This window comes from Capra hircus, chromosome 22, assembly GCF_001704415.2.
Source record: "Capra hircus breed San Clemente chromosome 22, ASM170441v1, whole genome shotgun sequence".
NCBI lineage: Eukaryota > Metazoa > Chordata > Mammalia > Artiodactyla > Bovidae > Capra > Capra hircus.
In genome coordinates this window covers 29,829,359-29,901,447 of record NC_030829.1, presented here as the reverse complement: position 1 = coordinate 29,901,447, position 72,089 = coordinate 29,829,359, and the positions used below count along the sequence as shown (strand labels likewise).

General features: G+C 44.2%; 1 protein-coding gene across 4 annotated transcripts; it reads right to left on the bottom strand.

Moving 5' to 3' along the window:
* On the bottom strand, positions 18,878-66,164 carry EIF4E3 (eukaryotic translation initiation factor 4E family member 3). 4 transcript variants are annotated; one of them, XR_001917007.1, is made up of 8 exons: positions 61,865-62,038; positions 46,266-46,338; positions 36,017-36,111; positions 34,371-34,431; positions 30,767-30,833; positions 26,923-27,078; positions 22,341-22,498; positions 18,878-19,350 (listed from the first exon to the last, which is right to left on the bottom strand). XR_001917007.1 is itself a non-coding variant. In XM_018038250.1 (8 exons), the coding sequence occupies exons 1-7, from the start codon at positions 62,032-62,034 to the stop codon at positions 26,409-26,411; spliced, it is 669 nt and encodes a 222-aa protein (XP_017893739.1). In that variant the 5' UTR covers positions 62,035-62,038; the 3' UTR covers positions 22,439-22,498; positions 26,397-26,408. The 4 variants fall into 4 exon arrangements, 3 of the variants coding, with proteins under 3 accessions (XP_005695785.1, XP_017893738.1, XP_017893739.1); XM_018038250.1 differs by lacking the exon at positions 18,878-19,350 and adding an exon at positions 26,397-26,455 and having other exon boundaries at positions 22,439-22,498; XM_005695728.3 differs by lacking the exons at positions 18,878-19,350; positions 61,865-62,038 and adding an exon at positions 65,267-66,164 and having other exon boundaries at positions 20,495-22,498.

Genomic DNA, 72,089 nt, shown 5'->3' with positions numbered 1-72,089 from the left:
CACCAGCCAGGCTCTGCTGGGTAACACAGAGGTCAAAGGTGGCAGCCGTGTCCAACGCCCCCAGCCCCAAATACGAGAACAGCACTGGATTCCATGGAGATCCAGGCAGGAACCAAGTGTAGACAAAGGGCAAGGAACACTACCCACCAACCACATGCCAGAGACTACAGGAAACACTTTCACATGCCTTATTTCATCTCCTGTTGGGGAGGGCTGTTCAGTGGGTAAGGCCACGGGCTCCAGAGCGAGACATCCCTGGGCCACCACTCACTGGCTGTGCAACCTTAGACAACTTGCCTCCTTTCATACTCAGGATTCTCACTGGCCAAGTGGGGTCAGACCAGTTAGAAACTAAAATTCTTTCATACCAGATAGTCAGGCGCAGTGCCTTCAAACCCCAGAGACCAAACACTCTCACTGTCCTGGCTGAACCAGCCCCTCCCAGGTATCCTCCTCATCCATCGTGGGCCAACCTGCAATCCAGAAAGTAAAGGGAAATGTGTGCACAGCACAGCCCCTAGGGCCTGTCCAGTGATAAAGGCTGGTTGGTTTTCAGTGATGGGTGTCCATGACCATCAGTCCTTAGGCAGTTTTCTAGGGCTGTCCTAGGGACAGAGGTAGAGTTTACAGAGCCCCATATTTGATAATTGTGATGAATAATAATGATAGCTATGCCTACTATACACATGCAGAGAGCCAAAGTTTAAGAGTGTGGGGAAAACCATGGAACCAGGGTAGGAATACAGGTGACTTGAACTTTCAGCTTCATGTCTATCAATTATGATATATCAATGTAAGAATCCTCAGAAGCCATTTAAACATGATCTAAAGGAGCGTCCTTCCTTGAGAGAGCCACTGTTTCAGCTAGATTTCAAGTGTTTATGCCCATTTAGAATGACATGAGCATGGACATTTTAACATGCCTGTTTAAGAAAAGGAAAGCCGAAATCCAGTTGTAATGACAATGTTTTAATTATGTTTTCAGATTTATAATTTTATACTGCCAATAAAGTGACTTCTTTAAAACTTCTTCAAATTAAGATCATGGCATCCGGACCCATCACTTCATGGCAAACAGATGGGGAAACAATGGAAACAGTGACAGACTTTCTTTTTTGGGCTCCAAAATCACTGCAGATGGTGACTGCAGCCATGAAATTAAAAGACGCTTGCTCCTTGGAAGAAAAGCTATGACCAACCTAAACAGCATATTAAAAAGCGAAGACATTACTTTGCCAACAAAGGTCCATCTAGTCAAGGCTATGGTTTTTCCTGTGATCATGTATGGATGTGAGAGTTGGACCATAAAGAAAGCTGAAAGCCAAAGAATAGATGCTTTTGAACTGTGGTGCTGGAGAAGACTCTTGAGAGTCCCTTGGGCCGCAAGGAGATCACACCAGTCTAACCTATAGGAAATCAGTTCTGAATATTCATTGGAAGGACTGATGCTGAAACTCTTAATATTTTTGCCATCTGATGTGAAGAACAGACTCACTGGAAAATACCCTCATGCAGGGAAAGACTGAAGGCAGGAGGAGAAAGGACAATAGAGGATGAGATGGTTGGATGGCATCAGTGACCCAATGGACACGAGTTTGAACAAGCTCTGGGAGTTGGTAATGGACAGGGAAGTCTGGTGTGCTGCGGTCCATGGGGTTGCAAAGAGTTGGACACGACTGAGCGACTGAACTGACTGAGATAGAATACTGTCAGGATATATTAAAGACAATAATGGCTCACCAATTGGAAATGTGATTCTCACAGACTCATTACAGCATAGATCTACACCCTGCTCTCTAAGATATAGACTTTTGATTCTACACCCTGTTTATGTACCGGCTATTATCACTTGAGCATGAAATATTCATAAGGGGGCAGGAAGGTGCTTCTATGGGAACAGAACAGAAGGGAGTTAAGTTTTGTAATGAGAAAAGAGAAGAGACAGGAACATGACTGGGGGAGGCCAGAGTGGAGAATATTCCAGAAGTGTTGCAAGACTTTGCTGTTCAACGTGTGGTTCATGGACCAAACACATCATCTGGGAGCCCGTCAAAAATCAGAATCTGAGGCCCACCCCCGGTTCATGGATCAGAATCACCATTATGATCAGATGCCCAGATGATAAGAGCAGCTCTACTCTAAGGGTCCAGCCTCTGCTCACTTTAGGTGGAGAGGAGTTGGTGGGGGTGCTATGGAGTAGAAAATGAAGTTGTAAGAGATGGGAAAGTACCCAAGTGTTTGCCTAAGAGGTTATCCTGTCTCCTCAGTTAGAAGGGAACAGCCCTCTGCTGCGGGATGCTGAGCAGGCTGCGGCTGCCCAGCGTGGTGGCCATCTGTGCATCAGGAGGAAAGGAACACTGTGCAGGAGTGCGGACTAGTGCAGAGCCTAAGCATGGCCAGGTGTTTAAGTGAGAGAGCCAGTCTCAAAGATCAAAGGCAAGCCGATCATAAACGAGAACATCTTACCCACCAAACCCAGGCCCTCAGAATGGAGAAGACGGCATCTGAACAGACCAGATGTTACCAGCCAAGGGCTCCTCAGAGCCCAGAATAAACTCACCTCAATAGCTCTGCGGCATCAAAACCTCACTATCTGCCAGGCCCACCACGAAATACAAACACAGTTTCTACCAGCAGATAGGGAGAAGTGCGTGGGGGCCCCGAGCTGTCCCTGTGGTAAATGGGTAGGAATTAATTAGAGGACAGACACTGAAGCCTCCAAAAGTAAGTTCTCTTTTGTGGATGACCAGGGAATGTAGTTTTTTGGAAAAAGCTGGGTGAGCACTCTGCATTAACCAGGTTGTGGTCAGGCAAAGCACCATCTCTGTGGGCCTGAGATGGGCAGGCAAGTTATTTTTGTACAGAAGCCTGGGTGGTTTAGATCTGGTACCATGTGTGTCCATTCCACCATCCACCCAGCAGCCTCACAGGGACATGGGCATTTTACTCACTTGTGAATTTTCCACAAGTACAAGCCGGTATTCTCTTAATTGCCCCTATGGAGATTTCCCTAAATACACTGAAAACAGAGTAATTATTATTGTTATTTTACTTTCTTCTTCTGGATGGCACCTTTCATATATGCCGCTCCAAGAACTATTCTGAAATGATCCTATTAATCTTTGCAAAATTCCTGAGAAGTAGGTGGTAGTTTCTCTACATTTCTGGAGGAGAAGGGAGAAATGGAGGGAGATCGAAGGTTCAGGGGTAACAGAGATGGGGCAGAAATGGAAACCGGGATCCTGAACTCTCTGAAGTTCAGTTGTTCAAGGCACCACTGCCTAGACCAGGGCCTTCAGCACAAACTTTTTATTCAGATCCTGGTGCCGGCCCTCGCTTGTGGATGTGTCTTTGTACAAATGACTTAGCCTCCCCGGGTATCAGCGTCCCTTCTAACGCCTCAATGACACACCGCCTGGGGCAGGCTCTAAGCGGACACCCTCTTGTGCTGGGTAGCCCAGCCTCTGGAGTCTATCCTCCAAGGTGCTCTTCAGCTGTTTTGTGCAATGAAAGCATTAGTGGCATTTTGGGGGCATGGAATGAAGCAGAGACTCTGAGATCCGGTTCTACAGCTGGATCTTAACTCCAATTCTTCCTAAGTCTTAGGACTAAAGCACTGAACCTCTACTTCATTATCTATAAAATGCGGATGGCGATGATGAGTCAGTGAGATAGTGCAAACAAAGGGCCTCGCATTAGTAGGTGTTCAGTACAGGTTATACAAAGAGAGGGGTTAAGAGAAGGAGCCTGCTGTTGGATCACCTACATCTGATTTCTGGCTCATCACCTCTAGCCAACTGACCTCATGCAGGCTGGTCACCTCACCTCACTGGATGAGGAAGGTTCCTGTGAGGCTTACTGACATTCACAGATGTAATTTACAACAGATTCCAGCACAGAACTCGATGAACATTATTAATCATATTATGATAATTATATAATTTCTTTAATTTTATCTAGGGGAGGCATGAAGACCGATCTCCACTGCAAAGGAAAGAGATTACCCTACAATTTGAGGGTGATGTGGAGGGGAAAACAGCTCAATATCAGACCGTTTTCCCCCAGTAATTGGAAGAGACTCTCAGTTAGACAGCACTCCCTCTGGCATCAAAAGGGCTGCAGGATGCCACTCACACTGGCTAAGCAATGCTGGGCAAGTCTTTCCATCTTTCTCTCATTAGCAAAATAATAGTAATACACTAACGATATTGATTTGTTACAAAGGTGACTTGAACTAATGTATACAGATGCCCTTTGTCAACTCTTACATGCTACCTACATTTGAATGGTTATGAATCCAGAAACACATACTTTAAAAACACACACGGATTTGAAATTTCATTCGAACAAGAGGAAACTAAACACTTTTTAATGTGTGCTTTTATTTCTCATTCCTTTGAATATTAATAAAAAAAAATTTTAAGCTCCTGTCTCAGGTAGAAGAGTGAAGACACTTTAATTTCCGGCGGTGCCAGCACCCTGGATTTGGGCTTCACCCCCAGCTGCTCTCAAACCAAACCAAACAAACAGTATGTCCACCCACCCGGGAGACTCAAAGTAACTCTGGATTTCTCTTTGCCGAGCTTCCTGTGGGTACTTCAAAGCCTGGAGACTCTGCAGATGTCTTGGTGGTGATGTCTCTTTAGCAAACACATGGGAAATACTCCAATAAGAGAGAGACCAGCTCCGCAAGAGGAAATTTGGCAGCAGAAAGAGAGGGAAGTGGGCTTGCAAGTGGAGCTGATGAGCACAGTTGCCCAGATTCATTCCTCAGACATAAGGCGCACATTTGCAGCTGGGGTCTAATCCTTCAGTTCACCTCCAGCACTTCAAGCAAGGAAGTATTTCTAGCCTGTGAGTAGTCAGACCCAACCTGACTGGAAAGAATTATATTCCATACTTTACCATTGGCAAGACTCTCCCTGCAAACTGCTACCTGCATGGAAAGATAAGAACAGGAGGCTTGAGAACAGTACACTTGAGAATGGGGAGGGGGCAGCCGGTAGAGGATGGGTCTTATTGGCCATCCAGTTATTTCCAAATTTGTGTTTCTTTCCCATTTTTGATTCTCCTCCCAATTTCCCTTAACATAAAGTCAGGGACATTTTTACTCTGAGCAGCTCTTAAGCCTTAACACAGAAAGTAAATCTTGACTTTCAGGAAAGTTCTTTTGTGGATTAAAATCTGCTTTTTGAATCAAGCAGCAGCTCATCATTTCAAAACAAGAATTTACTACAGAACAACCTTTCCTAAACACCTGGACATGCACTGTTAACAGTCTGTGTAGGTGGCAAAGCCACTGCTCCCAGGCCAGCCGGGCCCCGGGGGCTTGCTTCCAATGGTGGGTTTGGTCCATTCCATTCCTGGCACACTCTCCCTGGGCCTCTGTAGGAGGCCTTGCAAGGCAAGTGGCCTGGACTTAACCAGGGGTGAGGACTGCAGCTATAGGCCAGAGCCAAGCCCCCTCCTCCACCGGGGAACCAAATCCATGGAACCAACCAGGCCTTCACCTAGGAGATGCTCCGTGGACTGGCCTAGTGTTCAGCCCTGGTTGTTTTACACTCCAAAGATCCTTTGAATACTGGTGGCAAGCCAGCGGCTATTTTCAAGTGACAATCAGAGTCTCTTCCTTACCAAGTCTAATGGTCGGGACAGACAAGCAGGCAATCTCCACAGACTAGCTGTGGGCTCTATGGGGAAAGGTGTGTGGCTCTAAAGAGAAAACAGGGGGAGAGAAGGGAGGAGAGTGCTGCCAGGGCCCCTGGGTGGTCACTCATCTCCAGGGAGGGGCAATGGGAATGGGGAAAGGAAACAGGAGGGTATCCACAAAGAGCTGGAGACTTCGCTCCCTGTAGGTTAATCAAGGAGTCAAGACTTTATTCTTATTGCAACTGGGACCAGTCCCAGCCCCTTGGCTTCTAGGCTTATGCTAATTGGTAAAATTTACTGAGCCTGATACAGTCAAGAACACTTCACAAAATCAGAGCAATGCCCTTATCATCTTCACTCTGCAGCTGAAAAAAAGGAAGGCTTTGCATTTAGGTAACTTGCCTTATGTCATCCAGCTACTGGGACCTGAGGCTGCGGTGGATATTTGTTACCTAGTATCAATACCCGCTTGTCTGGGGAGCCACCACCATGACTTCACTCCTGCATTAGGGATGGGTGTGTTACTTAAGCCTGTTGCTGTCCACAATAACTGACTCAGGAATAAGAATGAGAACCAGTTAGAGTCAATGGTACACAACCTTTGGACTTAGTGGGATGCCAGAGAGAGAAAGTAAGGAAAATGTCTGTATTTCTGGACTTAAAACTGGAGGATGCAGGTTTAATCCTGAAGAACGAAGACAAAAGAAACATAAGAACAAAGATGATAGGTCTTCTGGATCAAACTCTGCCTGAAGCCATTTCTCCACAATTTTCCAGTTACATTATTCATATTTTTTTAAAGACAGTCTGAGCTCATCTTCCTGTCATGTGAAATGAAGGAGTCCTCATGCAGTGGGGATTATGGTGGTCCTCTTGCCTTGCACTCCTAATTTTTTTTTTGTACTCCTAATATTTTAAGCCACTGAAGTTAATTTGGCGTTTTGCTTAATTCGTGAAGCTTTTTCTCAGTGAAAATTTCAGACTTGGAATAAACAGAATTCAGAAAATAAAGGCAGAGTCGAGAAGAGGAATGTGTTACTTAACTGCAAAATTAAAATTGCCTAGGGAAAAGGAAACTGGATGTGGAATATGGGGAGTCAGGTACAGATCCTGCTCTGAGGCTCAGCAGCTCTGTGACCCTGTGCAGGGGACCCTTCCCCTCTAAGCTTCAGGACCCCAGCTATGAAATAAGTGTCACTAGATAGGACCCTGATTCAGGTCGGTGACTGTTTCACAGGCTGCTCTTGAATCATCAAAGGTTGACCAGCACACATTTAGAAAGCCCATTCATCTACAAAAGTCAACGGAGATGTGTCTTCCAAGGAAGTCCCCACCTATTGTATCTGGCACACAGCTGAAAAAGTTTCAAAGAAAAAAGTGACATTGCACTTGCGCCCACAGAGGTGGGATTATGTAACTGCCAGCCTCTAGGGGACCTAACCTGTACCAGATCTTGCAATCTCTAGTGGCAGCCCTGGGAGAGGTCTCCAGACTCATTTGAGTCCTACTGCGCTCAGGAAACCATACGTCACCACCTGGCCGACTAAGAGAGAGGACTCTTCTCTGGGCTCACTATCCACCACTGTGGACTCTCTCTACATCAAACCCTTACTAGAGTCCCCAAAGCACAGCTGGTCTTAATCGTTTCTTGAGGCCTCCATCTAGTTAACTGGGAGGAGGCCGGCAAGGATCTCAGGAAAAGCACACTGGTTATTTCATCAGGGTTGAGCTGACCGGCTACACATAGGTAGTGACTTGGAAATAATCTGATGAGCTGAGTGCTTTATTTACCTATTCTGCTACAAATTAACCTCAGAATTGCTACAGCTTTAAAAAATAGATACTTTTGAACTCCATGCAATGAAGAAAGTATCTCTAAGAACTGGAGATAGGAAGTCATCACTGTAATAGACTTTGAACACAAGCTGGTTGTTCCCCCTCCCCCCCCCCCCCCCCCCCCCGTCACACCTTGCCACATAGGGATCTTCCTTCCCTGACCAGAGATGGAACCCAGCATCCCCTGCATTAGAAATGTGGAGTTTTAACCACCGGACTGCCAGAGAAGCTGCTGCGAGCTGCTTTTAAAACCTGCGTTTGGTCCCAGGTGAATACATTCTGTCCCCCAACAGCTCAATCTAGGAACGCCTTAGTTATATTTCGTCTGCAACATGAGATTTAAAGTTTCGTAAAACCTGAAATACACAAAATGAAATGGACACGAGAAATGGCAACAGAGCTTCATTAGAACAAGCATATGTTATAACTATCCCTGGAGGAGGGCATGGCGCCCCACTCCAGTATTCTTGCCTGGAGAATCCCATGGACAGAGGTGCCTGGGGGGTTACGGTCCACAGAGTTGCAAACAGTCAGACCTGACTGAGGCAACTTAGCCCATGTTCGAACTTGGCGTCAAAGATGCCTTTCCTCGAGCAGAGAGTGCCTCCTCTGCTCCCTGGGCCCCGAGGTCCCCGCAAAGCCCTCACACCACTTTCCGTTTGACCGACTCATCTAAAAGACATTCTAGGGCTGCCCTGTCTAAGGGCTCCACGTGGGCAAGCAACAGCCACTGAGGAAACCCAAATCCCGAGAAGACCGCGGTCACTCCCATTTTCCCACTCTCAGAAGCCGGCACATTCTCCAGCTCCAGCCCACCGTCCAGCAGAAGCTGTGAACAGCAACAACGCTGGCCCGGACTAGAATTCAGCGACAGGAACCCAAGAGGCATAAGCCGTTCGGGAAGACGACACACAACGAGCAAAAGAATGAGACGTAAAACCATGAACCTCCGCTGAAGTTTCCTCGGGGGCAACCATTTCTGCCTCTTGGTGGGAAGACGATGCAAATTTGTCGACTCGGGTGAGGGACGAGTTAGTTTCTTATTGGCGGGTGGGGGAGGGGGAAGCGTTCCAAACTCTTGAAAGTCCAAGGGGACTCAACTCCCCACCCGGCCCCCCCCCCCCCCCCCCCCCCCCGGTTCTCTCCACATTCAAACCCCCGCCTCCCGAGCAGAACCACGCTGACGGAGCGTAAGGGTCAACGTAGTCAAACACGCGGACCAGACACGTGCTACTCATTAATCACCCGTCCCTGGTACCGCCAGTGGGCAGGCGGTGCCGCTCCGCCAGGCTAATCGCGTTGCTTGGGTGCCTTTCTCCAATATAGTGTCCCTTACTTCCTGTACAGCTCTTTGCCTTCTCCCCTCGCCCCAACTTTGGCCCAATTTTCTTGCGTATCTTCAGATATTCATAAACACTGTTATTTCCTTCTAATCATTTAGGAATAAAAAAAGGTGATGGGGGATGCGGCCAGCTACCATTATCATTGTTCACATTTGTTAAAAATGAGCATGCATTAGCTTTATTCTAAAGGGGAAAAAAAAAGAATTTTCATAAAAAATAACAAGTTTCTGGACTCTACTTCAGAGTGTGATAAAAAAAAAAACCTGGCCAAATACCTTAAAAAAACAAAAACACCAAACCCAAACATAAAAACCCAGACTAACTTGACCAAAACGCTTTTATATCATGAGACATTAACATCAAAACCTACATAATAGCGCTTAACAGTCTGTCAGGAGTCCTCATGCATAATTTTTTCATTGACTCTTCCCCCCCAAGTGATGGGGGCATTCATCTTTCCTGTTACCCAGATGAGCAAACAGAGGCTCAGAAGTCAGGCAGCTCATTCGGAGTCACAAAACCGGCAGGCTGGGGTGTAGGGAGGTGCGAAATGGTCTCATTCCAAACAGGGTGCTCTCTCCAGCCACAAAAGCTATCCCCTAAGAATGGTGCATGGGTTTCTCAAGATGGGATGTCTGATGGGCTTTTGACAAAGTGGCTCCTCCATAGTGCCAGCCTGGCAAGTGACACACACACACACACACACACACACACACACACACACACACCCTCTCCCTACCCCCCTCCCCCCAGATTTGTAGAGGAGGGCTCCACTCAAGCTGGAGGGATCGGAACAGGCTTGACGGGCAAGGGGACCTGGGCTCCTGCTCAGAGCACCAGGAAGAGGTGAGCAGGGTGTGATTGGGGTGCAGGGCTAGAGACACGAGGGTTTGGCTGCCGCAGCTGGGAGCCCACATGTCAGAGGGCAGAGTTGAGGGTGGCGCTGGAGCTGCCTCACAGGGGCAGGCAGAACCTCTGTACAGTTTGCTCATTGCTGGAATCTAAACGACAGCTTTGAGTGATTAAGGGTCCTGGAATGCTACAGACATTTTGAAAACGACCTGTCAGGATCAGAAAGATACCTGGAGGAGGGATCTTCAAACCCAGTGTCATAAATGAGAGATGGTCCCACATGACCCCACTTTCCTCTGCCCACATGTATCAGCCATCAGTCGACGTTGGGGCTGTGGGCCAGCAGACCCTACAAACTTATAGAAGGGGAACCAATAATGTGTAGATGTGTGTGTTTTGCCTCCATTACTACAGGGGGGAGGGAAAAAACCTTCCCAGACTTCTTTTCAAAATTTGACCTCAAGGTATGCACCCTTTATTTTGTGAAGGCATTTGGGGGAAAGCGTAAAGCTGGCCCAGGACAATCAGGGGACCATATTTTGTGCAACAGCAATTCTTCTAAATTTAGAAGGCAGAGCAATCACAAGAAGGATGCGAGCAGTGTCCTTGGATGCCCCACAGAACAGGCGGATGACAAAGCTGCTAAGAGGGGTTTGCGTTGAAATCCTGCGCTCCCCGATTTAGCAGAATGCTTCTCTTGCTCTCTCCCTTGAGTGGGTTGTCAGAGCAGACCCACAGCAATTGCATTTTGAAGCCCATTCCTTCACCTTGTCTTAGGCCTGCCTTCACAGGTACATAAATCCCCCGGACTTGGGGAATTTCCTTTCTAACCAGGTAGAAGTCAATTTCCTTATCCAAACTCAGGGCTATATCTAACATTTGCCAGATATCACAGACGGATTTCTTTCTTTCTTTTTTAACCTCATCTTCACAGCAGAAACATAAAAGGGGAGATCTATAAACATTTCAGATTCATAATATACTACTTCCTCTCGGTCTTTTTAAGCAGAAACTTTGCTCTTGAGTAAAGGTGAGCATCTACTAAGAAGTCATTTTCTCTGTCAGGGGGGCTCGCCGTTCACTGGGTCGCAGCTGAAATGTGTTTTAATAAGGCCTTTCTCCTTTACAAGCTCGGCTGGCTTTCAGCTCGTCCCACAGCCGCAAGCGGGAGGAAGATGCCTCTCAGATATCCTTTTGTTACTCTAATCAGAGCCAGAAGGGCTGTATTGACTTTCGGGCCTTGGGGAGTTGTAGTTCTTTTGTATCCATCTCATCCAAGAAATCAAGTTTGATTAATTTGTCATCAAGGAAAATGTGTGATCAGCTCAGAGCCAGGCCTTTGAAGAGGAAGGATGAACTTGGGCTTGCAAAAGTCCGGGTCAGCGGGCAAAACAGCAGTGGTGCCGAATCGAACAAGTTCTTCTCAGAGCTGCCTGTTCTCATTTAAAACACTTAAAACAAAACACAAACCCTTTTTCACATAAACATTCAGGGGTGGATTGCTCCCTGGCCAGGGTCTCCTTTTGTTTACTTTAATTTTGAAAATAGAGTTATCAGGGCTACAAAGCAAGACCCGGAGACCACTGAGCCGTGCCACAAAGCACAGGGGTGGAAGGATTTGACCTCCTGCCAATCTTAAAAGACCACGGAGAGTGGGAGAGCCGCAGGGCTGAACTCGGTGTCAGCACGTGCTTCTGGAATGAATAATCGGAGGGGTCTCCAGCTGGGTCATGGGACAGATGCTCATTTATGATGCTCTGGTCTTGTTAACCTGCACTTAGTGGAGTTCCCAAACTGCTGAAAATGCATAGGGTAGCGGCCCCGAGATATTATTTAATCCGAGACTTAGTGTCATATTTCTTGTTCAGATGCTATATATGCTTTATAAGGAATTACAGGCTTTTAAAAATGACAGAGTAAGCAATCTTTAGACATTCCACAGTGTAAGAATCCCCATATTTAACATGTTGGTGCACAGGCCGTATTATGACAGTTACCCCTCAGGTAGAGACATAAAGACACAGTGAATTACTGAGCAGAAGTCGAGGGCTCGCTTGGCTTTGAAAGATGTTTGAAAAGCAACAACAAATTATAAACAGCCTCTGTGGTTACTGAATTCATTGTCAAAACTATTATTAGAGAATTTTAAAACAATGCTGAGATTAGAGAAAACACTCAGCTTTAGAAATCTAAGGATATTTTAATTTAAAAAAAACAAAACAAAACCTCTGCTTAGGGTAACAAACATTCCTTCATTCAAACATGCATCGAGTTTGCAGTATGTGTAGGCATTTGGAAGTCAAAGATATTTAAGAACCACTTCCCATCTTTCTTACCATCTAGTGCTCAGAAGTTTCAATGATATTTACCCATCCCCTGAACTGTAAGCTCCACAAAGAATGGATGATGTCTTGTTTATTTTCTTATCCCTAGTGCTTGGCATATCTTAGTTGTTCAATACATACTAGCTGAATGAATGAGTCAATATCCCATATAATCCTTATCTCAGCTATATTAATGCCTATCCATGTGTCTTTAAGGTATCCAGGATTAAAAGAATATACTTGTTATTTAGGGACTTTTTGGGAGCCTGCTACAGGCTTCACCCCATGTCACATCTGCAGGCCTGCAATCCACACTGGACAACACCAGACTAACACAACACAATCTTCCTCAGCTTCAACCCAAGTTTCCTCAGCCTGGAAACATTTTAATCAACCAAACTTCCTTTTTATATTCCTGAGGAAGGAAGACAATCACATCTTTAGAAAATCATGAATTGGAAGGTTCATTCAGGTTTTAAATGGGTTCATGGCAAGTGGACTTAGAAGCCAGGCACACAGAGTTCAAGTGAAGAAGGCAGATCTGTTTTTCCCAATAGAGTGTCATGAGGTGCAACGATCAGTAAACAAGCAGTTGGGAGACTAGTGAGTTTGGCCAGTGTTGCCACCAACAACTTGCAGGACCTCAAACAGCTGAAGCTGGGCCAACCCCTCAAGAGGAAACTGTGAAAGTTTCACTGGATCAGCTCCATTCTCTTTACTGGATGAACTTCATGGACACAGCCAACCGAAGGAAGTATTTACTACTGCTTTGCAGAGCAAAGTACTGAGCTGGGTGCCTAACTATGCTGTTTGCTTTGAAGAAGCTCCACCTTCTTCCCTCCTAGAGATGAGGTACCTGGGGCTTAGAGAAGACAAGTGACTTGCTCAAGACTCACGTTCACGGGATCTCAATCCAGTAACAAATTCCAAACGAAGCTCCATGCTTGCCGCCCAGTCTGCTTCCCTTCTAGAGGCTCACACCCAAGCCTGCGTCAGGCATCCCAGAGGGGTTCAACCCAGAGAGAATCCTAGAGTCTCCCAGCAAAACCACCAAACCTTTTTACCAGGATGCTTAACCTTCTGGTCTAGGAATCAAGTTCCATCGTCTCTGCTCTTCTTTGCAGTCTCTGGTAGAAGCATTTGCAAACACAAATAGTTAAAGGTCACGTCAGAAGCAGAAGAGGGATTCTGCATGATCCATCTGTGCTGGGATAATCCAGAATTGGCCATGAATATGTGGAAGGGCCTACACTACACCAGTAATTCTTTTTCACCTGCCATCCACACCAGTCAAATGTGTTATTCTTGTACATTCTTTGGAGAAGAGTGTGAGGCATGTGCATCCACAGATTGGGCACTCAAGTGAGGCAGGAAAGCAAGCCTCGAATATAAACTTTTTAAATTCCCAGTTAAAATCCTGAGAAAATAAGCAAGTGGGTGGTGCATCCTAGTTATAAACTGGTTGCAAGTCAAATCTGCTCATGCGGAAATGACGAAGACAAGCAGATTAGAAAACATGTCCTTTTTTCCACAGAAGGTAGGGAATGAAGGAAAGATCATTGATTTTAACAGCCACAAGATTTAGGGATCTGCCTGCAACTTTGCCACCGACTGTTTCTGTGACCTTACGCAAATGCTTTATACTCTCTGGGTCAGAAAAACAGTGAACTAATAAGGCCAGTGACTTTTCCATCTTTTTCTTAAGGCTGTAGAGCCTTTCCTTTAGAGACAAACTCATACAGAATCTCAGACATCAGACACATTATCTCGCCTCTCTGAACCTCAGTTTCCACATACAGAAAGTTGCGACAACAATGAGAAGATCCACCTCCTAGAGTTTCAGAGTGAAGGACATTCATTAACCCATGTGATTAGAGGGCATGGAACTCCATACACATTAGCTATTATTTTCAGTGATATTAGAGCTATGACCAGAGCAGCATACCTCAGCAGAAGCCTGACAAACTCTGCCCAATGGCTGACTTGTAGGGAGCAACTGTTTACAGAGTGTCACTCTACACTTACCTTTAAAGAGCTTATAAATAATTTTTCTGAACTCAATCTTCGCAAGTATAACGGAGCTTCTGTATACAAAAATATAAAGTAAGGTTTATCACTTGGGTGATAAAACCAGAAAGAAAACAAAGGAAGTGTTACTGTAAGTCGGGGTAATGGTTATTTTCACGAAGAAGGTCACCAGGAGGAGACTCGTCATTGGGGCTCCTGAGGTAGTCGGCCCAGTTCTATCCCTGAAGATGGGTGCTGTTAGAAGGATATTCCCTTGGTAACAATTCACTAAGCTATACGTTTGTGTTGGGTGGTTTTCTATATTCTTGTTTTACTTTGCAATAAAAAGGTCTTTAAAGTGATGTTTCATAAAACACAATCAGTGAGTACATAAATACACTTACTGGTTTCCAAAATGTTAAGGTTTTGCCACACAATGCACGTCAGTAGGGATGTGTTATTGTTTTACTAGACTTTTAAAAATAAATTTTACAATAGGAGCTTTGTTTGCAGTATCTAAAAGTATTTCTGTAGGACCAGCCACCTGGGGAACATTCTTTGAAAGAGAAGGGACTTCTGTTAAAATTTTATTTATGGCTCTGTGATTTTTTTTTTAAAGATACACTCTGAAAATCAAAGTCTTGTCCTTCAGAGCTTGACTATCTTCACAAAACACCAACCATGTTTGCCTTAAAAGGGGGCACACTGCTTTAGGGCTGAACCTTCACTTCCATTATTCTCCAGTAAGTCACAAAACACCCAACTTTTCTAGGGCCTGAAACCTTTCTCTAGGTCTGTGTTTTTTAGAATTCTATGTGTGCAAAAAAAAAAAAAAATGATTTAAGTTTCCTGAATGAGAGGAAATCGGGGAGTAAAAGCTTGTCCACATCTTTGAGGCTGGGAGGAGCACACACATTTAACCATACCATCTGTACAAATGGTACCAGAGTTCAGTATGCTCACGACTGGAAGGGTTTATGATTTATGCTTGCTAGTTAAATATGCTTATGATTTAAACTTATTTTCTCTGGCAAGAAATATGCTAGTCAGCACCACCACCAAGCCAGATGATGGGAAATAGATACATATTTCAATGATACACATTTTAACTTGCTGAGCCTTGTACATGCTACTGTTTTCTTTTCATAACAAAAGACCTACCTTCCTGTAGGATTCCAAAGATTTTTAAAAACTACATTCATTAGTGAAAGCAGTTAAAAATTCCTTAATAGCAGTTACTACACTAAAAGAGTCTAGTGGTGTTGGTCTTAAAAACACTGTATTTTAGGTGGGAAGGCAGAGCCTGTGCTTATAAAACTACCAAGAACACATCCCACAAGTGCATCGATAACTGCTAGGTGATAAAATGCACACTGAATACATGACTGCAGCTTTCAGACTCAAATGGAAGAGGAGATATTAGGAAATCTCAAAGCCTTCAGAGTGTTGTGCCCTGCCCCTCAAAACCTGCATGAAATTCACTGGGTTAAAATCAACTGGGCATCATATACATAATCCTGACTCCTCCATATTCTCTAACAGCCTAATTGAGAAAGAAATATGAAAAAGAATAGATACATGTATATTACTTTGCTGCATACCCAAAACTAACACGACAGTGTTAACCAACTGAACGCCAACGTGAAATAAAAAGTTAAAAAGGAAGAGTTTGCTGCTTTCTTCTGTTTGTTTATAAAGGGACAGGGCAGCTCTAAAGCAGGAGTAAATCTACTTGGCTAAATAAGGAACAGCTGAATCTTATGGGCAAACTGGGGAACAAAAAAGAAACAAGCATGATTGGCTTCTTCTAAAATGAAACCATTCTTGGCAGAGGGTTAAAAAAAAAAAAAGAGTGCAAATAAATGAAATGTGTTTTCTAAGACACCAAGATGAGCCCTACCACCAAATATATTCAAGAAGGGAGTAGAAGAAACAGAGATACTGCTTCCTGTCAGAGGAGCATGGCAACGCACTAGGGTCAGATACCATGCTCACGCACATCCAAACAGGTGGACAGAAAGCTGCAGTAGGTGCTGGAATGAACAGGGTTTGACAGTCAACACAAAAATACCTGGGACCTTCTTAAGATGAAGCAATGTGGTTAAATAACACCGCATGAAATTCTAAACCCGAGGGACTACATTTCTATACTACAGAACCCAATTACGGCATAAGAATTCACAGCAACAGATTAACAAAAATCTCAACGTGAAGTTCTACAAATTAACGGACACTTAAACAAACCTCATGAAGTTCTAACCTGAAAGACAGGAGTGCTAATTCACAGCAGTATAGTCCCAAATTAGAAACCAGTAAGAACTTTCTCATGAAAAGGCCAAACATGTGCACTAAACACATAAATCACTACATGTTTTCAAATAAGAAAGTTACAGTCTAGTCTTACCTGATGGCTGCCAAAGGCTGGAATAAAAATTACTGACTTAGAGATGCAACTTTCACATGTATCCGAAACATCAAACACAACACACAATATGAAATCAAAAATAACTAGAACAGAAAACTCTTCGGTCTGACCTTAAAAATACTGAGCAAATCACTAGATGAAGCCAGATCAAAAGGAAGGGCATTACACCAGCTTGTAGCCATATGTGAAGGGGCCCCAAAAGCACAGGGCACAGATGGTATACCATGGGGAGGAGGGGGCACAGGCAGATCCAAGAAATCAAGCAAATAAACCTGGTTCAACTTATACAGGTAACACAGTTCAAAAAGAATGAATAATTTTGAATGCAGACTGATAAGATTTTAGATTTGGGACAAATGGTGCTAGAGGTCCCAAGCTAAAGTGTGCCCAAGTCTAAGCTCTGAGGTCCTTTTATGTAACAATTTCAATGAAGCTGAAATCTCAAATGAGGAAGACATGCAAAGGAACGGTGACGTGTTAATAACTAATTACTGAGAAGACAGTTAAAATCTTTTGGTAAAACCATACAATGGCTGCCTGCCATATTATCTGACTAAGGGCTAAGAAATTCAGGGGTGGGGGGGAATTTTAATGTATATGCACCAAAACTAATATAGCTTTACTTGAAAATTAAAAAAACCCTATAACTTAAATAAAATGCTCAATGTCCTTTAATATTCCCCACTTTTCACCAATATAAATTGCTAAAAATAAAATTTTCACCTGCTAAAGTCAATTTTTTGTATGTAAAAAAAAAGCTCTACACAACACTCAGAAATGATCATATTTACCTCATTCTTGTTTCTCTCATGTAAAGTTGCCAGGTTAGTAAATCTCAAACACTTCCAAAATAAAAGTTTCAGAAAAATTCTCTGACTTCAACATGAGCAGTTGAAACTGTCATGAACAAATCACGCAGTTTGTTAAATGAGTCGATCACCTTTTTCAGGAACCAACCAAAACAAAAACATTTAAGACAGATTTCTTCAACCTCATGATTTCTGAAGGACACCACAGAATATCCAAAAGGCTATTTTATTGGATATTCTAGTAAGGCACATTCAAAACACACACACATATACAATGGTACTCTCAATTGTAGTAGCAATGATGGACAAAATAATACTGACTTCTTGATGACTTTCACTTATCATTAACATGGTTTAAGGAACACTTACTTGATTTTTTATTTGATACTCTTATGTATCTAAGAATCCTTCCAGTTTAGTAACAGCTTTGCTAAGCCATGTCTAGGAATGACAATTAATTTTAGTGGAAATTCATTCACGGGCTTCTTTGATAGTCATTCGAACAGTTTTGCGTTATTTTACATGCAATTTTATAGCTCTATAACGTTCATTTAATCTTGTTCAATGATGCTGAACCCCAGATGCCATAAGACATTATAGAAAAGTAGTTACTGCACATATGGGGTAACTACTTTTTCTGAACATTAATTTCTTTTCTCTTAACAGGCTGAAATGGTATTTAGAAAAGAGAAAAGCCTGCCACTCTGTACTAAAGGTTTTATATTATGGACTTCCGGAGATGGGCTACTTATTACTACTTGTGGTGCTAGCCATAAAGTTCTTATTTACGAGCATCATCTTTTCAAGTCTAAGTAATAATGGCTTTCTCCAGGCTTCAGAAAGTTGTTGGTATTATACAATTGAATCAGGTCACCTGAGAGAGCTTGGAGGGTAGGGGTGGGATGCTCTCTTTGTTTGTCATATCTAGGAATTGGATATAATCAGGGATGCACGAAGTGGGGGTCTAAGGATGACCCATATTAGAACTACTGGGGCACTTGCTAAAAAGGCAGGTATCTGAATCAGAAACTCTTAGGCTTGGGGTCAAGAAAGGAAGCACCCCAGTAATTCTTCTACAAGCTAAGGGACAAGACGCCCTGGTAGGTGATCTCAAAGGTCCCTTCCACCCTAAAATTCTAAGAGTCTGTGAGTTTTCTTTGAAGAGTCAAGTTGCATCAGCAAGATCTACAAGACAGTGACTTTGAGCCTCAAAGGGCTAACCTAAACAAGAAGTACTGTTAGATTTTGATGCATACGTAAAAGCAGAAAACAAAAAGATCATCATCAGATGTGTGAAATGTGTGTCATCGATTTGGGCTTTCCTCCTCATGGGAAATGCAGAGGAACGGCCCACCCTAACCGCTACACAGGAGATGAGTTCCAAGGGGTTTTTCACTGCACTCCCATACCTAACCTTTTCCTCCTCACCTTCAGACTCCTCTCTGAGGTTGAGGCAGTTCTCCAGGCATTTACAATCCTGAGTCACCGAACTCTCTTGTGATCGGTCTGAATATCCTCCATTAGGAAATAAACCATCTACAGGCAGTCCTCTACTTTCATTTGTAGTGAGTGGAATGTGATAGAAACGTCAACACAGGAAAGGTGAACACCAGACTTACGCTTTTAAAGGGGAGGTTCAAATTTAGAAAGCGAACACAAACAAAAGAATCCAACTCTAATTTCACTTCTCCCCTTGGACACAATATTTGCCTAATATGATGAAACATTTCTGGCATTTCTTACATGTTGGTTTACTTCATTCCTTCTCTTCCTAACTGCTCAAAGGCTCAATAAGAGCCTAGAATTTGAGATTTTTTTAAACCACATCCAGAGTGTTCTATCGTTGATACAGTTTTATTAGGTATAGGGGAACTAAACCTCTACTGGTAGCATCTCATCAAAGTTTTATAAAACCACAAGAGCAATAGGCAGTAGAATCTTAATGTAATTACACAAGCAGAGCTGGATACATTATGCTGCTGAGCCAGGACCGTCGGCTGGAAGGCAGCGCCACCGTGTGATCGATCTAAACGTTGTCAGTTTCATGTAACTACAAAAGTTGGGATCCTCTTGGAGTCGGGCATCTTATAGCAAAGCCCCACCTCCTGGAATAATAAAGTTATTTTAGAACGCCACACTATGACACTGCTTCAGGAGAGAATGAGAGCTGCAAGGGCATCTGATTATGTACGTGTCTATCAATGGCCAGATTGGATCAGATATTTAGTGCACGATTGGGGCAACTTGCTTTGGGGTTAGAGGGTGTTCCCTGTTTAACGAAACTTGGACTGGGATTTAGCCCTCAGACTTCAGTGCTCAGCTGCATCACACTGGCTAGTCCCCTGTCCTTTCATAAAAGGCAATCTCTGTTGGTAGATTATACATTATGTCAAGTGGACCCAACAATACTCAAAAGTTTCTTTCAACTATGAAGTCTTGAGACCGTATGTAGGATGTGGATATCAGCTAAATTCAAGACAGTGGAGAAGATCAGAGTCAAGTCAAACTCAGAGTTTACCGGAACTGTGTTTTCCTTTCCATATTTTTCTCCATCAACTATATCCTGAATTTAATAGTTACACGATATTAAATGGACATGTCCTCTGTAAACTATACCCTCACCCCTCACTTTAGAAATGCAGAAAAGGTGGAGGAGGGAGAAGGAAATATCAAAATGGAGTAAGTCAGCATTCAGAAAGCACTTAAAAAAGAAAACCAAAATACAGACAAGTTACTTTCAACAGGTATGATCCGTCCCCAGTTGAACAGGAGGGACTGCGGATGACTCTACACAGAGTCCAGGCTACACCTGCAAAGACTTGGCGGAAAGACACCAGGCTTCTGCTGGGACTGCCCATTTTCCCTGGCCGCGGCCAAGGAGGGGACACTACCCTAACACAAAAGTCACATGCCCCACAAGACAGTCCCTTGTCCCTCAAAAGAGTATTAGCTTCTTTAATCCAAAAAGGTAATGAGAGGTTTTTAAACTGATTAAATCAGCTTAGTTCATACACTGTCCCTTACGAACTAAATATTCAATTAAAACAATTTCCAAAGCAAAATCTGACAAAATCCTCTCTCAGAGTAATTTAGATGATAGGTTCTTAACTTAGGCAAATTAAATCCTTCTCACGGTTGGTATTTCCCAGAGTCAGAAAGAGTTGCACAAGTTCTCTGGGACAGAAAAAGCTACTTTGTGTGTTAAGCCATGTTTCGCGATCATAAACAATAGAAACTAGAAAACATTAATGGGAGCCTAACATTCCTGTTCCTTTACTTTATTTTTTTTCTTCAAAGGCTACATACATGCAAAACTTGAACATGTCATCACAATGCCTTAAATAAAGTTCAAAAATAAAAATACTGCATCATCCATTTACTTAAGGAAATATATATGACAATTATAAAGAAGATAAGTCAATTATATCCTTTCTTCTAATCTATCAGAAAAAATACTTAGAGTATAAAAGAGAATTTAAACTCATGCCCAGAAAATTTTTTTCAATTCTTGATCAATAATTTAAAAACAAGTTGGATGTTGGTACAATGTTTAAAAAGAACAAGTTCCAGGCTTTTGAAAATGGGTCTGATATCCTTATACCTCATTTTGAAATCACTGGAGAAACTCAAGTTTAGAAACAAAGCATTAAAAAAAAGCCATGATCATTTTTTTTTATTATGGTTGATGTGGTTAGTAATGCAAGTGAAGGGTAGGTATAATGATTGTAAAGAGATGTTGTTTGAAGTCCTTTAAAGTGTTTAAATGGAGAATTTTATTTACAAACTCAGGTTGGGGGTTGGAAGAAGCCCCGCCTCTCTCTGCTGGTCAATAATAAAAGAGGAATTAAAATTCCTGGGTGAAAGGAAATTTGAAGTTCACTGCCCTTCTGTGAGATGTATAAGCATGCCCTAGCTCCCCTGACTCCAGAAAAAGAGCTGGCAGGAGGCAGCCTTTCTAAATGGCCCTGCCTTTTTCAGGCAGATGTAGTAGGAGGCCTGGCAGAGTGCAGGGAGGGAAATGGGAACATTCTGAGTGTTCCAGAGGGTGGTCATTTCCTTCTATTAAAATGTATTTATTTGGTAACATAATACGATGTATCTCAACAATTCCAAAAATTAATGTGAACAAAACGCATTCAGAGTTCAACTTTGTGAATGTTCACATTCATCTTGGAAATGAGATTTAACTTCTGCTCCTAAATGAAAAAGGCAGGGGAAAGTTGCCCAGGCTAGAGGATGATTGATTATTGGAAACGACACACAACATGAACAGGGAAATGGGATCATTTAACAAAATGTGTCTGAATTGATTTGGAGAGCCCTAAATGGGTACACACACCCAAAATTCAGAAGAAGGTTAGTTCAAACAATTAAAATATCACCTTCTCTTTAAATCAGAAATTACAAGGTTTCCTACTGAGACGAATCCTTTGCTACCACTCTAGGCCTTCTTTTGAAAAGGCCAAATTGAAATTCTGGTTGGAAAATACTTCCACAGAAGGTCCAAAGATTTACAGTTTGATATATATCCTGATACTCAACTGTGATTATAGTTTTCATGTTTGGCAACCCAACTATTATTTTCCTTTCATTTCTAACAAAAAAATTATTAAAAAGGAAAAATAAAAGATGTGGGTGCTGTCAGTGCAAAATCAGATTAAGTAAGGTTTTTCTTTTCCCTGGGATAGAAAAAAAAACAATGCCCAGTGCAGAGTATGTAGGAATGTGTCACAACAAATAATCAAAAGACAGGTTTCACCAAGCTAGTGTTCCCTGGAGGACAGTGTGGTTTTCAAAAGCAGTATTGTCACGATTATGCATATTCTCATTAACTAGGTACAGCACAGCTACTTAAAGGGAAACCGATTTCTTGTGCCTCAATGAAAGGGGAGTATAGAAAACAATAATTAGACTGAATGAGGAATTTAAAAGAGAAAAAAAAAAAACTGGAGAGAAAAGAACAGAGAATTCATAAAGCCAAAAATAAAAAGAAAGAAAAGCAAGTAATGTGACAGTAAAAACCCACACAATCTCCCCCCCTCCCCACCTGCCACTTTGAGTCCTAATTGCTCAATCTGCAGGGGCAGAAACCCACTCTAAATGAACCAGCATCGGGCTCCGGCAGGTCTCCTCTTCACTCTCCCTCCTGTTAAGACCGTTTCCAAAACCAATCAGCAAAGGACAAAGAATTCTTTACAGAGTGCAATTAGTGTTTTCCACGTCCACCTTCAAAAGCATGATGCTCTTCATGGGCTAAAGGACAGAAAAAAAACAAAAAAGAAAAAAAGGAAAGAAAACTTTAAGCAAAGGATGGGGCAACCCTCCTCTAAGGCATCTCATTCAGTTTCCCCAAATGTTGGCAAGAACTCAAACACCTTTGTGTGCCAGTAACTGTTAGCTAAGGCGTGCATTTCCTGAGAAACGTAATAATGAGAATTAAAACAGGGAATAAACAAGCAATGGGCATGTTGCCTGTTTCTTCTTGCTGGGCTGGGGAGGATGAGTAATCCCGACAAGCTGATGAGGAGGATATGCCGGGCTGTGAGCAAATGCTGCGGGGAAAACGGGGCCCCCGCAGGATGCTGGGCTGGGGGTGTGGGCTGCCTCACAGAACCCAGACAGGGCCATTCACAAACCTATCTTGAAAAACCAAACCAAACAAAAAGTAAAACAAAACAGAGACCAACACAAGGGGGTAGCAATTCTCGTAGGTCCTCCCCTACCTCTAAACACTCTCTGTGGGGGAATGAAGTTTGATTACACGGATGGGTCTTTTATTTTTTCCAGTCATGGTTTTTGTTTTTTCCTTTTTTTTTTTCCCAGCCAGCCCTACGGGTCTGGCTTGCAAAATGACTAATTACAAATAGGAACTCTAGAATAAAAAATAATGTGACCAAAAATATTTTCCAAAGACTTACATTTTTATAAACTGGAAGTGGGAACTAGGAGGCCTATGAAATATAGAATATGTCCTCCAAGGCAAAAGGTCAAGTTTGAAATTCTATTTTCCAGACCTGGTTCAACCATTATCTTGAAGTGAGGGTGGATCCTCTTCTCTCAAGAGGAAAAGTTACTATGACAGGTCGAACACAGCCAAGGGCCACTCAGGATTCCCCATGCTTTGCCCCCGCAACTCTTCCCTGCTAGGAAGGGAGTCCTGGGAAGGCAGACACGGGCTGGCTCATTTTACTTCTCCTAAGTCTATATTTTTCAGATAAACTAGATTCTTCAGACTAGTGTGGGGTCAGGGTTTGGCAGGGAATAGGATCATTTTCCCTTCAGAATTATCCTGGTTGTTGACCTAAACCTGGTCTTCACTTGGATGAAACACTGGGAGAGGCACCCTTTATAGCTCTGAGGGCTACCTCAGGTCGGCCCAATTCCTATGAGCATCCAGGAATTTAAACCAATGTAATTGAACACTTCTCTTATGCAGAACTTTAGAAATAGTTCACTTTTTATAGTTTTTTAAAAATTCTTTTTAAGAAAGACTTTAAGGATAGACATTAAAGAAAACATGGCCTGCTCTGCAATAAAATATATCGTTGTTGCTGGATCAAGGTGGGAAGCCACAGGTCTCTTAGTGACACTGGGCACCAAATGATTCAGTCAGGAGAAAGGGACTGTCTGCAGATTTTTATTACTCCTAAGTGTGAGGGACAGCTTGGGGCAGTCACCGTTGAGACAGTTCAATTCCGATGGGTTATGGAGACAGAACAGAACATTCAGAATCGGGTGGGCGGTGCCATTCTGAGAAACAGAAAATTCTGCAGGCTTTGGGTGAGCTCTGGCTGAAAGGGAATATAGAAAAGCTCAAAGCCAGGAATCAGCAAACTTCCTTCTGGAAGAGGGCAGAGAATACACATCTTAGGCTCTGTGGGTCTCAGGGTTTCTGTCTCAACTATTAACTCTGCCCTTGTAACATGAAAACAGCCACAGATGATATGTACGCAAATGGGCATTGCTAGGCGCCAATACGCTTTATATATACATATGTATATGAAATGTGGATTTCATAGAATGTTCATATGTTACAAAATGTAGTTCTTCTTTTGATTTTTTTTCCAACCAGTGAAAAATGTGAAAGCCATTCTCAGCTGCAGCCCATACAAAAACAGGTGGGAAGGTGGCAGATTTGGTTTGACAGTGCAGTTTGCCAACCTTGGCTCTGAACAATTCTCACATCAGAAGACATTTGTCATTCAGCTGCTCTGAAGAACCTAACAGAATTTGGGGGGTGGCGGGGGAGGAGGTCTCTCTTCATTTCAGTTTCTTGGTCAAACGACCGATCTGTAGCCAATGCACAGAGAGCTTTTATCAACAGCCTGACTCTCAGCCACCCGGCTGGAGGCCTGGCCCAAATTCATTAGGTTTCTTTGTTCACAGAAAATCTACACTTCAAGTGGCTCCTGAATACTAACACCAGGATCCTACTTTAACAAGACAGAGGAAAGTCATGGAGTTGGCTGTCTGTAATCTGGCTCACCGGATCATTGTTCTTCACCCAGCTATGAAGAACGTTTCTGCCCAAACTTCCTTTTTCCAAATCAATTCTGCAGTGGATGGTGTATAACTCTACTGAGTAAAGGACTGCCTGCTTCATATAAATAAAGAGAACTGCTTGTTTTCTCCAATCCCAATTTGAATAATTTTTGAATTTTTGAATGATAATTTATACTATCAAAATATGCATTTCTACTAGGACCCACAGCCTAAGTCGCAATTTTAACAATGGTGTCTACACTTAGAGAGTCAGTTCGGGGAGCTGCACGTTCCCCTCTCTGGCCTTTTTCTCCCCCTGCTCCCCAGTCATTGCAACATCGAAGCGATGACTACCCTGGCACTGTCTTACCTGGCTATTGCCACTGCCCTAATAACTTGCCTAACCACTGATGGCCTAATTACCTCTGTGGCCTAAACACTTCTATCACATTGAGTCTGCTGCTACCTGACAGCAGGTTAGCTAGAAATTTAATCATAGAATTTTGAAGCAGAAGGGACCTTGGAGATCATTTAAGACCAACCTCCTCAATATTAAGAAGGGAAAGTGAAAGGATGAGAGAATGTGACTTGCTTGAGGTCACGGTGTTGAAATGGGATGAAAATCCAGAGTGCCTGACTTCACAATTCCAAATCACTTTCCTCCTCTTTGAAGTGATAAGGGGAGCTGGGTCTAAGGCTTGCATTTGCTCCATTCATAAACGGCAGTGAAACACTTCCTTTCGGAGAGTTTCTGCTGGAGTTAGTCTCAGGGAGTAGAGAAAAAAAAAAAAAAAAGACCCTTGGTGACCTTTCAATTAATGTCTGGGTTGAGAATACAATCAGTGTCCCCTGAGGAATCCAACATCCCCCAAGGAATCCTGGTGTGCTGTAGTCCATGGGGTCGCAAAGAGTCAGACATGACTGAGCGACTAAACTGAACTGAAGAAATCCAAATTGCATCTACAAACATGTGATTTCCATGCTGCACAATCAGTTAAGCGACTTGTGTAGTGCCATCTTCTATCTCTTCTATATAAACTTCCGTTTAAAACTCAGAAGCTAAACACCTTCTGGATATCTGCAGCAGCAGATCTGTCCCATCGCTTACAACCTAAATCACTGGGCTTGCCATTATATGATTCCTAAGAGGGAGGCCTTAGATTCACCCCATAGTAAGACACTGACAAAACAAAGTCTGATTTTTTTCTTCTTCTTTTTGATAAGGGGTTGGGAAAAGTAAAATGGCCATGGAGTGTATTTCATTCATTCTAAGATGCACTTCCCCCCCACCTCCCCATTGCACATTTGAAGACCCCTGGAATTAAGACCATGTCACAGTTAAATTAGGAGACTTTAATTTTTCTTTCTTAGTAATACTAAAAGAGTACTTATCATCAAAGGCATCTTAGATTCAATGAAACACCATGGTTGAAAAAAGTTGGGTTACTGACTCTTGAAATAGTTTGGGAAAACAGGAAATTCATCATATGTGTGCAGGGCTGTCAATCCTTTCTTCTAACTCACTGTTAAAACTGTAACCTGCAGTTTGATCTACTAAACATTGGTTTAATAGCACTAAGCTGTTTTCATTATGAAAAAGATGACTTTTTCAAAAGAGCACACAAAAGCAATGAACATGAATCATGATGGAAACAATGGGTCCACACACCTATTCATACTGTTAACATTTCACCACTGTGCGTGCATTCTCTCCTGGGTCACAGTCATCTGTAATGAGGATGTTATTAGCATTTCAGTAGAACGTTCAATCATGCCTGTGCTCAGAATGAGTTCCTCCACAAATACAGATGTTACACATTATAAATCCCTGTTTATGAAGGGATGATTGAAAATCTACCTGCCAGCTCATATAATAACTTTTTTGTTATTGTTGCTTCAAATAGAAGGCAATTTCTTCTAAGAATGACAAGTCTGAGATTAGGTTTAAATTTTTGAAATAACAAAAACAATAATGTATCTCTTTTTTTATGATACATGTGTTTAGATGACAAAATCTCATTTTAATTTCTAAAGCTAAACTGTTTTTTTAGACCCATAAACGTATTTTATTGAATTATTTAGTGGATCATAGAATTTCAAGTGACTCTCCGTGCACCTCCTTGGCAACACAGTTTCTGTCCTTAAAAGTATGAAAGAATAAGCTAGAAAGTAGTAACTGGAAATGAAGCACTTACGTTTATAAAATACTGCTTTAAAAGATATGTGGGGCAGGAGTTCATAGATCTTTTCTAAAACGGTGGCTTCACCGACTAATGCGGCATTTACATTCCAGACTTGGACGACATCTTCTCGGTCCCGGACGCTGACACTAACTCCTATTACTTCATCATCTAAAGGGAAGGCAGGGGAAAAATAGAAATAAGTGATCATTTCAAGTCTTCCAGAGTTGGCTTTTTAACCCTTATCATTTTATTGGTAGGTTATGAAGATGGTCAAAAGAAAGTGGCATGAGAGAACTTGTGATAAATACTAAGGGAAAATCACTGGACAAAAGCAAGTTAGTGAGCTAAAGCTATAGCGGTCCCATCACATTCATCCAGGGACTTAGATAAACAGAGTGTCCTGGCCAAACAAATTTTCCAGATAAGTAATTTGCCCTTTTTAACATGTTACCGAAGCCTTGGACTATTTGGAACTCTGTTTTGATGAGACTTTTTCTAAAACAAGTTGCATAACGTTCGGCTCTCTGAAAGCCAAGTGAACTCACATGAACTGTTCCTCGATGCTTGGCTGTCGTTGTTAAGAACAGCAAGTATTTCTCCTGACTTCCTGCCAACCATTCAGAGATCTTGGGGTGGCTAGCACTCTGGGCCCCAACACTAACTGGACCCAGACTGTGTGTTCTGAGTTGCTCATTCTGCTTTCTGTGGTTTGCTTGTCTGCTCCTGTCCTGTTAATCCTCCTAGCTCTCTCCTGCTTCTCCCTAGCCATACCCCTTCTGGTCTGGGCATTTTAACTGTGGGCTAGAGAATCAATGACCATCTGTTAGCACTGTGTATAAAGTAAGAGCAAATATCGCCTAAGTGTGGCTCCGTTATTACAGCACTTCAGTGAATGGGCAGGAAAGTATTTCTCTACTTTGATTAATGTAGGTCTTTTTTTTTTTTTAAGACTGAATTCCAGATTTGGGGCTGTTTTGTAGGTATTTGAGAATTGGTGGCTGGAAAAGTAAGGTTATGTACTGTCCTAAGGAGGCACTCTCTATATAGTAATTAGCAGCAAAATGACAGGAGTAAAGCCTGTTGACTCCAGATTTACGTGCTGGCTGCACATTACTGAAATAGGGTCACCCCTTTGACCCTGCACACTCAGCATCAACGAGTTAGATGTGAATGATGAGCATTATCAAAGTTAGGAAACTGTGCTGCAGTTAATACGTTTTGCCTAATTGTCTTTATGGTAAATCTGTACATCTCAATATTTACATTGTCAGTTTTTCTGTGTGTCTTCTGAGGATTAAAAGATTTCAGCACTTAGATACACTATAAATGAGGGCCTGTCCAATTACTAGAGGGGTTCATCTTCAGCAAAATAATTGTTTTCTTTTCTTCGTCCTTCACTTCTTGCCTTCATTCCCTCTTTCCCTTTCCTTTTAAAATAAATTTCACTCTGGGCTAAATATGTGTGATATGATACTAAATAATTCCCTGTATAGAAATGTGTGAAAGCAGGCAAAATCAGCGGGAGGTGTCAGAAGTCAGGCTGGTGGCCACTTTTCGGGGAGGCAGGGTGTGGAGAGATTCTGAAGGGCCATGGACGTTCTGTTCCTTGACGTGGATGCCAGTTATGGGAATTTGTTTACTTTGGGAATGTTTATCAAACTACACACAGTATAGTCTGTGTCCGTCTCTGTATACATGTCACAATTCAACAACAATTCCACCCCCCAAAGTAAACAGCACCTGATCGTGGCCATTCATGGAAACTTATTAGCCCATCAAGAAATGTGTCTTATGTACAGGTTTCTTATTTTTCCTTTTATCTTCAAAGTATATTTGCTAGAGCTCAATGTTAAATTTTATGTGAACTTAAAATCAGCAAGCAAAGAGGAACGCTTCCATATTGATCACTGTCAAGAATCGTCATGAAGCTCAGCCAGGAGAAGATTAGCATTTTCTTGTCTTTCGATTTTGCCCATTTCTACACCACTGGTACACCAAAGGGTGCTGGAATGGATTGGTGCTGGAAAGGCTGAACCGTCAGTGTTTCACTGTGGCCTGGTTTTTGGTACCTTGGTGTAGCCTCCTGGCACAGCACTTTCAGAAGGGCATGACAAGAAGGCTGCAGCCTGTATGCAAAAGAAGATCCATCGGCCAGTATGGAATATTCACAAGTAGCATCAAGCAGCAAGGCCCTGACGATTCTAGGATACTGGCAGCACAAGGCATCAGAGCGAGGAGGAGTCACTGTATGCAGGTGAGGGAAGTGAGGCCCAGAGACAGAGCTACCCTGCTGCAGTGGTGGAGCTGGGTTAATGAGGAGCCAGCAGTTAATAGCTGACAGTGCTCTCATTCCGATGTCAGCCACAGAACAATACACCTCCTTTGCTCAATCCTGGCTATTTATTGTTACTTAGACTATTTTCCCTGGTTCTAGAAATGGGAATAATTCATACAGAAAACTCCCAGGGATGTATGTGTTTATAATAACAATGAAGACACAGTTTTTTGGCTACATATTGTACAGTTGCCAACTACCCTCTATTAAAACAGAAGGGACCTGTACCTTTAAGACAGTTTCCTCTTAACCGAGGTTCTGTCTTCAGTGAATAAAAAGACGTATAACAATTAAGGACAACGAAAGTAAAATGAAGAAAGAGTCAGTGAGGTAAACCTGGAACCTGCGTGGAACTGGCTAAGCCTAGGAGGGTTCCCAAAGGCAGCACCATTTAAGAAGTCTGAGGGCAAATCAATCAATATCAATTAGCTTAAAAAGAAATTGTAACTGAAAGCTGAACAGGTAAAATGCTATTCTAAATGTTACCTCTCAGAAGCATTCAAAAAGAACTACCCAAGAAGAAAACAAATTTGTAAACTAGCAATTCAATTTTTCTCTTTGAGTGGTTTCATGACAAAAAACAAAGCAAAATAAAAACGGGGAAAGGAACTGAGAGGTACAAACTATTAGGTAAAAAAATAGGCTGCAGCGCTGTTGTGCAGCTTGAGGAAGAGAGTCAGTATTTTGTAATGACTACAGAGGGAGTATATGACCTTGGGAAACTGTGACTATGACTAGGTTGGGCACATGTTAACTTACACATTTTGTACATCAACTATACTTCGATTGAAAAATGCAAAATAGAAATGTATTCACAGGGTTCTCAGAGCTCATTCAGTATTTGAAAATGGTCTGTAAAGTCCTGAAGACTTTACATTTTAGCCTTAGCTGTGGGATCATAGGCACTAATGGTGATTCAGCCCCTCCTCCCCTTTGCGGCTCATTCTGAGTAGAGGGATGAAGAGAAAGACAGACAGCAAGGGCGAGGGATCGAGAGAGACAGAAAGGATCGTGCCAACTTAACTACAAACTTCAGCAGACAACAAACATACCTGCCTCTTCTGGAAGGGTTGGAATGGACAAAGGAAACCTACCACCAACTGTGTTAGGAATCAATGTCAAATTTCATTTTCTCCTGGGACAAACACAGTGCTGTCTGCCAATTATACTTCAACTTAAGAAATAATCTTTTTTTTCCTTTTCTCCTACCTATTTATCTTAGACAGATGGTCATGGATACTATGAAGACAAGCTATATGTGCAAAAAATACATACATATATAAACATACACACATACGTATATGCACATAATATACAAATATGTAAATATACATATGTAGCTACACATATAACATTGAAACGCCATGATCACATGGAAAAAAGCTAAGTAAACGTCGCAGTGACAAAATAAACGACCCTGAGATATGCAAAAGCCAAACATATGGAAACAAACGTCAGCAGGGGGAAAGCACAAGCCAAGCGCACGCAAGTGGGGATGACCAGAGCTGAGAGCATCGTTACCTGCGGCGGCACAGTCTGTGAACTGTTCCCCGATAGTCGCTAACAGCAACTCTTTCCAAACTGTGGACTTGTGTGGGAAGAGAATAAAAAACACGCCAGAACCGAAGAAGAGAAACACATACACGTTTTTAAACAATTATCTTCAGGAGCTACACAGGTCACTTTTTCTTTCAGCTCTCACGCCCTATCCACACCTGTACTACAGGCCCACAGATGTGGCTGAACCATGGGTGTGAACACTCACGTGGTGGCACAGATCATACTGTTTTACACATCACTTTGCACAGAAAGATACAAGGGATCCCAAGTCACAAACTGTGTCCACGAAACTGTATGTTTAACGTGGCAAAGCTAATCTTGAGTGCCACCTGGGATGAATTTGAGAAGAATGTGGGAGAAATGCATTCAAATGACCTAGGATTTTCTAATCTCTTTCTCCCTGATTCAAAATGTATCAGCTGGTTGTAAGTGAATGCTATTAGTAAAATCCTCCTCAAAAACACTTTGCTTTTCTTCTTGAAGTTTATAAAGCATTTCCAAGGTTACACAAGTGAAGAATACTTGAGGAAATTTCTGGTTTATTGCGGGCTGGAGACCTGGAGATTTCTGTTCACCTGAAGGCATTCTGTTTCTGCTAAATAACTTAACTGTGTGTAGTGTGTGTGTGTGTGTGTGTGTGTGTGTGTGTGTGCACGCGCAGACGTGCATTCCCCTCAAAGAATCAGTGCAGGTGGTAGAGTCTGCCTGCAATGTGGAAGACCCAGGTTTGATTTCTGGGTCAGGAAGATCCCCTGGAGAAGGGAATGGCAACTCACTCTAGTGAGTTCTTGCCTGGAGAATTCCATGGATAGAGAGAGGAGCCTTGACGGGCTACAGTCTGCAGGGCTGCAAAGAGTCGGACACAACTGAGCAACTAATACTTTCACTTTTCAGTTTCACTTTCTGGTCCACTCCTTCCCAATGAGAAAAACTGAGCCTCTCCTACTCCTACTAACACTATCCATCAACAGCCAGTGTCCACACACAGGTAACTGGAGGCCTCCAAGTTCTTCTGGTTTCTCCTCGAAAAGCTCTTCATCCTGGATCTCTTCCTTGTCATGGTGCATGTGCTCTGAACCCTGTCAGAACTGGGTTTGAAACATGACAGCCGGCTGAGTATCTACGCCCCAGGCCGGCTATCAGCCTCTCTGAGCATCAGTTTCCCTTTGGTGAACAGGGAGTAATAAAAGGACCGACCTCCCAGGGTTGCTGTGACCATGAAATTAGTCAACATATGCATTTGACGGGCTCAGTACTGTGACTCCAACAACAGGGCTGGAGATTTAAGATCTGTTCCATAAATAGCTCCGCGTGTGCTCTGGACCAGCTGCCCAATATATATTAACTATAATAAGTGTGTGTTATCATCATGTTCTAATGAGCTGAAAGCAGCTTCGCTGAATTTTTAACCAAGACCACAGCAGTGAACAGTAATGACTTTTCCCTCTCAAAGAGGGTTTTCTTTTCTCTTTCCTAGACCCTGGTCTACCTCCCACCCACCTAGAAGCCCTCCCTTTCCGTTTCCTCTCTGTCCCGTCTGCAGTCTCTTATGCTATCAGGGGCGAAGGTGAGTGTGTCGAGAGGAAGTTATGGGAAGGAAACGTTCCCTGTCCCACAGTGACTGCAGACAAGGCCAGCCCACCAGACTCCCGCTGGTCAGCAAAGAAGAGAGGGCTGAGTGGCTTGGGATGAGGACATTTCTACAGTCGTGAAGGCGTTATTATTTCTGACTGAATGTGCTTGAGTGAGCTGACCAGGAGGGAGAACAAACATCTTTCAGCTACTTTTCACCCATCATGATCGTTTCCACTGGAGTTCAACATCTACTGTGAGTAAAAAAAAGAACATGACAAGGAAAACCTGTTTTCATGGAAATTCAAAATGACAGCATGCAGGATTTAGTCCCCTGATCAAGGATCGAACCCAAGCCCCCCTGCATTGGGAGCAAAGAGTCTTGGCCACTGGACCACCAGGGAAGTCCCTCCCCTGACGTTTTTTAAATCCTATATATCCAATAATAGGCAAATCCTGTGGCTAGGCACCTTAATGATAGTTTGCATTTTTAAGAAACAAACTGGGTCATATCTTTCCATTCAGTTCAGTCACTCAGTTGTGTCCAACTCTTTGTGACCCCACAAAGAGGGGTGGACTGCAGCACGCCAGGGTTCCCTGTCCATCACCAACTCCTGGAGCTGGCTCAGACTCATAGTCAGTGATGCCACCCAACTATCTCATCCTCTGTCGTCCCCTTCAGTCCTCCTGCCTTCAATCTTTCCCAGCATCAGGGTCTTTTCCAATGAGTCAGTTCTTCCCATCCGGTGGCCAAAGTACTGAGGTTTCAGCTTCAGCAATGCCTGGTCAAGCCTATAGGTCCCTAGAGATGTTTCAATTCTTTGCACTTATCCATATGAAAGAAACCATGAAAAGGTGAGACTGTCAGTCCTCACATCCATTTTCAAAGAAACTTTTGGTTTCCCAAGGCTTCAGAGCAGATTTGAATGTTCTTTTCAGTGAGTATAATGAAGTAGAGGCCACTCTTAGGAAACTCAGGCTTCTCAGGCATGACCACCACCGATCAGTGCCCCAGCAGGACATGCCACCACCCAGGTTTGCATCAGCCCCAGAAAGAGACTCAGCACAGCCCTGCATCAAACCCCAAAGTACACTGAGATGCAACCCCTCCCATGTGTCCAGACCCTCCAAGCCAGGATCACTCTCAAGAGTGTTGGTCATTACAGTGGGGAAGGGATGAGCCTTTGCTGGGAAGGGTCATGCTTTTCACTATGTAAACCTACTTCCACATGTTGGCTATGGCTGGGGAGGACAACACAACCATAATTGCTTTTTGGTAAAGTTTACAGGTATGGAGTTGTTCAGACTCTATGACACAGTCATACTATTACTCCATTTCTACAGAGACTCACAGTGCATTTTCAAGGTGACAGTGTTTAAGACAGAAAACTACCAAGATTGGAGTTTGGGATGGACATGTACACACTGCTATATTTCATGGATAAGGAACTCTGCTCAATGCTACACAGCAGCCTGGAAGGGAGGGGAGTCTGGGGAAGAATGGATACGTGTATATGTATGGCTGAGTCCCTTCACTGTTCACCTGAAACTATCACACATTGTTAATCAGCTATGCTGCTGCTGCTGCTGCTAAACTGCTTCAAGTCGGGCCTGACTCTTTGCAACCCTGTGGACTGTAGCCTGCCAGGCTTCTCTGTCCATGGCATTCTCCAGGCAAGAATACTGGAGTGGGTTGCCGTGCCCTCCTCCAGGGGATCTTCCTGACCCAGGGATCGAACCCGAGTCTCTTATGTCTCCTGCGCTGGCAGGCGGGTTCTTTATCACTTAGCACCACCTGGGAAGCCTGTTAATCAGCTATACCCCAATGGAAAATAAAGTCTAAAAAGAAAAAGAAAACCACCAAGTTCAGAATTGAATTTCTCACTCCCAGTCCTGTTCTGAGTCTACTAGGTGGACTGTCTGAAACACACAATAGGTTCATCACATGCAATCAACAACTTCAGCTCATGGAAAAGGATCAGAACAAACCTACCGTGCTGTCCTTGGGGACTTTCATCTTCCACACGCCACCCTTAGCATTACTCTCCTCTTCCCTGGATCAAAAACCAACGATCAAAGTTATACTCCTGGATGACGTGGTCCTGCACACATCTAGTTTACCAACGCATGACATTAAAAACAAAAGACAAGGCAGCATCCTGCAATGAACTTCCCCATCCCTGTCTGTTGTACTGGAAACAGAAGCGGATGAAAGAAAAAGGAAGGCGATGGAGATGGAGAGGGGAGTGGGATTCAGTGGCCAGAAGGGCAGGGAAGATGATCATCCTCAAGGAAGGGTGCAGAGAGGCTCCCCAGAGTATCTGGGAGGGACTGCAAGTGCCTAACAGGGGTGGGGGCTTTTACATCTCCACGTCACGTTCTTGACATCGCCTCCGCTGACTGGCCTTTCAGCCCTGTGTCACAAGTCTAATGGGAGGCTCAACTCCTGCATAAGGTACCTGCTGCTTCCCACTGTAGTAACTGCTCCCCCTTCTGGCAAGAGCACCCCAATCTCCCTTTAAATAGCTTCCTGTCCTCTACTCTTATGTCAGACACTTTCTGATATGGCTGATTTCACACCCTAGCTTTAAAGATAGGCTCATGACCCAGGTCTGCCCGTGAGAATGTTGTCTCCTCCTAGTCTCTGGGGTTGGCCAGGGATGGAAAGATGACCCACATGGGGCCAGAGAGAGCCTGCCCTGGCATTTTATTGGGGCTGGTGAATGCTGACGCTGACGAACTTGCAGGGTGAAAGACAAGCCTAGGAAAGCCATTTTGTCACCTAAACGGGAGAACCTGCCTGAAAATAAAACCAAAGCAGAGGAAAGCAAGGTGAATCTGCCACCGAGGGTCAGAGTCCCAGTAACAACCAAGCACCCAGATCTGCCCGAAATTAGCCCCATCAGAAGACTATCTAGCTACAGAGGCCCAAAGATTCCAGTTTTGGCTCAGTTTAGGTTTCTGTCATTTACTCTCAAAAAGTTAAGGTACATTTCCCTTCTATTAATGAGTAAATAACTTGGAAGACTCAAGGAACATGATACAAAGATTCACTATTAACTGGGATTCCAGCTGAGGCAAAGTGGCTTACTCTTCCCCACCCTCAGCACCACCCCAACCATTAAAGAAGAAAGACAGCTTCCCCTGGACTGTGGGCCGTGATCAGTGTCATACACTTTCTAGGTGGTCCATGTGAGGTATGTCTGCGGGGACGTGATCTTTGTTCACGCATGGTTCCTGGGCACCACATCTGTCCCCTCACCTTTCCTATGCCTATAAGCTTTTCCATTGCACTGTCTGGGTCATTGCTGAACAAGTGAAAGAAGAAACCCAAATGATGCTACACCCCCAAACAAAGACCTGCATGGGCCCTTCAGTGAGCTACTGAGGACCTGCTTATGGAGAGGCCGCGGCAGGGTCTGCCATGGGCAGATGGGCAGATGCTGAGATACCTACTCACCATCCTGGGGCACAAGGAGAAAGGGATGGCGGGCAGGGCCTATTTCAAAATTAAGTCATGGCAGCATCACTAGGAGAAAATTACTGTGGCATTCCAATTTGGCATGAAGTTAAACATTTTATTAAGTTTACAATCATTTCCCTCCCACCATAACTGTGAATTATACAGAAGACACTTACCAGAGTGGTCGCCTCTCTCCTCTCATTAAATGATAACTGCATCTCAAAGGCAGGCTAGTCACAGGAGGAATATTATTGTACACACTCCAGAATATCTTTAAAAGAAAAACACTTTGTTTAATATAGCCAGTATTGACTTACTATACTGCTAGATTATAAAACTAATGTATTAAAGAAAAAAAAAATCAGGTTCTCATTAAGTCCTATCCATTCAAACTAGATTTTTCTCAGTATTCTTTATAATTTTCTGCTAGGAAATGTAACATAACATTAAAGAATGTTCTTTTCTGAAGTCGGGCCAAGTTGTATGCTTCAGGAAACTATGGCTATTAAGCAACCATTCTTATGCAATGTGTCTCCACATAAAACTGGGTAAGGATCTTGCTAATGATTTTTCTGACACGTAGATGGCATATAATAAAGTCAGTAGTGCTGAATGTATGTACTGAACCGTATTTCCTTGTAACACAGACTCTGTCTTCTAAGCCTAGAAAGAGTCTGTTACACTTTGGATTGGGGGAGGGGGTATACAGAAGGCAAACAGGAAACTCCCCACTTCCTTTCCTCACCCAGCAGGAAAAAACGAACAGCTCAGCTGCCAAAGCAACAAGTTCCCCAAGATAGAAGGTGTTATGAATTCCATGTCTGTGTGCTCCCCAAATTCACAGAGTGAAACCCAAGACCCCACTGGGATGGTATTAGGAGGTGGGGTCTTTGGGATAAAATCAGGCCATAAGGATGGAACACCCCATGCACCATGATGGTATTGGTGTCCTGATAAGGAAAGGAAGAGAGTTCTCTCTACCACGCACAGACAGTGCAAAGAGTTGACTCATTGGAAAAGACTCTGATGCTGGGAGGGATTGGGGGCAGGAGGAGAAGGGGACGACAGAGGATGAGATGGCTGGATGGCGTCACTGACTTGATGGACGTGAGTCTGAGTGAACTCCGGGAGTTGGTGATGGACAAGGAGGCCTGGTGTGCTGCGATTCATGGGGTCGCAAAGAGTCAGACACGACTGAGTGACTGAACTGAACTGAACTGAACTGAACAGTATTCTGTTAGAGCAGCTGGAACTAATACACATGGTAGCTGGTAGTCAGAAACAGGTTACGTAAAAACAGTAGAGTAATAGTAACAATGAGAATAACAGCAGGAACATTAACAGGGCCAGAATCTGGTCTCTGAACGTCTACATGTTTATGAAATTTATCCTAATGACAATCTCAATAGAAGGTGTAATTATTAGCCTTGTTCTAGGGATAAAGAAACTGAGGCACACAGACTAATCCCCCAGCATGACTGTTTGGAATGATTGCCAGGCTTAGGACAAACACAAGGTATATACAGGAGAGAACTCATCCCAGTTTGTTCAGAACAGGCCTGAGAATCACTGCACTATGAACATATTTATGCACAGAATCACTATACAAATGAGAAACAATATTCTGTGTGCTGAGGTTAAGTCAAGGAAAACTGGGACTCCTAGTGGATCTGAGGAGAACAGAACAAGCAAGAGAACAATTAGAAAAATGAATCCAAGGGTAGCATAGGTGGAATGACATTTTATCTATGCTGAACGATAATCCTCTCATCAAACACAGATAAAACAATCTTATCGGGTTGTTTCAGCCCATGTTGTGTGAAAATTAAAGCTGGATTCATTGCAAGGCCAGCTATAATGAATGGTAAAATAAAAGTGAAGGCAAAAGAAACACACCCTACTTGACAACAGATTTAATAAGAATACCTAGCGTTCCTTTGGAGAAGGCAATGGCACCCCACTCCAGTACTCTTGCCTGGAAAATCCCATGAATGGAGGAGCCTGGTGGGCTGCAGTTCATGGGGTCACTGAGGGTCGGACACGACTGAGCGACTTCACTTTCACTTTTCACTTTCATGCAATGGAGAAGGAAATGGCAACCCACTCCAGTGTTGTTGCCTGGAGAATCCCAGGGATGGGGGAGCCTGGTGGGCTGCCGTCTATGGGGTTGCACAGAGTCGGACACGACTGACGCGACTTAGCAGCAGCAGGAGCATCAGTGTTCCTTATACTAAACAGTGCTAAAGTAGGGAGTAGCTGAAAATAACTCTGTAAGTCATCAAACAGATGCCTATCTTTGTGGAAACACCTACCATATAAATGGTTGCAATCGGTGCAAATAGTAAGATTATCCCAATATTTCATTTCTGGTCTGTGGTATGGGTGTGAATAGGCAGAGCTGGAATTTGAGGCCAGGCACATGGACTCTAAAACCTGTGATCTTAACCACTCAGCAATTTCCTCCTCTGCAGACACTACGACCCATTTTAGGCACATCTTTCTCCAATCCTAGAAGCCATGGAACAGGTCACGAGGTCACAGAATGAGGGGCACCATTGAAGACCATTTCCCACCAGCAGGTTCCCTTAATTACTGGCTATGTTGCTGCCTTAGCTCTAGCCTGGGACTTCCACAACGATATGGCAAGGACCTGTGCAGAATTTATGAGCACATTTCTGCTAGAATATAAATGCCTGCTTTCACCAAGATGACTTCAGACCTGGGAAACTTCAAGTTTCCTAAAAGGGATCCCAGGCTAGAACACCTGCCAAAGTTCTCAAATCTTAACTTTTCACCCAGTGTTTGAGGCACCATGGAAAACACAACAAAACACTTCTCCCATTCCAAACTTAAGAACAACACACTAAGGATTGTGCTACGGTGTGTGACTTTAGAAGTTTCCTTGAAAACACAAATGGACAACTGATTTTGTTAGTCTTGGCAAATCTGAGAGGAGGAGATTACAGTCCAAGAAGATACAGTAAAAGACTTTACTCTGACCTAATGTACTTATTCAAGCCCATATTTGCATGCTTGGGCAGGAACAGAACATGAGAGTGAAATGTGTGGTAACTTCATTAAAAACAGCCCCATTAAACTCCACAGCACAAAGTCAGTCTGTTTCCTTACTGCAAACCTCACCCAGTGTGTAGACTACTCGTCAGGCACGTGTGATGGAGACAGCGCTGGAGGGAGGAAGCCAGCATCACACAGTTCCTTGTGCCGCTTCCTTTCCTGCGCAAGTAAAAGCGCCGTTTCCCTGGAAGCTGGAGAATTCCTGGTCATGCTCTCCATAACACACTTTTATTTTTGTTGAGACATCTATGTTTTATCATTGATAGAACCTTGCAAATAGATTTCAAAAGCTTGTAGACTTAGAATTAATTCTAACTGGCCTGCAAACAGTATATTACAATAGAACTAAGCACAATATTTATTTAAAATGATGAAGTGCTTTTCTTTTCAAAAGACTTAATGATAACTGGAGGAGAGGTAGGGAAAAGTCCAACATCATTTATTCAGTCAACATGTGTGGACATCAGTGAGGGGCAGGGTGCTGTGATGAGTCTTAGGAGTGGTTAGAGTCACTAGACAATGGTGTCCACTTGATAAATCCCCAACCTACTAGTTCTGATTGAAGCAATTATGCTCCTCCTGACAGTTTTTTGCCAAATAGATCATCAATCATTGCCAGGAAAATTGGCAAATTTCCTCCTCAGTTTTTTACTGAATGTTCTGAAGAAAAAAAAAAAAAGAGAGAGAGAGAATAAACTTGAAAATACATGAGATGAAAAAACGCCACATGGAGACAGACAACGTGGTATACCAAAAAAAAATTTTAAATCGAGCAAATACACCTCCAAAGGAAAAAAGAAACCGAAATCCACAATTTCTTCTGAGGGTCACAGCATACAAATCTTTGAAAGTATCTTTAAACAAACATTTCCATTCCTTAGGTAATTCTAATTGGCTGGGGCTTGCATCCCACCAACTGAATCAATGGTGTTTATGGAAAGGGCAGACAGAGCCCAGAAGAAAGAAGGCAACTACAGAGAGCTTAATGGATGTTTTTCAATCACAGTGGACACAACAGGCTGAAAGCAAAGTGCTTCTGACTTGGGAAAGCTAGGTACTTGAGAGAGAAATGGGTTTTGCTTTGAATTCCAAAGGGCTTGACTTAAAGTAAGAACTAAAGTTTGGAGGACTGTTGGGGAGTAAGGAAGATGAAGGCTAGGATCAGGGCAATTTCCCACCATGCAGGAAGTCAGTGAATGAAAAACAATGTCTGAATTAGGGAGCTAATGAGGTTCACACATTGAGAGAAACAGAGAAAAGTCGAGCTAAGTCAGACATGACTGAAGCGACTTAGCACGCACATGTATTCTTATGAAGACTTTCAGTTTACAATAAACAGTGTTGGACATTCATTTACAGAAGAAATATGAAGTTTCTCTTTTCTTTAAATTTAAGCAAAATGTCCATCAATTTACAGGACCACTGGGTAGGACATCGAACAATGAGACACCTCAGGTATCACCTTTAAGGTGTTGCCACGCCCTTGGACTGTAAGGTGATCAAACCAGTCAATCCTAAAGAAAACCAACCATGAATATTCATTGGAAGGACTGATGCTGACGCTGAAGTCCCAACACTTTGGCCACCTGATGCAAAGAGCTGACTCGCTGGAAAAGACCGTGATGCTGGGAAAGACTGAAGACAAAAGGAGAAGGGGGCAGCAGAGGATCAGATGGTTAGATAGCATCACTGGCTCAATGGACAGGAATTTAAGCAAACTCTGGGAGACGGGGAAGGACAAGGAAGCCTGGCATGCTGCAGCCCATGGGGTTGTGAAGAGTCAGACATGACTGAGCAGCTAACAGCAACAAAGTGGGTTAGAATGCTGTACAGGAATGAGTTTTCAGGGCTGAAATTTTGGTAGCAACAGAGCCCTCCCCTGCAAACTGCTTCTGGCTGGCAGCTCTCTCCCATCAAGCTTGTTCAGAAGCTGTCTTTTATTCTGTGCTGCATCCGTTCAGGACATAAAAACACAGGAGAAATGTGGAAAATTTGGAAATGTTTACACAAGAGTAAAAGGAATCAATAGGCTGTCTGGAAAACACATCTAAATGAAACATGGAATTTTCCAAGAAAGGCCATAAAGTAGGAAATAAATTTAACTCTAAGCAGAGGGCATTATTGTTGGCTGTGATGAGTGTGTCCTTAGCAAGGGTCACTGGGCCGGCTGGAGGTGCAGGCCTCATCCATCTACTCCTCGGTCAGGGAGGAGCAAAAGCAAAAGGATGGACCTAGAGGAGGAGGGACTTCCGGTCCCAGAGACACAGCATGACAGGCTGTTTCCACCACATGTTTTGGGCCACTAACCTCCCAGACTCAGTCCCTCCAGCTGATCAATAGGGATAACAATTCCTCTTCTACCTCCATCTGCATGCTTGACTTGCTGAGGGCCTCAAAGTACAAGACATGCTACATCCTTACAGAAAGCAATCAATAATAACACATGATCCTTACGTTGCATCTAAACATGCATGAAGGAAAAACAGACATAATTAGGGGATGTAAATTTTTTAGTACTGGCAGAGTGAACAGTCAAGAATAAACCTACCATCACAGAACAAAAAGAGAGTAGAGGAAAAGCATATTCTCAAATGATTTTAAAATCAGCACCCAGGCTAGTTCTCAAACACTAAAAACTATTCACCGATATTAAGGATACAGGCTGAAATCCCCAAACCTGTGGATAAGCTAAACATGTCTTCATTAAGTAGAGGTATTTGCAGTGGTATAATCTGGGGAATAATTGCCTGAAATCATCTAGAAGCCGTGGTACACAGAATTTAAAACATGATTGAGAGTCAGAACGACACAGGCACCCCAATGTTCACTGTGGCACTATATGCACAATAGCCAGGACATGGAAACAAGCTAAATGTCCATCGATGGTGGAAAGGACGACGGAGATGCTGTACACATATACCATGGAATATTACTCAGCCATAAAAAATCGAAAGAAAAAAATAAGATTGTGCCATCTGCAGAGACATGAACGGTACTGTCAGAGAGTGAAGTAAGTCAGAAAGAGAACAAATGTTGTATATTAACGTATTGAGGTGGAGCCTAGGAAAAATGATACAGATGAACCTATCTGCAAAGCAGAAATAGAGACACAGATGTAAAGAACAAATGTATGGACACCAAGCGGGGAAAGGGGCAGGGTGGGGTGAACTGGGAGGCTGGGACTGACACCTATACGCTACTATGTATAAAAGGGATTACTAATGAAAACGTACTGTACAGCACAGGGGAACTCTACTCAACGCTCTGTGGTGACCTAAATGGCAAGGAAACCCCAAAAAGAGGATATATGTATACATATAGCTCATTCGCTGTGCTGTACAGCAGAAACCAACACAACACTGTAAAGCAACTATACAGCAATACAATTAAAAAAAAAATGATGTGGGAAGTACAAGAAGATGTTCCAAGAGAAGTTGAGAAATAATGGCAGATGAATTTATTATTATTATCACGCACTTACTATGTGTTTTTAAGTCCTATGCCATTTCATTCTCACAAACTCATACAACTTGTATCAGATTATTCCCATCTTAGAGATAAGTAAACAGATACAGAGAAGCAAAACAACTTGCCCCAGCTACTAAGTGGAAGATGTGAGATACTAACCCAGGCAATGTGACCACCCTACTACACCCCAGCCCACATCCTCCCTGGTTAGCTGATGAAGTTAAAGGGCAGAACTGTCAAGGTCTACTTCCATTACAAAAGTGTTGGCTTTTGTAAAAGCTGTTGACAGGTGAGGGCTTATGAAGTGCCAAGCACTACTGAGAGCTATGCAATCTCACTTAATCCCTTATTCTACCTCAGGGAGCAGAACTGCTATTATCTATGTCAGTTTTACAGATGAGGAAATGGAGGGGGACAGACACATCAGGCATAGGACAGAATTTCCTGACCCCTTAGGGCAGTGTTTCATTATCACCCCACTATGGACACGGACAGAGAAGGCAATGGCACCTCACTCCAGTACTCTAGCCTGGAAAATCCCATGGATGGAGGAGCCTGGTGGGCTGCAGTCCATGGGATCGTGAGGATTCAGACACGACTGAGCAACTTCACTTTCACTTTTCATTTTCATGCGTTGGAGAAGGAAATGGCAACCCACTCCAGTGTTCTTGCCTGGAGAATCCCAGGGACGGCGGAGCCTGGTGGGCTGTCGTCTGTGGGGTCACACAGAGTCGGACACGACTGAAGCAACTTAGCAGCAGCAGCAGCATGGACATGGAACAACAGACTGCTTCCAAATAGGAAAAGGAGTACATCAAGGCTGTATATTGTCACCCTGCTTATTTAACTTCTATGCAGAGTACATCATGAGAAACGCTGGACTGGAAGAAACACAAGCTAGAATCAAGATTGCTGGGAAAAATATCAACAACCTCAGATATGCAGATGACACAACCCTTATGGCAGAAAGCGAGGAGGAACTAAAAAGCCTCTCAATGAAAGTCAAAGTGGAGAGTGAAAAAGTTGGCTTAAAGCTCAACATTCAGAAAACGAAGATCATGGCATCTGGTCCCATCACTTCATGGGAAATGGATGGGGAAACAGTGGAAACAGTGTCAGACTTTATTTTGGGGGGCTCCAAAATCACTGCAGATGGTGACTGCAGCCATGAAATTAAAAGACACTTACTCCTTGGAAGGAAAGTTATGACCAACCTAGATAGTATATTCAAAAGCAGAGACATTACTTTGCCAACTAAGGTCCATCTAGTCAAGGCTATGGTTTTTCCTGTGGTCATGTATGCATGTGAGAGTTGGACTGTGAAGAAGGCTGAGCGCCGAAGAATTGATGCGTTTGAACTGTGGTGTTGGAGAAGACTCTTGAGAGTCCCTTGGACTGCAAGGAGATCCAACCAGTCCATTCTGAAGGAGATCAGCCCTGGGCTTTCTTTGGAAAGAATGATGCTAAAGCTGAAACTCCAGTACTTTGGCCACCTCATGCGAAGAGTTGACTCATTGGAAAAGACTCTGATGCTGGGAGGGATTAGGGGCAGGAGGAGAAGGGGACGACAGAGGATGAGATGGCTGGATGGCATCACGGACTCGATGGACATGAGTCTGAGTGAACTCCGGGAGTTGGTGATAGACAGGGAGGCCTGGCGTGCTGCGATTCATGGGGTCGCAGAGTCGGACACAACTGAGCGACTGAACTGAACTGAACTGAACTGATGCTGAAGGAGCTCTTTTCCTAATAACTTTACTGCGAAACTTTACCACCACCAAGAGACTATGTATCTGTATACATACTGTGTGCATATCTGTGCTTAATATATGAAAACAGTACAGTCAGTTTTTCCCTACCAAGAATCAGTTTTTGCCCTCATTGAGAATGTGTGACTAACAGCTCAATGGATCCTTATGCGAGCAGTCTGCTGTGACTCAGGCAAGTGCTTCCTTTATTAATTCCTCATTCACTCATTTGATCCTTCAGTATTTATGAAGCGAAAGGAATCAGACACAACGCACACTACTGTGTGATTCCATTTATATGAGGTTCAATAAAAGACAAAACCAAGGCATGGTGACAGAAATGTGAGTAGTGACTGCTTCTGGAAAAGAAGGATCAGAAGGCATGAAGGAATTTTAAGGCAGGATGAAAATTTTTTATCTTGATCCTAGTGATAGTTCATCCTTGTGTATCTTTGCCAACATTTATCAAACTATACACTTCAGAAACCTGCTAAATTATATCCCAATAAAGTTTATTTGAAAGTATTTCCTAGTATGTGCTGGCCTGGGAAATTTAAATTGGTCCCTGAAGGTCCTAAGTCACTTGCTGCCAGATATCAAGGTTCAACCAACGCTCTGTTGTCTTCACGCAGGGTCAGGGAAACAAACTGATCCCTCAGTGTGACTGTACCAATGTCTTCCTGGAATCCCAGGCAGAGTTCTCATGATCCAATGTCATAATAGTGTGGAAAAAGTCTAAAGGGGACCTCAAAAAAAAAAAAAATAGATAGATAGATAAACCAGCGTGATCTAAGAACTTCGACATGAGGACAGGTTTAGAACCAAGTGCTCAGAGGTTTACACAGCGGCACTGCGGAGAAGTAACAAGGCCCATAATGTCACCGCAGGGAGAAGGGCGGGGTAGCCCTTCCCAGACTCTGAGAGCATCTGTCCCTCTGGACAGCGGCCCATGTGCCTTGTGACACTGCTTGTACTTGGCACTGGTTATTCACAGCAGCTCTGTTATTCTGCTTTCCACACGCTTATGTCATTTTCCCAACCAGATCAGAGACGGCCTATGGTTGCGACTGTGTTTTTACACCCCGCTTAGGGTCTTCTGTGGCTGGCGAGGCACTTACAATCCGATTCCTGAGCCCTAAATTTTCTGAACCAGACAGGCGGAGAGGCATCTGAATATAGGATCTCTGTGCTACGGTGAGAGGTTGCCAGAGAGACACAGTCTAAACACCAATGTATTGAAATTTCTAAGATTTTAAAAGATTTAGGGGCAGAACACACAAATGATTTAGACTGGGCCTTCCAGAAAATTCAGGACATATAGTCAATGGAAGTATGAAGCAGGCCTAAAAGCCTTATTTTGTGTTCAACAATGTATTAAACTAGAAAAGCGAGGGAAACTTGATAGAATTTTCCCTGGAACAAAACAGTAATGTGATCGACTAAATAAACCAGTTTTTTTTTTTTTTTTAATATTCATCCTAAGAGTTGGATAGAGAATGAACTAAGAGATCTAAGAGCCCACATTTGCTGAGAGCCCACAGTGTGCCAGGTTTCCCGTGAAACCTGGTAAAGACATCATCTTGCTCAGTCCTCACAAACACCCATGGAGGCAGGTGCTACCATGACACCAGTTTCACAGCGATTAAAGGGCTGATACTCAGGACGATGGAACTCGAATGTGGAGGATGATGGAACTCGAATGTGGACGTAGGAAACAGGTCTGACACTTTCCACCTTCAACACTCTCCTGTCCTCCCAACGTGACCCGTGACCCTTCTTATGATAACCCTGCAAGTGGGTGCCAGGGCCTCTCACTGATGGCCAACAGAGCCCAGGAAGGGAACGGCTGAGCTGGTGTTTGAATGGGACACAGCCTGATACCGTCAAAGCAATGCCACAGACTGCTGTTCGTGAGGGTCGGGGAAACACTGAAGTCGAGATAACATCCTATAGGTCACCAAGAGAAGCGTAGTGTGATCAGCTGCCTCTGGGGCAGACAAGGCTGAGGGAAGCTCTGCCGGAATGAACCCGAGGGCTGAGGCCAGGGCAGAGTCGGGGTGGGCGCTGCTAGCTCAGCGGCAGGTCTCAGGTTGGACGGGTAAGCTTCCCCAAACAGCAGGTTTCCTGGTCTTACCTGTACGGTTCGTACTGTGTAGATTTTCTTCAGATTTGATGCGCACTCAGCTGCTGTGGCACCAGGGAGGGATCTAGGCAAACAGAAGCCAAAGAGCAAAGAAACAAGGAGAACAAGGAGTCAGTGTTCATGAAGCATTCCACGGTGTTAAGTCTGCAGGTCTGCACACCAACCGGGTCTGAAACCGCAGAAGCAGACACATCGGGGATGCTAGTTAGAACTTAAAGTGTGGAACTCCTACTTTGTCAAGTCAGGTGCTTGCTTCTTCTAAAAACAAACATATTTGCCCTGTGGAAATTTAATAGGAAAAGTGGAAATGTAAGCGAGAAAGGTATTTGAAACCTTAAAATCACCGTCTAAAAAATACTAAAATAACCGGGTGGTAACCAAGCCTTGTTTGTCGAGGACTCTGAATGGGAAACTGGGCCTGCTGTATAGACAATGACAGTGCGTGGTCCTGATCTGGTTATGTGTTTGAAAAACTTGTTAGGTCCCTGGTGGTAAATATTCATGAACTCTTGAGAAACGGGCTGATCTTTTGCCAATGTTAAGAAAACATGATTACTAAAAGTCACTCCAACTTTTTTGTTTCACCTGAATTTGCGTGTTTCCAAAACACTTTTCAGTTATTTCCTCCGGCTGATGTAATTAGCTCTGGTGAACTCTGCAGTCAGAATACATTAATCTTTAGTTTGCCATAGGTTCCACTAGATGGCAACACACTACAGGCTTACTCACCAGAAGAGCCATCCACCGCCGTTTTACCCACACTGCGTCCTGGGTCAGGGGTAACGGCACACGTGCTCATCTATTTGCAGAAGTGAAGCCTCTGCAACCCGGCCATCTTTCCTTTCTCCCTACACTGAATTAGCAGGTCTTGCTCAGCAAAGTTCAGATTCAGCGACATCCTGCCTAAGATTTAAAAATTCAAGTAATGCACCACAGCCCCATGTCTGACTGTTGGTAAGAACTAAGGTTTGTGGGGAGGAGCACGCACTGGTTCCCAGCCAACCCATGAGAGTCTGGAACCTATAAAAAGAATGCTCTTTACCAGTGCTGACCCTCCGAGAGGGAACTTCAAGATGCTGAACTTCCCAGCTAGAAATGTGCCCCGAACCGACCCAGCTCAGAGGTGCAGGGGATGGCAGAGCAGAGGGTCCCGCCCAGCTATGGGGTGAGCATCAGGCACCAGGGGGCCAAGCTCTGCAGACGACAGTCCAGGAACTATGGGCCAATCATACGGACCTGGGTGTCAAACCTGATATAAAAAACGCACTTCTGGACACAGCTCCCTAGCCTGGAGGTCAGAAGGAAGTACAGTTACGGACTAGTGTGGGGGTGAACAGGGACCCTGGTGATCAGGTAGAGCCCATTAAATAAATCTTCCCCAAAGCACCAGGTGTGCGACTCTTTTCTAGTTATCACGAGTGCGTTGGACACTGTGTTTGACAAAAGCAAAGCTACAATAACCACCATGTTCGCATTTTGCTGCCAGACTGGAAGCCTAAAATAACCGTGTTGTTACTACACTACGCTACTACAGAGTGCAGCGAAGAGAGAGGACTCGCTCAGCACCTGCAACAACGGTCCCTGGCCCACAATGCCTCCGTGTATCTGCGCTGCTCAAGGAACTGAAGGACTGACTCAGATAAACACTGAATTGCTATTTAATACAAGTTTTAGGCTTCCTCAATGTGCTTAGCAATGCAGGAGATGCAGGTTCAATTTCCTGTGTCAGGAAAATCCCCTGGAGAAGGAAATGGTAACCCACTCCAGTATTCTTGCTTGGAAAATCCCATGGACAGAAGAGCCTGGCAGGTTACAGTCCATGGGGTCATAAAAAGTCAGACACCACTGAAGTGATTTAGCACACACACATGCTGTTTGAGGCTTAAATTACAAAGGAACTGGGTGAAACACTTAAAAACAAAACCCAAACTTTAACTTTTTTTGAACAGATTTTCCCATGAACAATCTACTGCTTTTATAGGAAAATTTACTGGCATTTATTCTAACAAAGACTTTTCTTCCTTTGAAGAGTTTGGCTGACATCTCCACCAACTATTCCCAGCAAATATATCCCTGACTTCCCAAGGCACGGAGCAAATCATGTACAGGTTCTGTCCTTAATGGGGTATGGGGGAAAAAGGAAGGTCCAAAGGTAGGAAAATGTACCTAGCTTTTTCTTCATTTTTAAAACTGTGCATTTTGAATTTTTGCTAACTTCTAAAGTTATCATTCAATTTATGATGGTTTAGAACAAGTTATAATTTGAGTGTTCACCTCATACAGCATGATGTCAATTTAAGCAAAAACAACGTGAGGATATCACTATTTAACCTAGGAAATAAATCACTGATAAGCCTTTGCTTTATCTGTCTCTGTCTCCACGTTCTGGTCTTTTACTCACATTCCAGTACAGGAGACAATTACACAAAGTCCACTGCTCGAGTTTTTCGAAGAAATCTGATTTCTAGAGTCTGAGAAGGGCTACAGCATGAGACGACGAGGCAGCGCTTCTCAGGGCATGACGACAATGTCAGGGGCTGGGGTGTGTGGACTCAACTCCTGCTTATATGCTAATAAGCAAGTCACCTTCACTACAGTGCCTAGTTCCCACCAGTGAAGGTACTTAGATGTCATTCTTACTTGTCACCATCTTACAGGTGAGCTTCCCAGTGCCTGCAGAGGTTTGGTAATGTGCCCCAAGCCACAGAAACCTCACCTGAATACAGGTAACCTGAGATTTCCTGCTGTTTACAACCTCACTGCTAAACTGTTCAGTTATACCATCTACACACTTACATTTTTAATGCAGTTTCACAAATGACTCTTGGTGTGTTCCCATCAAGGCTGTTTTTGCTGAATGTTATACTTTTAATACAAGACTGTGTCCATATTACTTTCTTAGAATAGTCTCTGCAATAGAGCAAGGTAGAGAAGGTCCTCGCTAAAAGTAATAGGATCATGCACAACAAAAGCTCTATTCTGATTAGTATCTCAAGTTCTTGATGCATTGGTGCTTGAAAGGAAAAGAGTCAGCTTCTATGGAAGATGAGTTTTCTAATTTCTTAATGGAGGAGGTCAGATTCTCTGATTTTCAACGTTCTTTCCAGCTGCTGGACAGTTTTACGAATACCCAGGTGTCAAAGTAAGAAAACAATGCTTCTGATAGTAGTGAATTGGCTTAGCCAGTATTAAAAAACTCATTCTTCTTTAAGCCAAATTTGATTCGGACAGTCACGAGAAAGCCTACACCTCATGCCTGAACCTCAGCTATCTTTAATAAGCAATACTGGGCCAAATATCACAGAATCGATCTTAAAAAGGCCAACTGGCCAAGATGTGTAAGTGAACTGCCTTGTAAACAGGTTAATCTGTACTGGACTTGCTGATTCCAAACTGAACTGGAAGCTGTACCATCGAGAGTTACTGTTTCTTTAAGCAGCAGTTGCCGGCGGTTCCTGGCACAGCCTCAGCCCAGCCCGCACCTTCTCTTTCCACTTCCTCTGACAGACAGTTGCAGCAACTGGAAGGGAAGTGTTTGTAGTGGATTTCAATGAAACTTTTTTCTTTCTTTTTTTTTTTTTTTTACTGCTATCACGCATACAGTACATTCTCACATCTTAAATCTTCTTACTTTACTCATGTTAAAGAAAACCCAAACCTCTCAACAGAACCCTAACCCAAACCCCTCTCTGTAGACCAAGGGTGCCCACCTAAGGGTGACGTGGCCTCTGGAGAGAAGGTTTTTTGGCAACATCCAGAGACATTTCTGGCTATTACAACGGGGAGGGTGCTACTGGCAGGAGTGGGTAAGAGACAGGGGTGCTCTGGACCCTCCCATGGTGGACAGGACCGCCCCCACAACAAAGCACGATCAGGTCCAAACTGTCGAGAGTCCACACTGAGAAACCCAGCCGCAGACATATAAGAAGGCCTGAGAAGACATAATTTGTTCAATCAACTAAGACTCATTGCATACCTCTTTTAGCTGACGGGGGTACAACAGTGATCAATCTAGACAAAGTCCTTGTCCTCACGGAGTGTGTGTTCTAGAACTAGGCACCCCTGCCCCCTCTGAATTCCCCAAATATCTGAAGGCTAAGAAATAACATTTAGATACTTTTTTTGGTTGGGGGAGGGGCAGTGCCTGGGAGGCAAGAAGTGGGATAAAAAGTTGAGAAAGAAATACACACATTGACTATGTCCATTTCTAGAAGGCCATACAGCCAAAGCTGTGGAAAATCGCAGAACCAAGGAGTCAGGACCTATTTTCACATTCTTTAAACACTACATCTGCTCCCCACAGTACACAGCCAGAGCTGAGAATGCAGCAATGGAACAATAAATGTCTCCTGGATGGATCAGGTCAAGGAGTCTGAACTGTCTCACTAGAAGCTTCCCTTGCGATTAAATGACAGTAATGTAATAACGGCTTCCTATTACTGAGCCTGTACTATATGACAAGGCTTTGCATATATAGATCTCTATTCCTTATAGCAATCCTGCCAGGGTACTCGTACCACTGTCTCCACATACAGAGTTCAAAACTAAGCATGTTTTGAACTCTGTACATGTTTTGTTAAGCAGAAGATCTGGGTTCCTCTCCTGGTCTCTCCGGCTCTGATGCCCAGAATCTTCCTCTTGGATGAGTCTGCTTCTCAGTAAAAAACAAGCAGTCACTGTCAACACTGGTAGTCACAGATAACACAACTTAGGGCAATCCCCTCTCAGCCCTTCTTAGAGGACCTGCTCCCTCCTTGGACCCACCCACTGCTAGAGCCCATGATTCTCTCCTCCATCACCACCCATCAAGCCACACTACTGGGAGGGGGAAGAATCAGAGACACATGACAGGGATCGATGTCACCAGGCAACAATGATATCCCCAAATGGGATACAAGGAACCTAATTCAGGAGGAACACATCTGCAGGTCATAATTTTAAGATAATTTACCAAACAAAAGTCACACTGGCCTGCAGCAGGAAGGCAGGAGAGCAGAGGGGTTTGAAATCGACAGATCTGAGTTCCCAGCTCTGCCACCCACTAGCTGTGTGATGAGCCTGACTCTTCTGATCCTCGCTTCCCCTTTCCGAGGAACATGGGCTCTACCCCTCACTGCTTTTCTACTTAGCCTACACGAGTGAATACACATGAAGTATTCCCACAGCGCCTAGTATCTAAGAAGCAATGGTTGCCGTCATCACCACCAGCAGCAGCAGAGGAATAGAGGAGGAAGCAATCAGAGCTAAGAGACAGCAAGTGCATTTTCTCATCTGTGGGACCGAGAGCAAAAATCCCAAGAACTCTGCGAGAGTTACACAGAGCCTAGAACCTCCTGGATTCATCCTTAGAAAAGAAAGCCCATAGGGTGTCAGTCTCTCTGGGCTTAAGGCCACAGCTTCCATGAGCTGCTTCCACTTGGACTTGGTGAATCCGAAGCTGATGGTCAAGGCAGAAGTGGGAAAGAATGCTTCCAGGTCTGCCAAAGAGATGATTAATAAAAGATGTCAGGGGAACCCTTAAACTTACAAAATGCCCAAATCCAGCTTTATATTACTTCTGTGTCTCTTCAACTTAATGACAGAATAACAACATATGCATCTTAAGTTTCTCTATGTGAAATCAGTTAAAATCTGTTCCCATTTGGGGAGTTAGGAGAAGGCAGGAAGTTTGGTAAGTTGGACCAACTATTCTACTTAAGTGGTTTCCAGGCACATAACTATCATTTATATGCAAAAATGTAATGTGCTATTTACATGTCATGTTTATGTACTCATTGAAGCAGGTCCCTGAGAATCTCCACAAGACAGAACTCATTTAGCTCAACTGAAGTCTGAGACACTTTAAAGCATTTTTATCCTCTCTTATTCCAGAGATACTTATTGCACTCCCAGTAGGTAAAAAGACCACACATCACGTGCCATGTGTATGCATCATTAATTAAGCAGTATTTAATTATTGATTAAATTCTTAATTAAATAATGGTTACAATCCCACTTTGCAGATAAGCAAACTAAATCTGAGAACAGTGACTTGCCCAGAGACTCATGGCTGACTAGTGGCAGAGTTGATACCAGAACCTAGGGGCCCTGGCAACCTGGCTCTCCGTCACTAACCTAAAGTGATCACTTCTGGCACTACCCCTACTCTGCTTGGTGCTGTGAACACAACTCTGGACCAAATACATTCTCAATTCTCCTGCATGTTGCAACCCTGCACCCCGACCTGCCAACAATCCAAATGTGCTTTCTCCTAAACCCCACCTGGCTGCTGCAGGCTCAGCTCAGAAACAAAACTCATGCAGACAGAGGAACTTACTCCCTTCATAAGTACTTAAGGAAATGATGTGAACCATTGCCTAGCTAACTCTCAGTGGAGCACAGCACCCCTTCCCAGGGACCTGGATTCCTGGAGATGCTTCCAATAAAGGAAAGCTAGAAAGGTTTCCCCAAACCCTGCCCACATCCGTGCCACTTAAACTGTAGTCTCTCAACGAGCAGCATCACCCAGGAGCTTGTTAGAGCTTCAGAGTCTCCAGGCCCCACCTGACACCTACTGAATCCCAGGGGATTTGTCTGTACATTCAAGTTTGAGGTTCCCTGACTTACATCATCTAAAGCAAATCACTACAAGAAATGGGAAATAAAATCTAATGAACTCTGTATATGTGTGGTTCATTCACTTTGCTGTACAGTAACATTGTAAAGCAACTATATCCAAAAAAATTCTTTTAAACTAAATCAGCTATAGACAGCCTCATCAGAAAAATGAAAAAAAAAGTCATTGGGAAACGAAAGCATCTATGAAAATAATGCTATTTTTTTCAATCATCCAAAGAGATGATTAAGACATGTTTACCATTAAAATTTAAAGGACAATTCTATGAAAGCACTTAAATATGAGTTTTAGGTGGGACTCTCTTCTTTTTCTCTGACGATTTTGAAACAGGGAGTCCTTGGCTTATGTGTTTCCTGTAACACTGGCCCCCAGTTTGCTTATTTGAGAAGTCCAGCCCAGCTCCCATATCTAAAGCTATGGACCAAGGGGGAACTGTTTGCCATTCACCGATCGTACTCATAGGGAAGCAGTGTTCAGTGCAGTGAGGGATGCTGGTGCTTGGGGTCACACAGTCCTTACTCCAAATCCTGTTTCTGTTCTACGTTAGCTTTGTGACCTCAGGTAAGTTACTTCTCTGGGCCTAAAGCATCTCCTATGCAAAATGTTGCTATATGGCCCACTCCAGTATTGTGAGGATTCCGTGAATAACCACATATAGCTCCAGTCATTTGCCCATTGCACTGAATAAACAGCAGTGAATATTCATTGGTTAAAGTGAAAAACAAGGTGTTTAAAGCTTTACATATGGTACAGGACAGCCAAGTTATGGAAACACACGTACAGTGCACACATGTACACAATAAACACTTGGTGCAAAGATAAATGATGACTTCACCTTATTTTTATGAGAGATCATTTCATTTCAGCCAGGAAAATAACTTAAATGGGGAAAATTTTAAAGCCAGGGATATGACTCCTAAAAGCCAGTCTTCTTGCTGAATTTACTAACGTCAGGCTCGGCTGTCACAGAGAAAACCTGCACAAGCCCAGATACACAAGGAAGGATGTCCCTTGCCTGTCATTCACCCCATTAGAGATGATTGCATTTTAATCACTTTTAGATAGATCTGTGGCTTGTGGCTACATCAGCTTCCTGTTTGAGAAAGAGTCACCTGCAAAAATGGCCAAGAGCCTATTAATAGCATTTAAGAGTGCATCTGCTGAAACTAGCCACATAATCTCAATGTTTCATCTTTGCATGTTGATTTGAATTTGACTTTTCCCTGCTTCTATCTACTGTCACTCTTGGCCTATGAGCTCCCTGATGGTCACAACTATGCCTCTTGGATCTAGATATGTGATGAATCCTTTAGTACACAGAGAATGGGGGAAAAAGAAGCTGTAACAGTGTTAGAGCTGACAGCGGAAGTGAAAAGGCCAGACTCTGAACTGTCATCGTGACAGGTCACTGAGGTCTCACCAGCTGCCTTAGGTTTAGAAATAAGGAAATGGCATCTGTTACTCTGAAAGCAGGAAAATATATTTTCAAGAAGCTACCATATACCAGGTAAGGACTGGTAAGTTTTCTGAGTGAGGATGTCGAAGGTTCTCAGGCCTGTCCGCTTCCTGCAGATACTGACCCACAGGTGACAGGCTGTGAGCCCCAAGGTCTGGGCCTTTCCCTGCCTGAAGTACCCAGAAACACTTGCCTCTTACAGAAAATAAAATCCTGGCAAGTAAGAGAGTTTGTGGGTTCAGAAAGGCAAGAATGGAGAAAAAGAAGAGGAGAAGTCGAGAAGCCAGTTCCTCTCTCCCTGTCACCCGCCAGCACTTAGACCCAGCAGGCCACTCTGGGATGAGGAAGGACATTCTGGGGGTCCTCTTGTGTCAAGCCTGGTCCCACCCTGCCCCCATCATGCCCGTTATTATGGAGCCACCACCAGAATGCCCTTGGACACATTTCACCCTGGAAGGCAGGTCCCGCACCGAACTCTTCGTCGATGCTACCGAGGCAGAGTTCCTCCTCGAGTTCCTAGGAGGCCCAGGCCCATGCTGTCACCTTTGTGTTCTCAGCAGCTACAACAGTCTCTGGCAACTGATATGCTTAAGTAATCTGATCAGTAAGTACAACAGTAACTGTCACGTGAGGCACCTAATGCATCCGTTACATACACACATGAGGGTACACGTGTTCCAAATGCTCATGTCACGCCAGAGGTCTGATGGGGTAGGTCTAGTGCAGGGTGAGGGCCTGTATTTCAACTGATGGGGTAGAGCTAGTGGGCGATGTAGAGAGGGCCCACAGTTGTGGTCAAAAACACAAGAACACAAATACTAAGTACCTACAATGCACATCGTAAGGTGCACTTCCTTCTGGGAGTCAAGACACGAGGCAGTTACGTGTCTCATGATCAGAAGGGAGGGACAGAAGAGGCATCAACAATCCTCAACACAAATACAGGCTATAAAAATGCTGCAGGGAGACAAAGGAGGTGCACTTAACCTCGCCGGGGCCAAGGGCTATTGTGTAATTAAGGACAATTACGGAGCAGGCATCTCAGAAAGGCCTCAAAGCATGCGTGGCAGGTTTTCAGGTAGAAGAAGGGGAGAAGGGCACCCTGAGCAGAAGTAGTATCATGAGATATATCTCAGAGGCTGGCAAGTCCATGGTTTATCCAGGAGAAGGGGCAGGCATCTGCTGTTACCAGAAAGAACAGACAGACTGTGACATAATGGAATTGGGGAGACATAGGTGACGAGGCACGTTTCACATTAAATGAAGTTTGTACCATAAAGAAGTTTGTACCATAATCTGCAAACCTATGGTTTTAATTTTTTTCAAAGCTGAGGAATGCTTTTTTCAAATGAATGTGGCTCACATCTAAAACCCACCACCACCAAAACCAATCAGACCTGCCCTGGTAGAAGCAGGGGTGGAGATCCACAATTCTACCTGTCTGGAGCACACAGTTCCATGACGGAGGCACCCTTAGGTGATGAGAGACAGAGTCAAAATTGACTACTGTGGCAGAACAGAGGGGCAGAAAGGATGAGGTCAGGTGTCCCTTAGAAGGCTAACTCTGAAGGTGTGGGAGATGCCTGGAGAAAGGACAGGCTTGGGAGCAAGAAGCTACAGTGTGACCGAGGCTGGAGAGGAGCACGGAGTGCAGAGGGAGGAACGTGGAGAGGAGGGGACAGCTTAGGCTTGGAGCAAGTCTTCCCAGAGTAAATGGACAATGTGAAGTAAGAACTGGAGGGGGAAGGGCATCTGAGGAAGAAGGCGATGCCAGGTAGGACGTGGTGGTGCTGACCATCACAGGGTTGGTTCTGGGTATAAGAACTCAGGAGCAGGGTCAGGGTTAGGATGCAGATTTGCAAATGATAATTAGAGTAAAATCATCCCCTTCTCCTGAAGGGAAAGTCACTGAGGGTAGATTTCAATAGCCTCCTAAATGTTTCAGTCAGTCCAGTTCAGCTCAGTCAGTCAGTCATGCCCAGCTCTTTGCAACCCCATGGACTGCAGCACGTCAGGGTTCCCTGTCTATCACCAACTCCTGGAGCTTGCTCAAACTCATGTCCACAGAGTTGGTGATGCCATCCAACCATTTCATCCTCTGTCATCCCCTTCTTCTCCTGCCTTCAATCTTTCCCAGAATCAGGGTCTTTTCAAGTGAGTCAGTTCTTTGCATCACGTGGCCAAAATATTAGAGCTTCAGCTTCAGCATCAGTCCTTCCAATGAATATTCAGGACTGATTTCTTTTAGGATGGACTGGTTGGATCTCCTTGTAGTCCAAGGGACTCTCAAGAGTCTTCTCCAACACCACAGTTCAAAAGCATCAATTCTTCAGCACTCAGCCTTCTTTATAGTCCAACTCTCACATCCACACATGACTTCTGGAAAAATCACAGCTTTGACTAGATGGACCTTTCTTGGCAAAGTAATGTCTCTACTTTTTAATACGCTGTCTAGGTTTGTTATAGCTTTTCTTTCAAGGAGCAAGCATCTTTTAATTTCATGGCTGCAGTCACCATCTGCAGTGATTTTGGAGCCCAAGAAAATGAAAGTCTGTCACTGTTTCTATTGTTTTCCCATCTATTTGCCATGAAGTGATGGGACCAGATGCCATGATCTTTGTTTTCTGAATGCTGAATTTTAAGCCAGCTTTTTCACTCTCCTCTTTCAATTTCATCAAGAGGTTCTTTAGTTTCTCTTCGCTTTCTGCCGTAACGGTGGTGTCATCTGCGTATCTGAGGTTGTTAATATTTCTTCTGGCAATCCTGATTCCCTCTTGTGCTTCATCCAGTCCAGCATTTCTCATGATGTACTCTGCATATAAGTTAAATAAGCAGGGTGACAATATACAACGCTGACGTACTCCCTTCTCAATTTGGAACCAGTCCATTGTCCCATGTTTGGTTCTAACTGTTGTTCTTGACCTGCATACAGATATCTAAGGAGGCAGATGAGGTGGTCTGGTATTCTTATCTCTTGAAGAATTTTCCACAGTTTGTTCTGATCCACACAGTCAAAGGCTTTAGCATAGTCAATGAAGCAGGTGTTTTTCTGGAATTCTCTTGCTTTTTCCATGATCCAGTTCAGCTCAGTTCAGTCACTCAGTCGTATCCGACTCTTTGTGACCCCAAGAATCACAGCAAGCCAGGCCTCCCTATCCATCACCAACTCCCGGAGTTCACTCAGACTCACGTCCATCGAGTCAGTGATGCCATCCAGCCATCTCATCCTCTGTCATCCCCTTCTCCTCCTGCCCTCAATCCCTCCCAGCATCAGAGTCTTTTTCAATGAGTCAACTCTTCGCATGAGGTGGCCAAAGTACTAGAGTTTCAGCTTTAGCATCATTCTTTCCAAAGAATGCTGGCAATTTGATCTGTGGTTCCTCTGCCTTTTCTAAACCCAGCTTGAACATCTGGAAGTTCAAGGTTCACATACTGTTGAAGCCTGGCTTGGAGAATTTTGAATATTACTTTGTTAGCGTGTGAGATGAGTGCAATTGTGTGGTAGTATGAACATTCTTTGGCATTGCCTTTCTTTGGGATTGGAATGAAAACTGACCTTTTCCAGTCCCGTGGCCACTGCTGAGTCTTACAAATTTGCAGGCATATTGAGTGCCACACCTAAATGTTTAGTGTGGGCTAACCTAGGCTGTCCTAGGCTCTCAACTAGGAGTCGAGGATAGAGCAGTGGGGAGAGGAATCCTGGAAGCATACACTCTGGTGAGAGAAGACAGACAAGCAATGCTAATCCTACAGAGACTATAAAGGGGAGGCAGGGGCCTGGGAGGGCGTCAGGAGGTGTGCATCAGCTTCTATCAGTGGTCAAGGCAAGCCTTGCTGAGATGACATTGAAGCAGAGACTATAGAGGGAAGCAAAGTGCAGACCTAGCAGATGTGACTGAGGGTAGAGCAGCCCATCAGGAAGGCCCCTCAGTGGCAAAGTCCCAGGCTTGCGATGATGGAGAAAGAGCCAGGGAGCCAGCGGACTAGAAGGGCACATGTAGGGAGAGAGTAAGAGAGAGATAGGAGAAAGGTGTCCTAAGCGGGGCAGGAAATGCTGCAGTCTCAAGGGCTGTGATGACCACTCTGGCTTTTGCTTGAGACAACTGGGGAGCAGAGAGGTGACTGGCTTTCACTATGGTATTTAAAGGAACTGCTTTGGCTGCTAAGCTGGGAACACACTGTGTGGGGCAAGAGCAGAAGCAGGAAGAGCAGTGAGGATCCTCTTTCCTTCATCCAAGAGACAGACGTGGTGTGGTGCAGGGTCTGGGAGGCAGGTGGTGAGAATACACTGGATTCTGGATATATTTTGAGGGTAGAATCAATAGCCCTTGTTGATAACGGCTGCAGTGGGAAGGAGGAGGATGTGGAAGGGGCCAGAGAAAGTGGGGAGATAAGGAAGAAGAGAAAAGAGAGTCATGGGTGACTCTAAGATTGTAAGGGGGGGTGAACAACTGGAAGGATGGGTTGCTGTTAACTGGTCTGGTTTGAGATGGCTCAGTTGAAGGAGGCAAGATGGGGAGGGCAGGTGAAGCAGTTTGGCACGTGTCGAGCTGGGATGTGTATCAGGCATCCACATGGGGATGGAGAGGAGGAGTTGAATGGATCAGTGTAGGGTATTGGGAATCACCAGCAGTCCAGATGGAGCCCAAAGCCTTGTGACTGGATGAGATCACTGGTGTACACGGGAACAAGAAGAGGCCTGAGCACTGAGTACTGCAGCTAAAACTCAGAGGAGGTGGGGGATGGGTCAATATGAGACAAACACAAAGCACTCAGAGGCACACAACCAGGAGTGGCCGCTAAGAGTCAAAACAAGACAGAGTTTCAAATTCCCAGAAAAAGAGAGGAAAATTCTTCATCCTACATCCCTAGCCAAAATTATCGCCCAAATGTCTGAATCTTTAGCCATACAGTCTAATTAAATAAGAACCTACTGGAGTTTACTATTGGAACTGCAAATAACTCCATGGGGGTAGGGGTGGGAGTGGGGAACTCTCAAATCCATCCATGAGGGGAATACATTAGGATGCTGGCTTTCTAACCCTGAAATCAGACAAGCTGCCCTGAGGATCACTGATGGGGGCTATTAGGGAGCACTGGATAATAATGCTGGTGTTTTACACTCATAGCACTCATGTAACCCACCAAGCAGCCCTATCTAATGCATCCTATGATTATTTATCCTCATTTCACAAACAATGCAGGTGAGGCACTAGGGAGTCTAGGTCATCCGCTCATCATTACACAGCAGGCTGAAAGGCAGGACAGGCCAGGAGGTAGGTGCCAAATAAGTAGACTGGTAAGTAGCAGGAGACCTTTGGGTGGTGTGGCTCGAGACTGATCTCATCAGCGCATACACCAGCTATCTGGGGAGAAGGGTGCAGTGGAGGGCTCTCCGGAGAGCCTTACCACCCTCTCTACAATCTTGTTTCTCTGGGGGAAAAAGATTCGTGGGAACCTCTAGAACATAATGTGTTCACAACCTCAAGGGGAAGAGAGGCACTCTACATCTCCAGAGAACTAGAGAAAAGTTCAATAAAACCTATGGGATATATAGACTAAATATAATGTCTAAATGAATACAGCCACTTCTGTTACAGATTTGGATATGGGGGCAACAACATATTTCACTTGATTACTGGCTTTCAGAGGACAAAAATGTGCAGATACACAGCAGAAAAGCTATAGTCTGTCTTCACAGAAATCACCATATCCTCATCTTCAAAGATACCAGATATTCTTTAAAAGCTGTATTAAGCTATAAAGTTATATTGTACAACATAGGCTATAAAACCACTGTCTTATAGTAACTATAGAGTGTAACTTTTAAAAATCATGATCACTATATTGTACACTGTAGTAGTATTGTACATTGACTATACTTCATAAAAAAAAAAGGGTAACAGATATTCTTTAAAAGTTGTGCTATGTAGTATTAATGGTCTTAAAAATGTTGTGCATGTTTATAAACAAACTCTCTTGATACTGTTTCCAGCAGCCCACAGTCTCCATGTAGACCAGAATCCAGGTTTAACACCTTGGAAACAGATACCAGGTACAGCAACATAACACACTTCTGGAAACAAAGACGCATATGATTTCATCCTGCTGTAGTTTGCCAAAACCATTCTTGTTATGACGGTAAGACGCTCTTTCAGCATCTCATAATGAAAGTAAAAACATTAAAAAAAAAAAAAAACAAGACTCACTGTATCTTCCCCACCTCCTAACTTTTTTTGTGTTCCAGAAAGAGACAATGACTTCAAACTGTTAACTCTTATGGAGGGGGTGCTAATTCCAACAAGAAGAAAGGAATGAGCCTGTCTTCCGAAGAAAAGATGAACAGCATTTTTAAAAAGTCTTGCGCGTATTTTACGCAAGGCTTTTAAAACCCAGATTTGTGTCTACTGAGTAACTTGCACGGAAAACTGTCACATCCGGGCTTTCCTAATACTTAACCAGAGTAGACACAGTGTCATCAAAACTTCCGTAAGCTCGTGGGACAATCTTTAAGTGTCAGCCTTGGGCACCGGATGCGTGACAGATACTAAGAAGGGTCTTTGCAATTCTTCCATTTATTCATTTGCCAAAAATTTCTTGTGCTCCTACTAGGTGCCAAGTACAGAGTTCCTGCTCACTGGCCCCGAACAGAGGGGGAAGTGTTGAGAGGTTGAGACAGTTTGAAAATAAACAGTCTCCTACACAACACAACTCGGTAGCATTATAAACATTACGAAGAAGACCAGGGAGGGCAGGAGTGATAGGAATGAGGAGTGTTAATTTCGATGTGACAGGTAGGCATTTCTGAGAAGATACTTGAGCTGTTGCCCCGAGGAAGCTGCAATCGTCTGCACTCTACTAACAAGGTGAGGCACGGCTCACCACTGAATCCCCAGCACCTAGGAGGTGTGTGGATCGGTCCCCAGTAAGTGCTCAGGAAATAGCTGCCCAGAGAATGAGAGAGAATTCAAAGAAGTGTGCAAGGCAGCATCGGTAGGCAGGGGGGCAGGCGCCCGCCGTGCCATAGTAACACCACCGCCGCACACTTCCCACGGGGCTGGTCAACTCTCCCGAGCGCTGTCACAGTGAGGGTCTTGTCCGGAGTTCCCCAAGAGCCCCGTGGGCGTAGCCAAGAGAGCACCACTCTCCCCACTTTACAGATCACCCCCGCCAGGCCCGGCATCTCCCACCGCCCAGCTGGGATGCCCGCCCGCCGGCACTGCTCCTACGGAAGGAAATAAAGGGGGAAAGTGCTACCGAAACTTTCGGGACTGCGTGTTTTTCCTCCTGGCCTAGGACGCCCGACGGCCGCTCGCGCCGGCCCAAACCTGGGCTTCAGAGCTGGGTCTAAGCAAGCTCGCGCGGCGGGGCCGGGGGCCGGGCGCCGGGGAGGGCGCGGGGGCAGGCGCGGGGTCGGCGGCCCCGGCGCACCCGGCCCGGGCGAGCGCCGAGACAAAGCGGCGGCGCAGGCCGGGCGGGCGCGCGGCGGCGCCGGCGGCGGGCCCCGCGCCCCCTCACCTGTCGAGCCAGAAGGTCCAGGGCGAGTGCAGCGGGACCCCGCCCGGCTCGGGCCGCAGCGCCGACAGCTGCTGCAGGCCGACCGGCGGCGCGGCGGCAGGGGCGGCGGCGCGGGGCCCCGGCGGCTCCCGGGCGCCGGCGGGGGGCGCGGCGGCCGGGGGCATCGCCATTTTCTCCGCCCCGCCTGTGAGGCCGGCGGACGCGCGGACCGCGGGCCGAGCTGCGGCTGAGTCACCCCGGCCCCCGCCCGCCCCGCCGCGGCCGCTCCGCCCCGCCCCGCGCGCGCCCCGCCCCGGCCCGGCCCTTCGCCCGCCCGGCCCGGGAGCCGCACCGCAGGACCGCGCGCGGCCGCCGAACAAAAGCGCGGCCCACGCGAGGGGGAGGCGGATTCGTGCAGGCGCCGACTCCGCGTGCGGGGACCGACGGACGCGCGGGCCGGAGGGAGCTGGGAGCGGCGCCGGGCCCCGATTCCAGGCTACGGGGCGGGGGGGAACAGCGGGTCAGCCGGCGGATTCTGCAGCCTGACGGGTGACGGGCGAGACGAATGTGTGCGCTACAGCAAGATGAAGGAATGGACGGATGGATGGTCCAGTGGACGGAGTCAGACCCATATGGCGAGAGGGGCGTAGGTGAGGGCAGGCAAACCAGCAGTCTGAAGGATGGTGGGAACGCTCGCAGATGCTTGGAGGAGGGGTGACGGGATGGAAGGGCCGATGGAAGCACAGTTGGGTGTGACAGACAGATGCCTGGGGAACCGCTGGCCGAATGAACAGAGGCTGGAGTGCGCAGGAGCTGAGAAAGGAAGACAGTCAGAACCTGGACCACTAATCCGGCTGTAAAGTGGTCACAGGTCAGTGTCGCCCATTTCCTAACTCAGTGGATTTGAAGGGGTCACCGTGTGCCCAAGTGTGACCAACGGTAAACGAGGGTGCCCAGAGTCCGTCCAGGTTCTCCACACTTGCCCCAAAGCACCCACGAGAAATGGAGGAAGAAACGGGGCCGTTTTGAGCACAGCCCTCGGCTTTCTGCAGCGCTGAATACAGAGAAGATTCCTGAACCCAAAGAGGGGTCCTGGACGCACAGCCCCTTACCAGGTGTCTATCAGTCTCTCTCAAAAGAAAAGGCAAGGCATGCGGCCATGTGAACACGCGTCCTAACTGGCAGGGCCATGGACACCCTCCTGGAGTTTGAATTTCTGGACAGTCCCTCTCTGGCCTTGACCAGCTGTGGATGCAGAGCTCCATCTCCTAAAAGATACTCTACCTGGCCTAGCCCTACATCCTGCTCTTAGCTTGAGTGTCTCTGGATGCACCAGAACAGGAGCTGCAAAACCAGATGGGTTCAGGGGCTTCACAGACATTGCAAACACCTGGTATGAAACCTAGGGTAGGTGCCTTTCCTAAAAGGTATTTAAGTTCAGGTAAAATGACAACACTGAAAGAATGTTGCTTTGCTAGCCTCACTCTGAACACAAACTTTATACGAAGTATGATGCTAGAAGCAGCGACATATTTAAAAGTCCTTCCAACTCTAACATACAAGGGCCTTTTAAGTTAGATGCACTTTTTTGTTGCCGTTGCTTACCTTCTTTTATTTATTTTTTTCAAGAAAACGCACATATGAGATTGTTTAAGCTATTCTATGCACTTTATAGTTACTAACTCATTTAATCCTCACAAAATCCAATGAGCAAGGTACTATTATTAGCACATTCAACAGATGAGAAATTGAGAAATTAAATTAACCCCAAGGTCACCCAGCTCAAAAGTGAGACAGCCAGGATTTGAACATAGGTATTCCGACTCCAGAATCTAGCTCCTGACTGCCAGTATCTACTGCCTCTCTAACTAGAAAACTAACAGGTCCATATAATAAAAATAAGAGTGAATAGTAAGCCTCCCTCCCTCCCAAGGCTATCAATACTGTTACCCAGAGGAAGCCACTGTTTATAGTTTCCTTCCGGAAAAATGCAAGTATGCACATAAAAGCATATATCTAGATATATATATTGAACACCTACCTCCATCTTTTATAGAGAAATAGATGTATTTTATACCACTGTGGCATCTCCTGATCTTACTTAACATATTTGAAGACTTTCATATCAAAACATGTAAATCTACTTCATTTTAAGCCCTGCAAAATAATCCATCCTAAAGAAGTAATATAATTCACTAACACTCAAGATTTATTTGGTTTGCAGTCATTTTCTTTGATATATAATGCTACCATAAGCATTTTTATACTTAATGTCTTTCCTTATCTCCACCAGTTTATTTCAGAATAAGTTCGGAGAAGTAGAATTTTTGCCTGCATCTAAAATTTTGATAAACATTACTAAATTAACGTGCAAAATGGTTACGTACATTTATATATAAATGATTTGTAAATACTGGAAGATTCCAAACTTTCGTATTTCCTTAGTGACATCTTCAAATTTTATATAAAATTCTAAGGTATTGGTTGAAAGAGAGTTTTTGCTTACTGATGATTAGAACTAGTCAAACTGTCAAGTTTAGGTTCTTCCTTTTGTCCTGTAACAATACTCTCAGCAAGAAAGGGATATTTTAAAAGTTTCATCTGCAGTTTCTAAAAGAGAATATACACCACATGATAAATTACTTTCACAATTTAGAACTAGGAACAGTCTGGCAATTTGTCTTTATTATCAATTATGCACCTTCCTCTTTTTGCTTTGGCTTCCAGGATGCTCAAAATTACATCTGATGTTCAATCAAAACTTCAATAGTAACCAATGAAAAAGCATCATTATTTTCATATTAATGTATTCCTATTTTTAATGACCCAGTTGCACATGTGCATCTTACATTGTGAACCCCTCAAATCTATTTTGGAAGTAGGTGATCTACAAAAAATATACAATTTAAATCACCTTGAAAGTGTAAGTGAAGTCGCTCAGTCGTGTCCGACTCTTTGCGACCCCGTGGACTGTAGCCCACCAAGCTCCTCTGTCCATGGGATTCTCCAGGCAAGAATACTGGAGTGGGTTGCCATTTCCTTCTCCAGGGGATCTTCCTGACCCAGGGATTGAACCCAGGTCACCTTAAGATTACTAAAGAAGTCTGGTGATGTGACCAAGGGGAGAAGCAAGGACAGGACAATGGGCATTGCTTTCACTCCCTTCCTGTTGGAACCGTGTAAGATACTTAACCACTGCTAACCATTTCTCTTCAGAGAATGGTTAACCATTTCTTAACCATTTCTCTTCAGAATTATCCTCAGAAGATAATCAGTGAGGAAAATTCCCCTGATCCTTCCCACTTTGCAACTGGACCACAGGAATTCCAGTTTCAGGGTAGAAAGGGAACTTGGAGACTATCTACGTACACCCATCACTTTACAAATGAGGAAACTGAGGCCCAGAGAGGTGAGGGAACTTACCCGAGGCCACAGCTCTAGGAAATGAGAGGCAGGACTAGAACGTGGGTAGCTTGAGGTCCAGGCCAACGTGCTCTCCCACTGCGTAGCACACCACTCAGATGGCTTGGGGTGGCAGGAGGAAGGAAGAGAAGGTGACCCCACAGCCCCTAGCAATGAAAACAACAAAAAGACTTGAGGCACTCATAAATAATTAAGCAATTAGCTGCAGCAGCTATTCCCCTCCCTTCCAGCATCCAGTCACCAAGGCAACTTGGGCAGGGTGCCTGCTGGTTGCCTAGTAACAGCGTGGTCTGCTCCCTTGACATGTTCCCTAGGCTTCAAAGGATTTGAGAGCCAGGAAGAGCCTTAGACAGGGACCACTATTCCAACACCTTCATTTCCCAAATGGGGCAGTGGCGGCCCAGAGACGCTGAGGAACCTGCCCAAGGTCACACAGCTTCTCAGAGGCATAGCCAGGCTCTATTTCCAGTTGCTTTCCATTGTGCAACGGCTACCTCAGAGACACTGCAGATGAAGGAAAGGAGATCTCTCCACAGTTCCCAGAAGAATAAGAAAGTAAGATGGAGAGAGCAAGCAGGAAAGAGACAGAGACCTTGAGCTCTCATATGCAATTAACAAGAGCTGGTAATCCCATCAGCCCAACTTTCATCATCACCATGGCAACATGGGTGAGGTGGGTACTGGTTGCCTAGTAACAAGTGGTCCTCTCTCTTGCACTCAATCCAGCTCCCTGGGAGTCACAGGAACAGTAGAATGTTGGAGCTAGAAGGGAAGGCAGGGTTCCAAACTCAGTCTCCTCCTTTTACCAACATGAGAACTGAGGTTTGGGGCAAGATAACTCAGCCACCGAACTAGGTAGGGACAGGGACTCACTGTTGGTCAGCCAGCCTTTCCTGAATGCCATTTATTCTTGTCACAGCACCATGGAAAGGGGAGCTTCACTCAATAAAGACAAAACACTGTAGGGGGATAGCAAGTGGTCCCTGGGTGGTACTTCTACCACGTGTCTGGATGGTGGCAATGCTGCACACAAGGCCTGGCACACAAGGGGCACTCTGCATGGGCTTCTAAAGTAAGAACACCTGAATCAAATGCCAGCTTTCCTCAAACCTGGAAAGATTCTTATCCCTTGCCACCTCAGTCTCTACATCTGAGGAGTGGGCATACTGATGGTCCCTACCTCTCGAGCTGTCATTAGGATTAAACGAGAAAATGTACAGGTCAAGTCCCCGGTATTGAGTAAAGATGCAGCACATGTTAAGCATTCATTTATTCCAGTTTATCAGTAAATATCTGTTGCATGTCTGCCATACAAACACCACTGTTCTAGGCTGTTGAGATCTGTTAGTGAGCAATACAGACAAAAGAAATCCCTGTCTCAGGAAGCACACTTTCCAATGGAATGGATATATTATTATATCTATATATACACATGTATCTATTTAAGTGTTTGCTGAATGGATGCAGAAACTTATTGGCAATGTGCTATGTTTATGTTACTAAGCTCCTTCTCTTAAGACTGAGAAGTTTCCTGTTTACAGGGTGTGATGCTATAAATATGCAGGCCTGTCTTATATGTGGAAACTCCCGTCTTCCCTTCTTAAAGAAGCACAGAGGAAAAAAAAGGAGGGCAGTCGCCACTAGATGGCAGACCTCAATCTCTGCAGATAAATGACCTGTAGAGGCTCAGACCCTGAAGGATGTTTCCAGTGAAGGCAAGGGCTGCAGTTGGTCCATCCCAGGGCAAGGCTGGAGGGGTGGGAGACACCAGAAATGCCTCTGGGTGCGACACTGGAGTTCTTGGGGGAGGCTGTCGTGTGGTGTAAGAGAGACTGCTTTAATGAGAATGAATCCTGTGTTAACCAGGATCCTGCCCTCTGGAAGCTGTGTGACCCAGGGAGGTTTTATTCACCTTGCTGAGCTCCACATTCCAGAAAGAGGTAACAACAGAGCTCCCTCTGGTTGCTGCTTTGAGGCATACATGAGAAAACACATCTAAGGCACCTTGCAAGCTGCACATGGAAAAAGCATTGTTACTCATCTAGAATCGAAAAGATGCCTGAAGATCTGGTTCAGGGTTGCAAGTGGAAGAGAGAGGGCCAAGGGGAAGAGCACTTATTAAAGCCTCTGCAGTGAGGAGACAGAGGTCCTCCCAGTCACTAAGCCTGGGAATTGTGGCACTGAGGCTGGCTTGTCTCACCATCCACCTCCCTATCCACTCATCAGCCCCAGAGTCCTTGTTTTGTTCTTCTCACCCTTGTATCAATCTTCTCTCTTTATTCCCAGGGGTAGCACCTGCCCTGGGCAAGCCGAGCACACTAGCCTCCCTGCTTCCAGGGTCCTCCAACCTGCGGTGGGAAGACCCTGAGCAACTGTCCTGAAACATCCATCTGACCATGCCTAAATGCTCCAATTGCTGGCTCTCAAGGGAAAGCTCAGAGTCTGGTGGCCACCAGGGCTCGGCAGCTTCAGGATCCTTCCTGCCTGTCCACGCTTGTGCTCTCCCACTCCCCAGAGCTTCTCTGCAGCCTGGAGGCATCGGCACCTGCTGGTTTCTCTCCTGCACCTCCACTTCAGCCCCTCTGCCCCTCTCCCCCTCAGGTCTCCGGACAAAGCTCTTCCCCAGCCTCCCACTCTAGAGCAAGTCCTCCTCCCGGATCACTTCCTGCCAGCACGTGTCACAGTCGCACTGATCTACTGCTTCCCACACCATAATATCCGGTCCCAGATGGCCAGGCCCCTCGTCTTCATTGTTCTGCCCTACTGCCCAGCCCAGTGTCGGCCATGTGGACAATACGTCATCAACATCTGTTAAGTACATGAACTGGGTACACAGCAGCTACTGACTGAAGAAAACAGTTTATGAATTCATCTCCCAGTTTCTAGACATTCTCTGTCGTCAGTGCATCCTTTGTGCGGATGGCATGTTAGTCTTCCAAAATAGCACCTTTTTCCTTTTACTTCTTTCCTCAGAAGCCTGAGCAAATGGCTAAATGGCTGTCTCTAACAAGCTGAGGTCAGAGCTCTCCAGTGAAGCATTTGAAATCCTTTCCACCCAACCCACCTTTCCAAATGCATCTGCAACGATATTTCCAAATATATATAGTTATGTAGTATATGTGCTTACATTTACATATATGTGGAAACAGAGGAATATAGATGAAGTGTTTGGAAATATACATAGTTGGACACACGCTCTTCCCCTTGGAGTGTTCTCCCTTCTGCCATGACATGCGCTCCCGTGGGCAGGCCTATGACCCCTCATAGTACGGCACGTGGAAGGTTCAAGCTGCTACATCAGTGATCTGTCTACTCCCCACCCAGTGAACACACTGTGTACACTCACATCTTGGCACTTTTGCCTGAGATCTTTCCTCTTCCCTGTCCTTCCAAACTGTCTAACCCTCTTTCAAGGGCCAGAGCAAGTTTCACTGCAGGGGATCAGCCACCGCACACACTCCAGAGAGGGGCAGGAGATCCAGAGTTGCAGGGGCACATTTGAGCAGGTGCCCAATCCTTTCCTCAGGAACCCTCTTGGCCTGACAGCAGGGAAACTGGGAAGTAACCATGTTTTTTTCCTTGGTTAGGAAGAAAGCCCCACCCACTTTAGAAACACCAGTTCTGGGACCACTCTGAGAATTCAGACTGAAGGACTTTTGTTGGGACCCCACAGTAATTCACTGATTGGAAGAACCGTGATTCAAACAAGCAACTCCTACTGTTGGGCATTTAAATTGTAACCAAGGTTTGTCTTCTTTATGCGCCCTCCCCTCCCTACAATAAATATACTCTGCAAATCACTGGCTCCTTATCAAAGAGTAGTTATTAATGCTCCGCCAGGCCAGTCAATCAACCAGAGAGGTGAGGATGGTTCAGATCAGAAACTGGACCTGAAGAGGAAGTTCAGTAGGCCTCCACTTGGTCTTTGGAAAGCATTTTTAATTGATTTTTAACTGGAGGAGAATTCCTTTACAGCTGGCTTCTGCTGATTTTTGGAAGTTTTTAAAGGAGAGGAAAAGGTGAACAGCAGAGAGGCGATGTGAGCTGAGGGAGATACAGAAGTGTGTGTCTGAGCCCACCCTTCACTACTGTGTGATTTGGGTCAAAGCAAGCTCTTTGCTTCTTCTTTTTGTTCATGTAAAAAATGACTCCCCGCCAGGACCTGCTTCACAGTGCTGTCTGGAGGTGAGGCCCTGCATGAGCCATAAAATGCTCCACGAGTGCTGGCTGCTATTTCCTTATTCCTGGCGGGGACAGCCCCCCATCCTCTGTGCTGTGTGAACATGGGTATTCTCCTTGGCACTTCAGAGATTTAGAGAAGAGTGTAGAGGGCAAGTGACTGTCCTGGTCTGCCTGAGACTCTCAGGACTGTAACACTGGAAGTCCTGAGAAAGCCCTCCTCAGTCCTGGGCAAATCTGTGAGGCTGGCTGTGCCAAGAGCATGTCCATGGAGCACATGGCTTTCCACGTCCGTCGTGGAGGCTTTCACGCCCCGTGGGCAGCTGACAATTGTGGGCAGACTGGGAGTTCACTGCTGGTCACTTCTTCACAGCTAAGAAGCTAACTGCTTTATGGGCAAGATTTGGTTTTGAGCTTTCAGTTATGGCTCAGGTATCACTAGTGGAACATTTTGCAAGCCAGTATTCTGAGGAAGGGCATGGTGCTTTCCAAAGCTTTATGTTTAAACTTAAATAACTGCATTGTTTCATGGCTTAAGAAATTCTGATATAGAAAACATCAACTTCCTCAGCAAACTATTAGAAGATGATGAGCCATGTTATAAAATGACCACCTAGTAACTTCCTTGGTAGTCCAGTGGCTAAGACTCCACACTCTCATTGCAGGGGGCCCAGGTTCAAGCCCTGGTCAGGAAAGTAGATCCCACAGGCCACAACCAAAGATCTGGCATGCTGGGACTAAAAAGATCCCGTGTGGCCCAACTAAGACCTAGTGCAGCCAAATACATAAAATAAATATATATATATATATTTAAAAACAACAACCTCCCCCCACAAATGATCACTGATACCCTCACTTTCTATATTAACCTAAGTTCCTTGAGGGTGGAAAGTCCACCTCTGTGGTCTTCACAAAAGGTGGCTAAAGTTGCAGGTCCTTAATAAATAGTGGGATGATGAATCCCTGTATGATTAAAACTTTCATGAAATATTTTATGTAATTTACTACTTAAGAGCTGAGCAGTCTAAAATTTGAAAAGCTATTATCAACTAATAGGTGATTAGAAAAGAAAAAGAAAGCAATTTCTGAAATGAAATTACATTATTTGTTTTCCTTTAAAAAATGTGTAACTGCATCAATTTTTTAGAACAATAACTACTGTGCAAAGCGCTACATTAGGAATCATGAAGATGCTTTTGAACAATATTTTAGGCTAATGACATCTTGCAGGTACTTAATCTCTTACCATGAGCAGGAATTCCACGCTCCCAAAACAGAAAGATATTGTCAATTTTTTTTACTTTTTCTTATTGATTTTCATTTGGTACATATTATGTACCTAATACTAATTTGTATATTGTGGTACTTCTTTAAAAATTTCTTTAGTTTTTATGATAAAATGGTGTCTTTTCCTGGGAAGTGAAGGATATGCACATATTATTTACACAAAGTCTGTTACAAAATTTGGTCCCTAGTGGAGTCAGAATCAACATGGTACCCCAGAGATCACCTTACATGTATGTCTTGTGTCATAAATGTTCACCATCATTGACAATGATCTTGGAGATAATTAAGAATAATGTTTCTCCTTTCAAAAACTTCCAGAACCCTCAGAACTAAACTCTGGATTATTTTAACTTTGAGTTGATTCTCTATCATTCCTAAAATGTCCAAGAGTCATCTTTTATACTGCATGAAACATAATCTTGTCAACAAAATATAGTAGGATTTTTTTCATATTTTGCAAAAGCAGAGTTAATGATGCAAATAATTTCCTATCTTTCTTCTGAAGGAAAACCATTAATAAGACCATACTCCTTGCAAGAATCAAAATTTAGTAGTAAGAGGGCACAAATCACCCATAAAGGCAAGACATACATTAGCAGTGAGGAAACAAGCCTAATGATTATAATGTCCAGATGGAAATGAATAACTGAATCATTCTCTATCAAATCAAATAGCATCTTAATAAGTTGTTACATCATCTCTGTTGATTTAATTTAGCTGAAAGATGAGAAAATAATTATGATTTGCAAAAATATCTTCAGTTCCAATGCTTATTAGCATTTGGCCTGTGAATCCCCTCCTTTTATTTTGAAGGTGATGTTATTCCAAAATGCCTTTTAGGTTTCTTTCACTCAAAAGCAGCCCATGTTCAAAAGAAAAACAGCCCCAAACTGGAATGAAATTATTGGAATTTTAAAAAAAAGGAACTCCAGTGTTTGGTCAAAGCTTTTATCAAAGAAAGGATCCAAACACTTCTTTTGCCAGGCAAGCTGGTAAGTACAAGTTGTCATGGAAACAGGATGTATTCAAATTATACTAGGAATGACGTTCTTCATCTAACTAGGTGTTCATCTCCTCTAAATGGGGAGAAATTGTTGTAGCTGAAATCCATTATATTTCTTTCAATTCTGCATTAAAAACAATCATTTCCTTTATTTTATACAGAAGTACACAGACACAGAGCCTCACTCTCATAAAAGGGAGAATTAAAATTACTTGCAAAAGAACTGGTGCGTAAATAAAAGGCATAAAATGAATATGAATCCTATGATATAAACTGATTGACGCACAGTGAAGGGGTAAAGAATGGAAATCAGACAATACAAAACCACCTTCACTTACAACGGGATATATTTTC

Bases quoted from the DNA above. Each gene is read 5' to 3' on its own strand.
- EIF4E3 (XM_018038249.1), bottom strand. From the start codon at position 62,034: ATGGCGATGCCCCCGGCCGCCGCGCCCCCCGCCGGCGCCCGGGAGCCG. The intron at 46,339-61,864 runs GTGAGGGGGCGC...CTGTTTGCCTAG, and splicing joins TGGACCTTCTGGCTCGACAG to ATCCCTCCCTGGTGCCACAG. The intron at 22,499-26,922 runs GTAAGTGCTTCA...TCTGTCCTTTAG, and splicing joins TAAAGCAGTATTTTATAAAC to CCCATGAAGAGCATCATGCT.